The sequence below is a fragment of the Notamacropus eugenii genome, chromosome 3 (genome assembly GCF_028372415.1).
Source record: "Notamacropus eugenii isolate mMacEug1 chromosome 3, mMacEug1.pri_v2, whole genome shotgun sequence".
NCBI lineage: Eukaryota > Metazoa > Chordata > Mammalia > Diprotodontia > Macropodidae > Notamacropus > Notamacropus eugenii.
Genome location: NC_092874.1, coordinates 201,582,813 through 201,654,901, shown reverse-complemented (window position 1 = coordinate 201,654,901; position 72,089 = coordinate 201,582,813). Strand labels below are relative to the sequence as shown.

The window sequence follows — 72,089 nt, the reverse complement described above, 5'->3', positions numbered from 1 at the left end:
TCCTTAACTCCTAGGGTACCATATGCTGTGCCCATATAATACGGAGATGTTAATAAATTGTATAAGGACATCCAGGACTAGGGTGACATCACTGAAGAACTCTATCATATCTTGGTTGCCCCAATAAACATCCTCCAAACTTCTGGTCATGTGAAGCTTCTCAGGTCTTAAGAGACAATTGGAATGAATCCTCCCTCACCACCACCCCCTGAGGGCTGTTTTCCCCAAGGCTTGAGCTATTGTTACTGAGAGAAGGGAGGGACCCAAGTCACTGTGGAAACATGGATTCTATAAGGAAGTACTCCAACTGACAGCTACAGTACTGCTAATACCAGGGGACACTCAATAATCCAAAGAAATAATTCAATTTTTAAAAAATTAACATATCTATTTTTAGTTTTCAACATTCATTTCCACAAGGTTATGAGTTGCACTCATAGCCCTTTGGTTATAAGGGGAGTTAATGATAGGGAGTCTACTAAACCCATCTATTTTATTGATTGCACTTCATCTCTTGCTGTCCTCCTTTAGGAGGTAATTTGTCTTTATGGGGCTAAATATGCAGAACTCATCATTTTATGTTTGAAAAAAGGACAAAGGGTAATCTCTTGGTTGAAAATTTTCCAAATTTTCTCCCCATTTCTCCCCTCTCCCACCCCAAAACACCATGCATTCTGATTACCCTTTCCTCCAACCTGCTCTCCCTTCTATTACACCTCTCCCTTCCCTTATCCCCATCTTCTCTCTTTTCTTGTAGGGCTAGATAGATTTCTATACCCCATTACCTGTATTTCTTATTTCCCAGTTGTATGCAAAAACAATTCTCAATATTCATTCGTTAAACTTTGAGTTCCAACTTCTCTCCCTTCCTTCCTCCCCACCCATCCCCACTGAGAAGGCAAGCAATTCAATATAAGCTGTGCATGTGTAGTTATGCAAAAGACTTCCATAAGAGTCATGTTGTGTAAGACTGACTATATTTCCCTCCATCCTATCCCGTCCCCCATTTATTCTATTCTCTCTTTTGACCTTGTGCCTCCCCTAAAGTTATTACTTCTTATTACTCCCTCCTCCCATTTGCCCTCCCTTCTATCATCTCCTCACCCAACTTATCCCTTTCTCCCTATTTTTCTATAGTGTAAGATAGATTTTCACACCAAATTGAATGTGCATGTTATTCCCTCCTTTAGCCAAATGTGATTAGCTTCACTTTTCCCCTCTTACCTCCCCCCTTTTCCCCTCCATTGAAAAAGCTTTTTCTTGCCTTTTTTATGAGAGATAGTTTGCCCCATTCTATTTCTCCCTTTCTCCTCCCAATATATTCCTCTCTTACACCTTAATTTTATTTTTTTAGATATCCCTTCCTATTCAACTCACCTGTGTCCTCTGTATAAATATTTAATATGTGTGTGTGTATATATTTGTATGTATATATGTATGTATAATTCCTCCAACTCCCCAAATACTGAGAAAAGTTTCAAGAGTTACAAATATTATCTTTAAATGTAGGAATGTAAACAGTCCAACTTTAGTAAGTCCATTATGACTTCTCTTTGCTGTTTACCTTTTCATGCTTCTTTTCATTCTTGTGTTTGAGAGTCAAATTTTCTATTCAGCTCTGGTTTTTTTGTCAAGAATACTTGAAAGTCCTCTATTTCCCTGAAAGGTCATTTTTTCCCCTGAAGTATTATACTCAGTTTTGCTGGGTAGGTGATTCTTGGTTTTAATCCTAGTTCCTTTGACTTCTGGAATATCATATTCCACACCCTTCATTCCCTTAATGTAGAAGCTGCTAGATCTCGTGTTGTCCTGACTGTATTTCCACAATACTTGAATTGTTTCTTTCTGGCTACTTGCAATATTCTCCTTGATTTGGGAACTCTGGAATTTGGCTACAATGATCCTAAGAGTTTTTCTTTTTGGATGTCTTTCAGGAAGTGACTGGTGAATTCTTTCAATATTTATTTTACTCTCTGGTTCTATAATATCAGGACAGTTTTCCTTGATAATTTCATGAAAGATGATGCCTAGGCTCTTTTTTTGATCATGACTTTCAGGTGTCCCATAATTTTTAAATTGTCTCTCCTGGATTTATTTTCCAGGTCAGTTGTTTTTCCAATGAGATATTTCATTGTCCGCTATTTTTTCATTCTTCTGGTTTTGTTTGTAATTTCTTAGTTTCTCATAAAGTCATTAACTTCCATCCACTCCATTCTAATTTTTAAAGAACTATTTTCTTCAGCGAACTTTTGAACCTCCTTTTCCATTTGACTACCTCTGGTTTTTAAAGCTTTCTTCTCCTCATTGGCTTTTTGGACCTCTTTTGCCATTTGAGTTAGTCTGTTTTTAAGGGTGTTATTTTCTTCAGCATTTTTTGAGATCTTCTTTAGCAAACTGTTGACTTGCTTTTCATGATTTTCTGCATCACTCTCATTTCTCTTTTCACTTTTTCCTCCACCTCTCTTACTTGATTTTCAAAATCCTTTTTGAGCTCTTCCATGGCCTAAGACCATTGCATATATATTTTGGAGGTTTTGGATGCAGAAGCCTTGACTTTCATGTCTTCTTCTGATGGTATGCATTGTTTTTCCTCACCTGAAAGGATGGAAGAAAACACCTGTTCAACAAGAAAGTAACCTTCTATAGGTTATATTTTTTCTATATATTTTCCCCCCTTTTTTTGGGCATTTTCCCAGCCAGTTACTTGACTTTTGAGTCCTTTATCAAGAGGAGGGTATACTCTGGGGACCTGTAAGTTCTCAGTTCTTCCAAGGTGGCACAATCAAGAAAACTCCTCTCCTGGCCTCTGCTCTGGTCTGGGAGCTACCAAAGATTTTCTACCCAGCATCTGCAAGTAGCATTTCCTTTCCAGAGCCTTCACCAGCTCCACCACACCAGCACTCTTCCTCATTCCAGGACTGTCACTCTGGGCTGAGACCCGATCAGTGGCTCAGTTCCCCCAGGGTCCTTAAGCTGAAGGTTACAAAAGTGGATGCTGCTGCTGCTGCCACCTGGAGCTGGGGGTAGGAGAGGACCCTGTTCCCTTCTCACTCAGATGAAAAAGCTTTCTCACTGAACTTTGAAGCTATCTTTAGCGTTCATGGGTTAAGGGATCTGGAAACTGCAGTTGCTGCTGGGGATTCTGCCTTGTGAGGCCTGCTCTGGTCCTGTTCCTGCTGGTGCATGGTCAAGGCTGGGCTGGACTCCATGGACTGTGCTCCACACCCTGTGCAATAGAACTTTCTCGTCAGCCTTCCAGGCTGCCTTAGGCTGGAAATTTCTTTCACTCTGTCGTTTTGTGGCTTCTGCTGCTCTAGAATTTATTTGGAGTCATTTTTACAGGTATTTAAGGGCTGTGGGGAAGAGCTGCAGCAGGTGTGTCTTTCTACTCCACCATCTTGGCTCTGCTCTCCAAATAATTCAATTTTTTCCTTGAAGTATTGAGGTTTGAGGGCTGCTGGGGACCCCAAAATACCAACATGCCAGATCATGCTTGAATGAATTTGACACAAGCCTTCTTAAAACCAAAGAAAGACAAAGTTTATTAAAGATTCGCCATACTGGGTTGACTCTTAAGGAGTCTAAGCATTTGTAATGCTTGTATTCACAAGCAGGCCAGATGCAATCTCAGCTAGACAGAGTCAGAGCTAGATTGAATCTGAGTGCCTTCATGGAGGTGAGATGGAACTTAAATATGGAAAAAGACTGAGAGAAGAATGTAGGTGCCACCAAGTAGTCTGGGACCCCAAGGATGGTCTTGATCAGGAAGGTCCAGGGGTTTTGATGGGAATAACCAGTACCCTGGGGTGAATACAGATCTAATCTAGGGAGGATCTTGATGAGAGTGGTCAGCAGCCTGGGGAATGGGGTTCTGATAGGATCAAGGGTGGGGAGTTCAACAGAGACTTGGGCACAGTGATAATGAAAAGCCTATGGGCTCCAAGACACAGCCCAAAGATTCAAGGAGAGTTCAAGGATGTTCTTAGAGACTATCCTTCATCATTCCCCCCTGAAAGAGATGGGACCCAAATTCTTTTGGGGTAAGGGGTGAAGGTCTCAGCTTCTGAAACTGCTCCCTGCTGTCAAGGGGCATAGAGCTGTCCCTGCTTCTAGGGGTCTTGTTCAGGAGGTACATAGCCTGAGCAGTTATCTCGATATTGATGGCTTGCTCTATGGAAAAGACAAGCCTGCAAAGAGGTTAGGCAAAGAAGAACCAAACAGGAACAAAAGGAGTATAAAGAAAAGACAATTTCCCTGCCATATAGGACAACTTTTCTGGAAAGAATTAAAGATGAATATGGTAAGGCCAAAGCATAGAAGGACATGTTTGATAGGGGAGTTTTTTTCTGTCAGGTAACCCCTTTCTTTTCAGATCGCTCCATGGGCATATAAAACAAGGAAAGCATATTTTGAGTAAATAAAAACACCAACTGGCCTAGGGTCAGGTGCTAAGGTATGGCTTAAGACTCTCAAAGTCTGTCTTCTCCTTTCATCAATATACAGAGTGAAAGGATTTTCTAGATTGGGTAGACCTAGTGTTGAGTTGGCGGTCAAATAGTTTTCAGAATCTCAAAAGCTTTAGCCTGATGTGAGTCAGTGCCCTGAATATAGTCATAAAGGAGTTCAGCAATAAAACCAAAATTAGGAATCTAGACTCTACAAAACTCAGCCATGCTTAAAAACACTTGAACTTGTTTCTTAGTGACTGGAACAGGGATAGACAGGATTGTCCTTTTTCTCTCAGAGGTTAAGGAATGAGAGGTAGGCATGAGTTCATGGCCCAGATACTTTACAAACTGGCATGCTATCTAGATTTTGTTCAAAGACACCCTATAGCCTCAAGTAACCAAGAAATTAAGGACTTCTTTGGCTGCAACCAAAGAAGCCTCCTGGGTGTGACTACGAATAAGAATACGTGCACATACTAAATTCAACTACTATCTGCTAGTTTCAGGTCTCTTAAATCCCTTCCCAAAGCCTGGGGTCAGACTGTCCATGTTAGCTGGCATGGACTTGATTCCCCAGGAAGAGTCCATTCAAAGGCAAAAATAAATTGTGAGTCTATGTGAAGAGGTATACAAAAATCCCCAGGGATCTGAGTTAGTATAGTGTATGGGTTGGGGACTATTGGAATAACATCTTCATTAATAGCCCTGAGATCTTGAACCTTTGATCCTGGAAGGATTTCAGTGTTGCATGGAGATGAACAAGGGACAAGGATTTTATACTTAAGGAATTTTTCAATTAAAGGTTGTAGTCCTTCCTAGGCCTCAGGCTTGATCAGTTACTGGCCCAGGTGGGGAAACCCTTTAGTGTCTGGGAGGCAAACAATGGCTGGAGTGACAGAAGTAGCTGGTGTAGGAATTCCCTGATCTCAAACAATTGGCCCGACTGTCTCCCACACTTTCAAGGGAACATGGGGAGGTCTGGTAGACAGAGGGAAAATGGAAATGGGAGGCTTGACTAGAGAAAACTGGCTCCCCAATTTCACCATCAGGTCCCTTCCCAACAAGGGGGTAGGGCAAGAGGAGATCGTAAGGAAGGAGCATTTAAACAACAGGTCCTCAACTAGGTTGGGGAGGTGGTATGTCTGGAGACATTCCCTAGTTTCCCCTTCAATGCCTATGACCCAAGGAGTCAAGGGTTGGGTAGGGCCAGAGTAATTAGTTAAAACAGAGAATTTAGCTGTGTTAAAAGTGGGCAACCTTACCTTCACCCTTGATTTTTGCCCTGGGCTTGGCGAGAGAGGTAGGGAAAGTGGGAGTGCTGTTAGCACCTAGGCTTTCCTGTCATTCTGAGTCTTGAGAAGACTGGAGAATAGGGCACTGGGGGACAGCTCCACCACTTTTCCAACCTGAGGGACAATCTTTCCTCCAATGTCCCTCCTGGTCACATGGGCATGGTTCCACAGACATTGGTTTCTGGGGCTCCCTCTGGGGGAAGGGGTGCCCTGTAAGGGCACTCCTTGGACCAGTGACCCTCTTTGTGGCATTGAAAGCGGGTTTCCCCACTGCCCAAGTAACTGTACTTCCTCTAAGGGGGCACCCTGGAGGGGTATTTCCTGGGTCTTTTTCTGGTCATGGTGGCAGCCAAGAATTGAGCATTCTCCCTGTCTCTGGCCCTTCCCCTGCATTCTCTTTCCTCTGCTGCAATGAGGTCTCTGTTGTTAAAGACTCCAAAGGTAGTCTCCAGTAATTGGACCTGAGGGGTTTGGGGTCCCATTGTCAATTTCTGCAGTTTCCCCCTAATATTTGGGGCAGACTGATTAATAAAATACATTGCTGTCCCTTCTATGGAGTCAGGATCCAAATTTTATGCTTTTTAATAGCTTCAACTAGCTGGTCTTGAAAAAGAACAGGGCTTTCCTTTTCTCTCTGAATAATTTCCCTAACTTTTTGAAAATTTACTTGCTTTTGGAATGCAGTTCTCAGGCCCTCTAATAGGCAAATTATCATACAGTCTCTCTTTCCTCTGTCCACACTCTTTTGATAATCCCATCCTGGGTCACTAGTGGGAACAGCAGCTGCTCCTGGAGGATAGCCAAACGATCCCCAAACTTTTGGGTGTGTTCTCAAATAGTTCTCCTCAATGGTATAACAGACAGACAAGAATATGCAGATCATTTCACGAAAGTTCAAATTGTCCCTAAAACCTTCAGTAAATTCAGTAGGGTCTTCCAAGTATCTCTCTAGTTTCTTTTTAATCTGAATGAGGTCTGAGATGGAGAATGGGACATGCACTCTAATAGTCCCAATAGAGGCTGGCACTTCTCTCAGGGGAAAAAGCCTTGAAGGTACTCTGGGGCCAGGCACTTCTTTAGAGAGATAGAAAGTCTCACTTCCTGTGAGGGAGGGGCTGGGGAATGCTGACTGAATTGGTTTGGGTTGCAAGGCCAGGGCATCTGGCTGGCAAAGGGAAAGATCAGCTGACACTTGAAGAAGAGAAGGGGTCAGAGGGGGAGATACCTCAGAGAGTGTGGTGGGAGCAGTGCCTAAGGCCTGAGTGGGCGTTGCCTCAGGGAGAGGGGCTGCAGAGGGAGTTGCCAAGCAGGGAGGAGACATGGGAGAAGGTACAGGGTAGGAGATAAGGAGATAAGGAAGGTAAATGAGGCAGGAATTGAGGAGGGTTGGGGTGGAGGAAAAGGGAAGGGAAACTAAGGGAAAGAAGGGGTGGTTAAGGAGGGAGAAGCATGGAAACTAGGAGGGTTGAGGGAGGCTGGGGAGCAGCAGGAGAGGCTGGGAGAGGTTGGGATGGGGATAAGAGTTGGAATGGTGGAAATGGAGGTAGGGACAGAGAGGGGATTGAAACCCTGGGGGCCATAAAATGAGGGTCATCCAAAATGTCCAGTTCACCACCATTGTCCATTTGTAGGGCGGCTCTAGCTACAAGTATCTTACAATCTTTTCTGAGAATTGGGTCCTGGGAGAGCTTAACGAAGGCCATTATGTAGGGTATTTCTATCCATTTTCCTTTTTGGAGACAATATAACACTAACATTGTGAGGTCCCAAAAATGGGCCAGACTTCATGGTCCCCCAGGTGATACTGAGGTCAAACTGTGTTGCAAAAGAACACCAACTTTTTCTTTTTAAGTTCTTTAGGGAAGTTAAATTTTTTCCAGTTTCGTGAAAGACAATGCAAAGGCAAATTTGGGGGGATTGAAGAGGATTGACCCATTATAGGCATGGGCTGGAAGTCCTTCCCTCCGTAAAGGACAGTGTAGGAGTAAGACTTGAAAAAATACAAGAGGAAAAAGATAACTGACATTTCCCTAATTCCCTAGCACCAAGGGAATTCAGAGAGTTGGGCACACACTTCCCAATAGTGCGTCCATCCTCTATGCTTTGGAACATGTGCCCAGGTCCACAGTCTCAAACATAGCCACTGGACCAACAACTTGAGAGTTTCAGGCTGAGTGCAAGACAGCCTTCTAGATGCCTGACCTACTGGGACCTGAGGTCAGGTCTGAAAACCCCTTCCAAGTGGCTTGGAGAGTGAGACGCGAATAGGGAGAGTGGGAGGCTTACATACCTTCCAGTCTTGGCAGAAGAACTTGAGATTAGCAGTTTTTCCTGGTCAGGGAACCATATGTTGAGGTTTGAGGGGTCCTGGGGACCCCAAAATATCAACATGCCAGGTCATGCTCAAATGAATTCAACACAAGCCTTCTTAAAATCAAAGAAAAACAAAGTTTATTAAAGATTCTCCGCACTGGATTGACTCTTAAGGAGTCTAAGCATTGGTAACCCTTGTATTCACAAGAAGGCCAGATGCAATCTCAGCTACACAGAGGCTGAGCTGGATTGAATCTGAGTACCTTCATGGAGGTGAGATGGAACTTAAATACAGAAAAAGACTGAGGGAAGAATCCAGGTGCCACCAAGTAGTCTGGGGCCTCAGGGATGATCTTTATTGGGAAGATCCAGAGGTCTTGATGGGAATAACCAGTATCCTGGGGTGAATACAGATCTAATCTGGGGAGGATCTTGATGGGAGTGGTCAGCAGCCTGGGGAATGGGGTTTTGATAGGACTTGGGCACAGTGATAATGAAAAGCCTATGGGCTCCAAGAAATTGCCCAAAGAATCAAGGAGAGTTCAAAGAGGTTCCCAGAGTCTGTACCTCATCAGAAGTATTGGGGAGAAGACCACCAGGGGAAAATGCACCCTTACTTAGGTGAAGAGAGTAGGATAGAAGACCCTTTTTTGAGTTTCCTTTGTGGTGGCTAATCAGAGGAAGTATATTATGGACAGGGATATTATGAGTTCTTGGGAGTCAGTACTATATTTCACCACATAATCACAGCAGATTTTATGCCATTTTTTTTTTTTTTGCAAAAAAGTGGGATGCAACTATGATGGGAAACTCTTTTTAACAAATGTGTGCCCATACTGTTTTGTCTTTTAGTTTCCCTCAGTCTCACATCAACTTTTTACTCACTGATAACTCTTTCTACAGCTGTTTCCATGCTGTTCAGTGAACACAATCACTTTCAGATTGAAGCCCACAGAAAAGTTTTTTTATATTTACCTATAATCAGAAAGAAATGTTTCACATGTTAATGTATCACTGGCAGACGAACTGTACAGTTTAGCTAGCATGGGAAAATGCAAGTCTTACTATATTATATATATGACTTATTCATGGCAGCTTCGTCTGCTCACCTGCTCTCCTTGCACTTATAGTTCTTCTTTGGATTGAGTGACAATACCATCAGTACTTCAGTGCTCTAAATAAACCATATAAGTCAGCTTTCAGGAATATAGTGAATATGCACATGCACTGAGAATTCTAAACCCACAGCTCACAATGCCACTGGTTTATATATTGCTGCTCTGTTTACCTTTTAAGTGGCATGATGGACAGAATTATACCATGTGATGACTATGACATGAAAGGTTATAAGTCAATTTTTGGACTGAAAACACAGGGTGCAACGATAATGCAGTAGTGATGATTATACAGTGAAATACAGTATCTGCAACAATGTTTATAGTGGTTCTATTCAGGTTGTTGATGTTGTTCAGTCACTTTCTAGTTGTGTCCAACTCTTTGTGACCTCATTTGAGTTTGGGGAATTTTTTTGTCAAAGATATTGGAGCAGTTTGCCATTTCTCCACCTAGTTTTATAGAACTGAGGAAAACAGGGTTAAGTGACTTGCCCAGGGTCACACAGTTAGTAAGTGTTTGAGGTCAGATTTGAACTCAGGGAGATGAGTCTTCCTGATTTCAAGCATGGTACTCTATCTATTGTGCCACCTACTGCTCACTCAGGTTGTTGGGGGTAGGGCTAAATGAAAACCTATGGAATTGCCTGAACCATCTAGAATAGCTAACAAAACAATATCCAGTTCCAGAGATTGTGAAGGAACCCTAGAAAAGGAGATGAATGAGCCTGTAGCACTTTAGTAATAAACTCCTCAGATTGCACTTGGTAATTTCCAGCAGATCATTAGAAACTAAACAAAGTTGTTGCACCAATTGCTGTAGGTGCTTTTTTACTTTTTCAGAAAAACGACCAGGCAATTCAGGACCTGAGAAGATGATGTGATTAATAATCTTTAATCCACATTCAGACTCCATAGTTATTTCTGTGGATGTGGGTAGTATTTTCCATCATGAGTCTTTTGGAACTGCTAAAAATCAATTCATTTATAGCTGATCTTTTGTAATTGTCTTGGATCATTGTATTGCTGAGAAGAGCTAAGTCAGTTAGAGTTGATCACTGCACAACATTGCTGTTACTACATATAATCTTCTCTTGGTTCTATTCACTTCACTTAGCATCAGTTCACATAACTCTTTCCAGTCTTTCTGAAATCCACCAGCTAATCATTTCTTATAATGCAATAGTATTCCATTACAATTATATCCCACAGCTTATTCAGCCATTTCCCAATTGATGTGCATCCCCTGAATTTCCAATTGTTTGCCATCATGAAAAGAATTGCTATAAATATTTTTGTACATATGAATCCTTTTCCCTTTTTGTGATCCTTTTAGATACAGACCTATTGGTGGTATTTCTGGATAAAAGGGTTTGCACAATTTTTTAGCCCTTTGGGCATTGCTCTAAATTGTTCTCCAGAATGGTTGGATCGTTTGAAAATTCCATAGTGTTCCAATTTTCCCATGTCTTCTCCAACATTTATTTTTTCCCTTTCTGTCATATTAACCAATTTGATCAGTGTGAGGTGGAACTCAGTGTTCTTTTAATTTGTATTTTTCTAATCAATAGTGATTTAGATCATTTTTTTGATATGACTATATAGATAGTTTTAATTTCTTCATCTGAAAACCACTTGTTCTAATTCTTTGACCATTTACCAATTGGGAAATGACTTGTGTTCTTTTAGATTTGACTCAATTCTATAAATTTGAGAAATGAGGCCTTTATCAGGGATATTGACTGTAAAAACTGTTTCCCAGTTTTCTGCTTTCCTTCTAATCTTGGCTGCATTAGTTTTGTTGCAAAGTTTTTTTAATTTAATGTAATCAAAATTATCCATTTTGCATTTCATTAAGTTCTCTATCTCTTGGTTCACAATAAATTCTTACTTTCTCCATCTATATGACAGGTAAACTATTCCTTGCTCTCCTAATTTGCTTATAGTATTACCTTTTATGTCTAAATCATGTACCATTTTGACCTTATCTTGGTATAGGGTGTAATGATAGTCTATGTCTAGTTTCTGCCATACTACGTTCCAGTTTTACTAGAAGTAAATTAACTAGAAGTAAATTACCCCAGAAGCTGCAGTCTTTGGGTTTATCAAATAGTAGAGTACTATAGTCATTGACTACTGTGTCTTGTGTACCCGATCAGTTTCACTGATCCACCACTCTATTTCTTAGCCATTATGAAATAGTTTTGATGATTGACACTTTATACTTTAGGTTTAGATATGGTATACCTAGGCCATCTTTCTTTGCATTTTTTTCATCTGTTCTCTTGATATTCTTGACCTCTTGTTCTTCTAGAGGAATTTTATTGCTATTTTCTCTAATTCTCAAATATTTTTGGTAGTTTGTTTGTATGGCACTGAATAAGTAAATTAATTTAGGTAGAATTGTAATTTTTATTATATTAGTTCAGCCTACCCATGAGCAGTTGATATTTTTCCAGTTGTTTAGATCTGACTTTATTTGTGTGAAGTATTTTGTGATTGTGTTTATATAGTTTATGGGTTTGTTTTGGCAGATAACTTACCAAATATTTTATATTGTCTACAGTTATTTTAAATGTAATTTCTCTTTCTAGCTCTTGCAGTTGGGCTTTGCTGGTAATATATAGAAATGCTGATGATTTATGTGGATTTGTTTTATATCCTGCAATTTTGCTAAAGGTGTTATTTTTTTCAAGTAGTTTTATAGTTGATTCTTTGGAATTCTCTACACATGTGATCACATCATCTACAAAGAGTGATAATTCTTTTCCTCATTGCCTATTCTAATTCCTTCAATTCCTTTTTTCTTCACATTGCTAAAGCTAACAATTCTAGTAAATATTGAATAATAGATATGATAATGGGCATCCTTGTTTCACCCCTAATCTTATTGGAAAGGATTCTAGCTTATCTCCATTTCATATAATGCTTGCTGATGGTTTTAGATAGCTACTGCTTATCATTTTAAGGAAAATTCCATTTATTCCTATGCTTTCTAGTGTTTTTAATAAGAATGGGTGCTATATTTTGTCAAAAGCTTTTTCTGCATCTATTATGATAATCACATGATTTCTATGAGTTTTGTTATTAATATGGTCAATTATGCTAATAGTTTTTCTAATACTGAACTGGCCCTGCATTCCTGGTATGAAACTCACCCAGTCATAATGCATTATCCTGGTGATAAACACTGTTTTAATCTATTTGTTAATATTTTATTTAAATTTTTTTCATTAATATTCATTAGGCAAAATTGGTCTGTAATTTTCTTTCTCTGTTTTGGCTTTTCCTGGTTTAGGTATCAGCTCCATATTTGTGTCATAAAATGAATTTGGTAGGACTCCTTCTTCACCTATTTTCCCAAACACTTCATAGTGTGTTGGAATTAATTGTTCCTTATATGTTTGGTTGAATTCACTAGTAAATTCATCCAGCCCTGGAGATTTTTTCTTAGGGAGTTCATTGATGACTTGTTCAATTTATTTTTCTAAAATGGGGTTATTATTTATTTTATTTCCTCTTCTGTTAATCTGGGCAATTTATATTTTTATAAATATTTATCCATTTCATTTAGGTTGTCAGATTTATTGTCATACAGTTGGGCAAAATAAGTCTTAATTATTGCTTTAATTTCCTCTTCATTGGTGGGGAATTCACCCATTTCATTTTTGATTTTGGTAATTTGGTTTTTTCTTTCTTTTTAAAATCAAATTAACTGAAGTTTTATCTATTTTATTGGTTTCTGGGTTTTTTTTTTTTTCAATAAAACTAGGTCTTAGTTTTATTTATTAGTTCAATAGTTTTCTTATTTTCAATTTTTTAAAAATCTCTCCTTTGATTTTCTGAATTTTTAATTTGGTATTAAATTGGAGATTTTGAATTTGTTCTGTTTCTAACTGTTTTAATTGAATGCCCAATTCATTGATATCATCTTTCTCTATTTTATTCATGCAAGCGTTTAGAGATATAAAATTTCTTGAGTACTGCATTGCTACATCCCAGAAGATTTGGGTTTTGGCTGTCTCACTATTGTTATTGTCTGAAAAATTATTGTTTCTTTTATTTGTTCTTTGACCCACTCATTCTTTAGGATTAGATTATTTAGTTTTCAGTAAATTTTTAGTCTATCTTTAAATATCCCTTTATTACACATAATTTTTATTACATCATGATCTGAAAACTCTGCATTTAATTTGTCTACTTTCTGCACTTGATCGTGAGGTTTGTATGCCCCAATACATGATCTATATTTGTGTAAGTGCCATGAATCACTGACAAAATCCTAACCCTACCCTAACATTTCCATTCCCCTTCAATTTTCTCCAAAAGTCTATCACATATAATTTCTCTAAATGTCTATTCATCTACTTAACTTCTTTTTTGCTTATTTTGTGGCTACATTTGTCCAGTTCTGAAAGGAGAAGGTTGAGGTCCCCCACTAGTATGGTTTTGTTATCCATTTCTTCCTGAAACTCACTTAATTTCTCCAAGAATTTGGATGCTAGAACATTTGGTGCATCATTGTTTACTATTGATATTACTTCATCGTTTATGATATCTTTTAGCAAGATGTAATTTTCTTTCTTGTCCCTTTTAAGTTAAATCTATTTTCATTTTTGCTTTGTCTGAGATCAGGATTGCTAACCCTGCTTTTTATTATTTTTAACTTCAGCTGAAGCATCATATATTCTTCTCTACACCTTTTACCTTTATTCTGTGTGTATCTCTCTGCTTCAAATGTGTTTTTTTGTAAACAACATATTATAGAATGCTGGTTTTTAATCCACTCTGCAATCTGCTTCCTTTTATGGAGAATTCATCCCATTCACACTCACAGTTATGATTACTAACTGTATATTTCCCTTCATTCTATTTCCCCTCCTCTTTATACTTTTCTCTCTTCTTTCACCATGTCCCTCCTCACCAGCATTTTCCTTTTGATCACCTGCTCCCTCAATCTTCCTTCCCTTCTATCAATTCCCCCATTTTCTTTCCCCTTTCCCCTCCTACTTGCCTACAAGGTAAGAGATTTCTCTACCCAACTGAGTGTGTATGTTATTCCTTCTTTGAATCAAATCTAATGAGATTAAGGTTCAAACAATGCTCACCCCCTCCCTTCTTTCCTTTTACTGTAATGTCTTTTGCACCTCTTCATGTTATGCCATTTACCCTATTCTGCCTCCCTATTTCTTCTTTTCCCCTTAAATATTTTTTGTATCATCACATCAAAGTGAACTTATATTTGTACTCTCTGTATACCCCTTCTAACTGCCCTAATAGAGATATAATTCTCAAGAGTTAAATATCATATTCTCATGTTGGGATGTAAACAGTTTAATCTTATTAATAATATTTTTTCTTTCCTCTTTACCTTTTTATTTTTCTCTTGAGTCTTGCATTTGAAGATTGAATTTTCTATTCAGCTCTGGTCTTCTCATCGTAAAAGTCTGAAAGTCCCATAACTTATTGAATGTCTATCTTTTCCCCTAAAACCTTATGCTAAATTTTGCTAGATTATTGATTCTTGGTTGTAATCTAAGTTCCTTTGCCTTCTGGAATATCATGTTCCAAACCCTCTGGTCCTTTAATATAGAAGCTGATAAGACCTATGTAATCCTGACTATAGCTCCTTGATATTTGAATTGTTTCTTTCTGGTTGCTTGCAGCATTTTCTCCTCAACCTGATAATTCTGGAATTCGGCTATAATATTCCTTGGACTTTTCATTTGGGGATCTCTTTCAGAATGTGAACAGTGGATTCTTTCAATGACTATTTTACCTTCTGGTTCTAGGATATCAGAGCAGTTTTCTTTGATAATTTCTTGAAAGATGCTGTTCAGGTTCCTTTTTGATCATGACCTTCAGGTAGTCCAATAATTCTTAAATTATCTCTACTGGATCTATTTTGCAGATCAGTTGTTTTTCCAATGACATATTTTACATTTTCTTCTATTTTTGCAATCTTTGGATTTTGTTTGACTGATTCGTACTGTCTCATAGAGTCATTAGCTTCCATTTGGCCAACTTTAATTTTTAAGGAATTATTTTCTTCAGTTAGCTTTCATAGCTCCTTTTCCATTTTACCAGTTCTACTTTTAAAGGACTTGTTTTCTTCAGTGAAGTTTTTTCCATTCAGTCAATTGTATTTTTTAAGAAATTGTTTTCTTCAGTTAATTTTTGTCCTCATTTTTCCAAGCTATTGATTCTCTCTTGCATATCTCTCATTTATTTCCCCAATTTTTCTTCTACCTTTCTTATTTGATTTTTTAAAATTCTATTTGACCTCTTCTAAGAATGCCTTTTGGCCTTGAGAGTGATTCATATTCCTTTTTGAGGTTTCCCAAGTAGGTATTTTGACATTGCTGTCATCTTCTGAGTTTGTGTTTGGATCTCCCCTGTCACCATAGTGGTTTTCTATGATTAGGGCTCTTTTTGGCTTTTTGCTTATTTTTTTAAAAATTGAGCTCTGCTTCTAGGGCACGGGGGCATTTCTCCAAGCTTCTTGTGCTGGGGTTCAGGGGCCTGGTCATTGGCTTTTTGCTCTGGTGCCTAAAGTAGTGGCAGCTTGCCCACTGCACTGGAGTGACCTGGTGTACTTCCTCCTCTTGTATCCTGGGTTCTGGCACTAGTAATCTGCCTTCTGCACTGGGGCTAGAGGCTTCAAAGTTTAACTTCTGTACCACTGGCCTGCTGAGCTAAGAAATAGTGAATCCCATAATATGAAATGCTTGGAATAAATAGTCTTTGAGAAAATACAATATTATAAATTGAGGTTTCACATGATACTATTTGAAAAATAGTTCCAGGTGTGAATTCAGACAGGTAAAGCTTTATATGTATTTCTTGGTATTATTAGTATTAAATTAAGTAGACTTGGTAACAACAACATAGAAAATTAAAACTTCTTTAAATTTGGATATTGTTATGTCATTCTATTCATGTAAAGAGTATTTCATTTCATTTGGATTATAATGAAGAAAAAAATTTCTTCTATTGTTTTTATCTGATGAGATGTTTCACATGGTTACAATCTGTTTCACCTCTTCTGGTGATGTTATGAATTCTACAATGCTTAAAACTAAGATTTACAGAAGTGAAAATATAAAGCACATTGAATTAAAATGAGGAAATTTGTAGATCAGTTTTATGTAAGTTCCACTTAAATTTCTTCACAATGATTTTTTTGTATAAAGTAATTAAGAAATTTATACAACTGAATTGAGGTACTTTGACTAGAAATGTCTTTTTTATGTTTCAAATCTATAATATGATGATATTATGAAGAACTACTGTTAGGATCACAGCTTCTTTTCTATCTAGATACTGCTACATTATTATGAGCTTAACTATAAATTTTAAAAAAAGGAAAAGATGTGCAAACTATTATATCCTTAACTGCCTATAGTAAAGAGAAGGTTGGATCTAAAATTATTTTGCTATCATTCATGGAAAGTTGCAAGATTATTGGTTAATTTATTAGGGGTTATTATGACAAGGCTAATCTAATTGGGTATATTTTTGGCATTGCTCCACTTAGAAGACTAAATCTCCTCCCCCACTACAAATACTTTTTAATGGAGGGGGAAGTAATTAGGAGTTATTTGTGGTAATTAGAAATGTATATTCTAAGATTATTGTGAATTATGAAGTTATATCTGAATGATCCATACTATGGTTGCATTTTACACCAACCCTAGTCTTAACATTAAAGACTGAAGAAGAGAAAGATATCTGGACATTTAAAGGTTTCCCACTAATTGCCATTTTTACATCAGGATAAAGCTTAAACTTTTTTTATGTGAGAAAGAGAAATTGGTCTGGTCCCCAACTCTAATGTGATTAGTGAGATTTTACTGTTTGAGGGGAAACTTTTTTGGTACCCTGAATATTTTTTTTGTGTTTCATGCTTCAGTTTTTTGTGTCTTTGGACCAATCTTAAACAAGTCTTCAAGAAAAATGCCAACAGCTCATTGGAAGTGATATCTGAGATTTAAGGCCATCGTATATCTTTCTGCCCCTGGGAATAAGGTTAGGAGAACAACCTTCAGAAGGTTAAGGTTGGACTCTCTCAATTCATTTTTCCACACAAGACATCTGCCCTCTTGGCTTTATATACTTGACTGCTTAAAATCATTCTGAGCCTTGGGCGTTGGCCTTTAGAAATAGTACTGATGTACTAAATTAATGTCCCTGCTTCTTCCTCTCAGAGTAAATCTCTCTAACTAAGACAAGATAAGTTGTTATTTGTTTTCTATAATGAATCTCATTGGTGAGATTATAGTTAACACTTTGTATTAAGGATGTGTAATTCTTGAAAACCAAATCACCCAAAGCCATGATTATTGTAACTTGTTATTTAAGACCTTATGGAATTGTAACTGATACTGTTCTGAGTCTGATTTCAGGTGAGATCATCAAGGAATGTTACTAGGTTGATGATGCCAGCAACCCTTATGGGGTTGACACCCATAAACTGTACAGGTAGAGTTCTCATAGGGAAGGTTAGGAGAATGAAGCTTGGCATGGCTGAATTAGATTCTCTTGATTCAGTTTCCCCACTATGAAAATATTCCATCATTTAAGCCTGGCTCAATGTGATTGACTATATCTATATTTATATCTATAATCTCTCTCTCTCTCTCCATATATATATACATATATATATATATATATATACATATATATACATACTAGCCTGGAACTGACATCAAGATAAGGGAACATTTTCCCCTTACTATATAGCTATTTCCCTATTCTGCTTTTAGGACAAATTTCTATAATCATGTCAGATTCAATATGAACACAATATTAGATTTTTATCTTATGAGCTAATACTGGAGCACATCTGAGCTACTATAATAAGATGCAGTATAAGATTCAAGCTTTTTAGCCTAAAATTTTGGTCTTTTCTATATTCTAATCAACTAAGTAGATGAATTTCAACCTTGTCATCTATCTATTATTAGCTATATATTTGTGTATAAGGTAAATGTTTTAAATATGTAAAATGTTTCAAAATGTAAAAATGTTTCAAAATATATAAGAATGATTGGGTATTGATGCAACAATTTATAGAACCAAGCTGTATTCTATTATTAAGACTAGATCAGGAACAACTTCACTTTTGTTTGCAGGACAAGATTTTGGTGAGAGTAATTTCTTTAGAGGAAAGTAATTTATGGAATATCTTGTGTTACCTAAATGGGAAAAGACAATTTATTTGAGTTTCCTATTTAATTTAGTATTACCATCTGTATATTGAACATGTATTGAAGTACAAACATGTTTTAATATAAACAACTAACTTGATATGCACTATTTTGAAATTGATTTACTCATTGCATTTATACATCCTATCCCAGAACCTTTTATTACAATTGAAGTTAATCTGGCAACTTTTAAATTAATTCATTTTTGTATTAGAGGTCATTTTCTTATAAAAATGCTGTTCCTTAGCAGAATCTTATTCTCCTGAGAGAAGGTAATGAGTAGATTTTTATTTTGGTGAAAATTTAATAATAACAAGATTTTATTTTTGGCAAAAATTTAAATTAAGTTAAAATCTATTTGTTTTAAAATTTAGTAATAACAAGAGCAGATAATTATGTATGTCAAATATAAGAATTTGGTTCAGAACTTTCTAATTTTTTCAGTTTGTATTTGAATTTCTTAAATTTATCAACATGATCATTTGCTAACCCACATCACAAGGCAAATATAGGTGATAAGTTGAAATTCCTTCCTTTTCTGAAATTGAATCTGAGGTAAAGAATGAAATAGATGAACACCAGAAGTTAAATGATGGTAGAATCTATTCCTATTTAAAAGACACCTTTTAGCCTTAGCCTACATAACTATATTGGCAAATATCAAATTCATAACTAAGATATTCAGTTTACAAATCAGATCCTCATAGATTCTCATTACACCAAAACTTGTTACCTTTTTTTAATTCAGTTCAATATTTACTCAAAATATGCAAAGAGTCAGAGTAATTTGGAACAGTGATAAATAAGATGAAAGGGAATATTCTTGGTAAGATGGAGGCATGAAGTCATACAACTCCATTGGGTAATATATGCATATAAATAAACCCTACATTGAGGGTATCAACTTGCTTCCAACAAAATTGAAGAGCTAAGAGAGAAGCAGCTGGCCCACTGAAAGACAAAAAAGAACTTTGGAGTCATCACAGAATACCTTCTGGTGTTGGGTGGTATGCATAGCCACATAGGAATAAGCACATGGTTAACAGTATCTGGTCCCCACTACTGAACTGGGTCATTCAGTGGTCAGAGGACACTCTAGTTGTGGCACTGGCATGTGGAGGGGATGACAAGCAGCTATCATTTTGTTCCAGATGTCAGAATTATGACAGATAGGTGGAAGTGACAGAGGGACTGCTTTACTTTCTTTCACTTCTTGAAAGCTTGAAGCAGCAAAACTTAATGGGAATAGAGGAGGGAAGGATAAATTAAGAGGAAGGCATTTCAGTCCATTAAATAAATATTAGGACATCTATTCCAAATTATTGTGTTCACTGTTTTTAGCAATGACTTGGAGGAACACAAGCTGACTTGTTTATCAGATTTATGGAATGACACAAAGCTGGGAGGTACAGCTAACATGTTGGATGATAGAACTGGGATAGATAAGAAAACTTAGATGAATTGGATAAAATGAAACAATAGAGAAATACATGAAGTCCAACATTTCAGCCTTTTTTTAATCAACTAAAAAACATAGGGTTGCAAGAGGGTGGAAAACTAAACTAAAACTCATGAAAATATCTTGGGCTTTCAGTACACTGTAACATCACAATACTAAAGCAATATGATATGGCAGCACTGCAAATCACTATGATACTAAGCTGTAATAAAGACAGTTAATGTACAGAATAAAATAGATACTTTGAAGTACTATATTCAGGTCAGAGTGTCCAGAGGGAAATGACAAGATACTGAGGGAAACAAAGCATGCAAGATTGGGTGAATGACTTAGAGACGTTCAGTTTGAAAAGAGAAGACTTGCATGACAGCAACCTCCAAGTATGTGAAAGGTTATGACATGGAAGAAAGCTTAATCTTGTTCTCTTTGGCCCCTAAGGGAAATGGATGTAACTGGTAGAGGGACACACATGAACTCAGGATAAAGAACCTTTCTAACAATTAAAACTGCCCAATAGTACAATGGCTTTCTTTCAGAAAAAGTGAATGCCCCATCATTGAAGATCTTCATATGTCTTGGATCATTGTCCTGATCAGAATATGTCTTTCACAGTTAATCATTCTTACAATATTGCTGCTACTATGTACAACGTTCTCCTGGTACTGTTTACTTCACTTTGCATCAGTTCATATAAGTCTTCCCAGATTTTTCTGAAATCTGCCTGCTCATCATTTCTTATAACACAATAGTGTTCCATCACAATCATATACCACAATTTGTTCACCCATTCCCCAGTTGATGGGCATGACCTTGATTTCCAATTCTTTGTCACCACAAAAAAGAAGAGTTGCTATATTTTGGTATAAATGGTTCTTTTCCCCTTTTCTTTTATCTCTTTCAGATATAGGTCTAGTAGTAGTATTATTGGGTCAAAGGCTGTACACAGTTTTACAGCCCTTTTGGCATAATTCCAGATTGTTTGGAGCAGCTAATAACTTAACCAGCAACACAGTAGTGTCCCTATTTTTACATATCCCTTCCAGCATTTCTCACTTTTCTTTTCTGTCATGTAAGCCAATTTGATAGATATAATGTGGTATCTCAGAGTTTTTAAATTTGTGCTTCTCTAATCAATAGTGATTTAGGGACGTTTTTATGGGACTATTGACAGCTTTGATTTCTTCTTCTGAGAACTGCCTGCTCATATCCTTTGACCATTTATCAATTGGAGAGTGGATCATATTTTTATAAATTTGACTCGGTTCCCTATATATTTGAGAAATGAGGCCTTTTCCAGAGAAATTTGCTATAAAGTTCTCCCAGTTTCCTATTTTCCTTTTAAATTAGTTGCATCAGTTTTGTTTGTAAAAAATCTTGCTAATTTCATGTAATCAAAACTATTACTTCCCATGATCCTCTCTATCTCTTGTTTCATCATAAACACTTTCCTTATTCATAGAGGAGAGAGGTAATTTTTTCTATACTCCCTTAATTTACTTACATCAACCTTTTTGTCTATTATCCATTTTGACTTTACCTTGGTATATGATATGAGATGTTGGTCTACACTTACTGTTATTGTGTCTCATTCTTTGTGACTCCACCTGGGCTTATCTTAACAAAGATACTGGAGTGCTTTTCCATTTCATTCTCCAGCTCATTTTACAGACAAGGAAACTGAGGCAAGCAGGATTAACTAACTTACCCAAGGTCACACAGCTAAGGAGTATCTGAGATCAGATTTGAACTCAGGAAAATGAGTCTTCTAGACTACAGGCCTGCTACTCTATCCACTGTAGTACCTAGCTTGTCTATGCCTACTTTTTTTCCAAATTGATTTCCAGTTTTCCCAGAAATTTTTGTCAAATGATGAGTTCTTACCCCAAAGCTTGGAACTTTGAGTTTATTAAATACTAGATTACTATGATCATTTACTAATATATATTGTGTACTTATTCCAATGATCCAAAACTTAATTTCTTAGCCAGTACCCAATTGTTTTTATTAGTACTGCTTTGCAATATAGTTTGAAATCTAGTATTGCTAGGCTTCCTTCCTTCATATTTTTTTTCCATTGATTCCCTAGGTAGTCTTGGCCTTTTGCCCTTCCAGATGATTTTCTTTATTTTTTTCTAGCCCTAAATTCTTTGGTAATTTGATTGATATGGCACTGAATAAGTAAATTAACTTAGGTAGAACTGACATTTTTATTACATTGGTTCATCTTACCCAGGAGAAATAAATATTTCTCCATTTGTTAAGTACTGTCTTTATTTGTGTGAAAAAGATTTTGTAATTTTGTAATTGTCTCTGGGTTTTTGGTGCAGTGGATAGAGCACCAGTGCAGGAGTCAGGAGGACCTGAGTTCAAATCTCACCTCAGACACTTGACACTCACTAGCTGTGTGACATTGGGCAAGTCACTTAATCCCAATTGCCTCATCCTGGATCATTTCCAGTCATCCTGATGAATATCTGGTCACTGGATTCAGATGGCTCTGGAGGAAAAGTGAGGTTGGTGATCTTCATGGCCCTCCCTCACTCAAAACAAAGTCAAGTGCAAGTCATGTCATCATTTCTCTGATGGCATGGTCTTCTTCAGCAATGAAGGACGAACACATTCAGATTCCTAAGTATTTTATGTTGCCAGTTATTTTAAATAGAATTTCTCTTTCTATCCCTTCCTGCTGAATTTTGTTGGTGGTATATCAAAATGTTGAAGATTTATGGGGGAGGGTCATTTTATATGCTATAACTTTGCTAAAGTTGCTGATTATTTCACCTAGTTTTTTAGTTGATTCTGTCAGATTCCTTAAGTATATCATCATATCATCTTGCAAAGAGTAATAGCTTTGTTTCCTCAATGCCCATTTTTATTTTGCCATTTTCTTTTTCTTGTCTTATGCTATAACTAGCATTTTATAATACAATGTTGATCATGGACATCCTTGCTTTACCCTGATCTTACTAGGAAGACTTTAAATTTGTCCCCACTAGAAATAACATTTGTTGTTGGTTTTAGATAGATACTACTTATTTTAAGAAAGTTATTCTTTTGATTCCTATCCTTTCTATTGTTTTTAATAGGAATACTCATTGTATTTTGTCAAAAACTATTCCTGCATCTGACATAATCATATGACTATTTATATGGTTAATTATGTCATGGTTTTCTTAATATTTAATCAGCCTTGCATTCCTGGTATAAATCCCATATGGTCATATGTATGGTCTTTGTGACATGTTGATGTAATTGCCTTGTCAGTGTTGTTGCATCTATATTCATTAAGGAAGTAAGTTTTCTTTCTCTGTTTTTTCTCTCCCCAGTCTAGGCATCAACACCATATTTGTGTCATAAAAAGAATTTGATAGGACTCTTTCCTTATTTTTTCACAAATTCTTTACACAGTATTGGGATTAACTATTCCTTAAATGTTTAGTAGAATTCACTTGGAAATCCATCTAGTCCTGGAGATTTTTTCTTAGGGAGCTCATTTATGGCATGTTCAATTTCTTTATCTAAGATAGGATTATTTAAGTATCCACTTTCGCTTCTGCTAATCTGGGCAGTTTATATCTTTATAAATATTTATCCATTTCACTTAGATTACCAGCTTTACTGGCATATCATTGGGCAAAAAAACTCCTAAATAATTTCATCTTCATTGTTGGTACATTCTACCCTTTCAGTTTTTAATACCAGGAATTTGGTTTCTTCTTTCTTTCAAATCAAATGAACCAATGTTTTCTTTATTTTATTTTTATAAAGTCAACTTCTGGGGGGTTTTAACTTTCAATTTTATTAATTTCCCCTTAGATATTCAGAATTTCCATTCTGGATGTTTAATTGGAGATTTTTAATTTGTTCTTTTTTCTATTTTTTTTTTTGTTTGTTTCATGCCCAATTCATTGATCTGCCCTTTTTCTCTTTTATTGATGTACATGTTTAGAGATACAAACTTTCCCCGATAGCCTATTTGGCTATATCCCAAAAATTTTGCAATGCTCTTTCATTGTTATCATTCTCTTTAATGAAATAATTGATTATTTTTATGACCCACTCATTTTTTAGGATTAAATTTAGTTTCCAATTAACTTTTAATCTATACTTCCATGGCCCTTTATTAAATGTAATTTTTATTGGATTGTGGTCTGAAAGGGGTTGCCTTTAATACCTTTGTTTTTCTGCATTTTGTTGTAAGGTTTTTATGCCCTAATACTTGGTCAATTTTTTGTGAAGATGCCGTGTACAATTGAGAAAAGGTATACAACTTTCTATTCCCATTCAATTTCCTCCAGAGGTCCATTAGATCTAACTTTTCTAAAATTTTATTCATCCCCTTAACTTCTTATTTATTTTTATATTTTTCTAGTTCTGAGGGGAAAGTTGAGGTCTCCCAATAATATAGTTTTACTGTCTAGTTTCTCCTGTAATTCACTTGTTTTCCTTTAAGAATTTGGATGCCATGCCATTTGGTGAATAAATGCGTAGTATTGATTTTACTTTATTGTCTATGGTGCCTTTTAGCAAGATGTGTGAGAAATGATTCATTTGGATCCCTCTATTCTAAATAATATTAACCAGTTTGATATTTTACATAAATCTCAGAAGGATAATTAGATAAGATAGGCTTTTATAATAGGCCTGAAAATTTAATCCAATATTCACTACTTGTTTACCAGTTATGAAGACCACTTGTGCAACCACAAGAATGCTAACAAAGATATCTCCCTCCTGTTTTGCTCAAATTCCATGTCCAAGCCTAAATTAGGTGGCATGGTGTGGAAAGTTCCCCAATTTGTTTTTGGCATCTCTGTACTATCTGTACCATCTCCTCTTGCCCAATATGAGGAACCCATCCATCTTATGATCAATTAGTCAGTGGAGATATACCATGCTACACCTCCCCCACCCCTGCTGATATACCATTTTTTTAGCTGATACATTACTTTTGGCTCTCAAAACAAGGTCTGTCTACCAATGGGATTTCGTATTGAGTATCCTAGTATTAAACCCTATAAAAACAGTCCTGGGAACCAGAAGCATCTTGGATCATGAGGAAGATCTGAAGTCAACTTTATTAGAGGGAGCCATGGACCCTTTAATAAAGTGCTAATGGCTTGGAGCTCTGCCTCAGTGGTTTTTCTTGCAGATTGGACAATTTTGGACCCCAGAGATGTAGTTTCCCTGCTTATCACTTACAATTAGATCCATTTTTGCTTTTGTTTTATCTGAGATCACAAATGCTAATCCTGCCTTCTTTACTTCATTTGAAGCATAATAGAGTCCAGTCTACCCCTTATTTTAACTATCTGTGTATCCCTCTGTATCAAGTGTGTTATTTGTAAATAACATGTAGTTGGATTCTGGTTTCTATTATGTTTTACTATCTCCTTCTGTGTTAGGGGAAAATACATCCCATTAACATTCAGTTATGGTTGCTAACTGCATTTCCCTTCATTCTATTTTCTTTTATTTATCATTCCCTCTCACATTTTATTTTGTCCCTCCTCTAAAGTCTGTTTTGCTTCTGCTTTCCCTTATCCACCCACCCTTTTTTGTTTACCTCCTCCTTTCTCTTATTTCCTTCCCCTCATATTTCCATTTGATAAGAGATTTCGCTGCTCAGTTAAATGTATACATGTATTTCCCCCTCTTTGAACCAATTCTGATGAGAGTGAGAATCAAGCATTGCTTGTCTCCCTGCCTTTTTCCCCTCCATTGTAAAAGGTCTTCCTTCCATGCTTCTTATGTGCGAGATAATTTTCTTCTTTCTTCCTCTTCTTTCCCCCTTCTCCTGAGACATCCTTCTTTCTTGTCTATCCATTTAAAATATCATCCCAACATAATCAACTCATTCTTGTGCCCTCTGTCTATGGCAAATCCTTCTAAAAGTCCTAACAATGCTAAAGTTCTTAAAAGCTCCATATATCATCTTCTGATGTGGAAAGGTAAAGTTTAACCTTATTGAGTCCTTTGTAATCTCTCTTTCATTTTCATCTTTTTATGTTTCTCTTGAGTCTTGTACCTAAAATTCAAAATTTCTATTTGGTTCTGGTCTCTTCATCAGGAATGCTAGAAAGTCCTCTATTTCATTTAATATCCTTTCTTTTTCCTTAAAGGATAATACTTTGTTTTGCTGGGTAGTTGTTCTTGGTTGTAATCCTAGTTCCTTTGTCTTCCAGAATATCATATTCCAAACTCTCTGCTCCCTTAATGAGGAAGCTGCTAAATTTTATGTGATCTTGACTGTGGCTCCATGATATTTGAATGATTTCCTTTGGTTGCTGCTAAGTAGTATTTGGTAAGCACCCTTAGTTCAACTAACTAGCAAACTTGAAAAGATGCTATACTAGTAAAATTCAAGTGGGAATAGCATTCCTTGACAGCTTGCTGAATGCATAAAAAGGCTTAAAAATTATTTCAATGATTTTTTTAAAAGTCCCACACCCCTGGATATATCACATCTCTTTGTGTCTCATTTTTCTCAGCTTTGAAAGACAGATCCTCCACTACTATCCAAATTTGACTCCTCATTGTGTTATAGAGGTGATAAGTGTCAAACAGCCCTGCAAAGATCTCAAAAATAAGAACTAGACACATAGTAGTTGTGTCCAGAGGTTACTTGAATGTGACTACTATCTGAGCTTGTGTTATAACCTCAGGCAGGAGGTAGGCCATGTAGCAGGATGAAAGCACATCTGCATAGTTGTTTCTCTGAGACGGTCAAAGGTGGCTGTAACTAGCAGGTCTGGATCTGTTTGGGGATTTTTAATAAAAAGAAAGGTTCTCTGCACAAGTTGTTTGAGATTAGGTGTTGCTCAGAAGGGGTCAAAGTAAAGATAAGGCACCTCCCTCACCTTTAATGGTGAATGTAAGAGTTAAAAGCTGAAAATTTCTTTGAAGCATATTAAGTTTGAACTAAATGGATAAGATTACATACTGCATGGGGACAAAAGGGGCAATACATTCATAGACACAAATTCAGCACACATACATAACTCAAGAATAACTACAGAATGCTGCAATAAATGTGTGTAAAACCACTTTATTCAATCTATCAAAACATCTCCAAACTCCTTACTACCAACAATCTACATTCTGAACATGAAATGTGCTCATTTATTTGAAAATTCGCTCATTTCATCACAAAGCTTCATCAAACGATGTTTTCCTACAAACTCTTCTGCTTTCTATCTCATCACATTCCAAGAAGGAAAAATTACAAAAAACAAGAATTCACACCATTCAACTAAGTACATTTAAAATATTCTGTTAACTTAGGACAATCTTTTTTTCACTAAAAGGATAGTAAATGGATGAGTCCAGGCATCATATCATTTATCAATTGTGAATGATAATTCCCAATTTAAGCTTTTGAAAAACAAAAACAAACCAAGAATTAACATTTGTAAAAGTCTCTGATTCAGTACTCAGGCTCAACTGAGTCTGTTCACTACTACAAACATGAAAACTATCATGTGCTACAACATCATCTTGCTATTAGGCTTATCCTGTTCTGGATAGTATGCCTTGAGGAATGTACACTGTTTGTAGTGAGGGTTGGGTATTTATTGGGAAATATCTGTCATGTCAAAACAGAATGTATCAATGAAAAAATTAATAGCAGTGCATTCTCAGAAAATTTAGGCAAGATACAACATATCTTTTCTTACCTTCTTTTAAGAAGGTCAACTGGTTAAGCTCAGAGTTACTATACACTGCTTTGTTGAGACCCCACTTTGGGCTCACAGATAACCTGGATTTAAACACAATTTTGGAACAGGGAGACCTCAGACTTCCACCTTATTTACTCCATTATGATGGTCATGGAAGCAATGGGAAAAGCATTCATCCTGAGGTTGAAATATATACCTTGCTGAAGAGAGGAAAATGAGAAAATTTTTCAAGGTACAAATAACTGCTCACTTTGCAAAACAATCTTACCCTGAATTCCTAATGTCAGTAATACTGTTTCTCTCCTCTCTGAAAGAGCCACCACTTTGTCAATGCAGAATGACTGCCCAGTGATCTCTGGATTCATTTATAGCTTGTTCCCTCAATGTTTCGCTCTATCACAATTGCTTTTACAATTCTTAGCTTACTTCATCTATACAGGCTTATTGGTCTAGAAGTTTGAGGCGAGAAGGCTTTGCTGCACTGAGCAAGTCTTTCCAAGTAAGTACCATATATAGGATTTCCTTAGGTGGCACTTACACATGCAGTCAGATATTCAAAAAACTTAGGAAAAATACGACTCCTGAAGATCAGTCACCACCAATCTTGTTCTTCACACATTTCATTTCTAGCTATCTTACCAGCCCATGCTGACACTCCATAGGATATTAAACCACATCTGGCTGGGAAGTTAGTTTTCACCTCAGGCTGAAAATGTCTAATGATGCTAATGTAGAAACAACAACTCCTCAAACCGTTCATATAAGCTGAGAAAAGTTTTCAAGGAAAAGTTTGGCACCAGCTCTTCCTTATAATGAAATATCAAAATAGATGGAATGTAGAAAAGGCCTCCATAAAGTGGATTTGTGAATTGTACCTAAGTTTTCAAAAGATTGTCCACTGCTACTTACAAGTACATAGCAAACCTTCCAAAGTGCTACAAACTTTGTATTAATACAACATAGAGACACATAGAATCGAAATTTAACTAAGTTACGTAAATCACAGGGGAATAGCAGGAAAGAGATATAAATCTCAGAAGCTCACAAAAGACACTCCAAGAAACAAACAGGGAAAGGGGGTTCAGAGCAATAAATTAAAAAGTCACACTTTTCGGAACAGGATATACACCTTGTGCAGCAGGATTTGGTGCAGGCAGCTCCAGAGGAGCTGTGAATGGACTGTAGGCTCAATGGCCTACAGCCTTTGTCAATTCAGCTGGAGGAGAGAACACTGAATGATATAAGCAAGTCTGGGCCTTGCAGCATGCTTTCCTAAGGAAATCTGAAACAGTAGTGCACTGTATCTTGACTTTGTCCTATCAGTTCCTGTGATAGCACTGTGGCTATTTCTCATCTGTTTAATCTACAGAGGTTGAAATTTCACTCTCCAAAAAGCACACAAAGCAGCACAACATGAGAGTTACATTAAAAAGGGTAAATTCTTACAAAAGATTGGAAATTACAGCACAGTACATTTATGCCAAGATCTGTATTTCTTCCAAAGATTTAAGGTAGGAATTTTTTAGCCTTTAAATTGAAATCCACATTCTATTAACAGACAAGTAAACTTTCAAAACTTTTGAATGCTTATTTTAAATGAGGCTGTTATTTCAGCTCCAAATAAGCTTCTTTGCTACCTTATTTCTTAAAAGGCAACAATATCATTTATTTCCTACCTAGTGCTTTGGAAGAAATACATAAGGCCCAGTGCGTCTTTAAGGTAGAAGCCACTCCACATCTGTTTCAAAAGCTGGTCAGAATACTAAACATTTAGGGACTGTAGAACAGATATATCAATTCCTTTCACAAAGAAGCAACAACCATCCAGAATTACCACTTAGGCAACAGCTCAGTGGAATTCTATTAAATACTCAGGATAGATCTGATTGGCATCAAAAACGACAAAGATCTTTGGATTCCAGGTATTATCAACACAGCTGTCATATAAATTCACAAAGCTCCCATCTTTGGAGGGAGGACGCATGTATTTGGAGTCTCCATTTATGTAGTCTCCAATCAGCACCCGCGCGAGAAACATGGACTTGTATGTTCGGAACAGGTGTCGCTGCTGCAGGTTGACGCCATGAATCTGGAAAGTAGACCCGTGCTTCATGTCATCTTTGCAGAAGCGACTGGAGTACGCGGCATCTCTGGCAAAGTAGGTCCCTTGAGGGAAAAGGACAAATATGTCATCATGACTCCAGAGACTGATTGAACATAAGGAAAATCATTCTGATTTTCAAGGGAGTAAAATATATAGTAAAACACTGAGGTTAGACATTGAATCTCATTATTTGCAGATCTTTCCAAACAGGACATGTAGCCATGTGCCAGGGATGAAAATACTAACTCACATTTATCCAAGCACTTTACGGTTTGCAAAGCTCTACACCAGCATTACCTCATGGATGGATCCCCACAGCAGCCACATTAGGTAGGTTGTGCAGTTGTTATTCTATTTCACAGATGAGGTAACTATAGATTGAGGGGCAGGGAGTGAAACTATGTTCCCAGAGTCAGGATGCTGCGAAGTGTTAGAGACAAAATCCAAAGCCACACCTTCTACTGATCTTAAGATTCCTGCTCCTTCCACTCTCCCCAGGCTGGACTTTCCACCACCTGCTAGGGATCCTGCAGCATGAGGCATTGCATTGCCCTGCTATAGAGAGAGTGGTATGGTATAAAGAGACCGAGTTTGGAACCAGAGGGCTGAGGTCTTAATGTTGGCTAGGCTACTTACTAACTGTGGAGCCTCAGTAAAGTTATTTAATTTCTCAGGGTCTTTTGTTCTCATCTGTAAAATAAGCCAGATGGATAAGATAACTTGAAAGTTCCTTTTAGCACTCAATCTAAGATCCTATGAACTCAACAGTATGTACATCAATAACAAGATTTTGTACTTGGCAAAAAAAAAACCAAACCCAATAGTGTTTACATAGGCTATTAAGGTTTGCAAAAGTGCTTTACAAATACTATCTCCTTTTTATCCTCATAACAACTCTGGGAAATAGATGCTGTTAGTATATTCATTTTACATATGAGAAAACCAAGGCAGACGGATCAGCTACCTGTTTGAACTTGGGGCTTCCACTCCAGAACCAGCACTCTGTCTACTATGCCTGCTAAAATAATTTCAAAAGCCAATAATGTTGAAGAAATAATAACTCACATTTATAGGGCACTTATGGCTTCCTTGCCTTTTCCCCTTGATGACTGGCCCATTATCTCTCCCTTCTCCCCTATGGAATCTTGGTCTTCATCTATGGCTCTTATCTTGCTGGGTCCAGTCTTTCCTGCCTTCTCCATGCTAGCCTCTCCTCCCTTTCCTGCCTTTTCAGCTTCTTTTAATCAGCTGTCTTCCCACATTAAAAGGTAAGCTTCTTAAGGGCAGGGACTAGTTTGCTTATGCCTAGTAGTGTTTGGTACACAGTAAACACTTAGTACATGAGCTTCCTTCCTTCTTTTCTTCTTTTCTTTCTTTCTTCCTTTCCTTCTTTCTTTCTTTTTTTTCTCTCACTTTAAGATTTTGCAGTGTTTTCCTCACAATAATTCTAGGAAATAGATAGTGCAAGAATTAGTATCCTCATTTTGTAGTGATAAGACTGAGCCTCTGAGAAGTTAAATAACGTAATCATAATCACACTAGGAAATGTCTAAGATGGAATTCAAACTCTCATCTAATAACTCTAAGTCCAGTGCTTCATCTGTTATGCCCCTCAGATTCAAGAAGAGAAAAACTTCCCTGGTTTGATGCTAAAATATAAAGACTAAAGCATTAGGATCCTCTAACAGAGTGAGTATGAAAACAATATTGCTGAGATAACATCTACTTTGTAAATATTTGGGGATTTTTGAAGTCCTATGGCATTGTTATTATCTTTTGACCTTTATTGTTAGGTGAATGGAATGAACTCCCTGAATTGTTTTTCTCCCTCCTTGCCCAGGCTTCACACATCTAGGCACTCTAAAAATCTTCCTGATTTAATTATCTTTGCATAATCTCAGAGATGAAATGACCTAAGAGGCCATCTAGCTTACACCACACATGAATCATAGAAACAAAAAAAATTAAGAGCTGAAAAGGAACTTTTGAAATTATCTAATTCAATCTTTTCATTTTATAAATGAGCAAACTGAGAATACAAAAGGTGTTGTAGTGACTTGTCCAGGTTCATGCAGGCAATCCTCATCTACAACGACATCTATATTGACAAGTGATTATCCATTCACTGCTTAAAGAGGAAGAATTTACCACCCAATTCAACTTCTGGACATACTTAATTATTAGGATGCTTTCTCTTACATTAATTTAAATGAATAAGCTATGACATATAAGGCACTATCCTAGACACTGGGGATAAAAAAACAGAAATAACAAAAAGTCTTTGCCCCTAAGAACCTTACATTCCACTGGAGTAACACATAAAGAGACATGAGAAAAAAATAATTTGAGAAGAGAGAAATCACTCTAAACTAAGGAGCTCCAAAAAGGCTTCTCCTAGGAGGCAGCACATGAGCTGATGCGTAAAGAAAGCTTATGCTGTTGTTCAGTCATGTCAGGTTCTTTGTGATTCCAGTCAGCATTTTCTTGGCATTCTTCTGGAGTGGTTTGTCATTTCCTTCTCTATCTCACTTTACAGATGAAGAAACTGAGGCACATAGGGTTAACTCACTTGCCTAGGGTCACATAGCTAGTAAGTGTTTGAGGCCAAATTTGAACTCAAGTCCTCCTGACTTCAGGACTGGCCCTCTGTCTGCTGCTTCATAAAGAAAGTTAAGGATTCTTAAAGTCAGAGAGAAGCAAGGAGTCATTTTTTCAATGACTTTTTTTTTCCAACCTTTGCAAAAGCATGGAAGCAATGGATGGAATACAAGTTGTGGAATAGGAAGGAAGCTGGCTGGATTAGAACCAAGGAGCAGGAAAGTCTTAAATAAGCCTGAAAAGGTAGAGTTGGGCCTGATTGTGCAGGACTTTAAAGACAAGTAGATGACATTTGATCTTAGAAATTTTCTGGAGGGAAGTGACATGGTCAGTGTGCTTCCCTCAACATTCATCCACTGATTCTGGCTCTGTCTTCTCTGATCTCTCCTTCATGATAACTCTTCAAATGCTTGAGGACAGTAACATTCTCCTTCCTTCCCTCCTTAAATCTTATCCAAACTAAATATTCTCAAGTCTTTTGACTAAGCCTCAAGTGACCAGTTCTCTAATGCTCTTTTCACCATGGTCATACTCTTCTGCGAACATACTAACTTATCCAAATATGTGATGCCCAAATATGTGATACTCCAAATGTGGTCTGAATAAGGAATAAGACAGATCCCTTTGCTCTGGACAGAAGAGCTCTTTTAATGTAGCCTACTATAAATAGCATGAGGTTTTTGGGGGATACTTTTGTGTGCCATGTCATGCTGTTGACTCGTAACGAGCATGCAGACCACTAAAACTCACAATCTTTCTCACGAAAAAGAGATATAGCATGTAGTTAGAATTAACAAATAAAAGACCAGAAATGCTATTGTCAAGTCCTTAGCTTTCTCTCCCCATCTCTTGTTGACTTCCTTGTGTATCTGGGAGAAATCAGACTTTGAAAACCAAATGAAAAAGAGGGAATGATTCTTTCCTGACATCTATCCTTGTAAATCACTTCTTCTGTTCCATACTATCTTCCTATAACATTCACATTTATTTTTATGAAGAAAGAAAATGCTTTGTCGGCCTCTACAATTGGCCTGTTTTAGCACATAAGCTCAGAGACAGGAACTGTGTCTATTTGTACTATGCTGAATATGATACAAGATCATGCAATATTTGAGCAATAAAAACTTACTGATGACTATTTTTAACAAGATGACTGGGATGAGAATCACTTCTGAATCCGGTAAAGGAATACAAGGCTTACTTCTAATTCATACATGAAGCAAGTAATCTACATACCTCAGTAATATTTCTCAAGACATACCACAGACTTCTAGGCAAAACCAGAAGTCCAAGACAGTTACTTTGAGCTCAATGATAACCAAAACCTTGAATAAAAATAGCAATAGATGATATTTACATAGCATTTTAAGGTATATGAAGTGCTTATATACATGATTTTGTTTGATCTTAAAACAAAACATTTATTTACAATGTAAAATAGAAAAAGACAGTCTCCCTTGTGGGATTCACAACTTCACTGAAATCTTGATAATTAGATGATTACCTTTTCCAAAAACGGCAGCATGGATACCATTGATCCGCCAATCAAAGTTGTGGATGCAGATAGCTTCCACAAATTCACTGCTGGTACCATGGAACAGCATTTGCTCGTTAATCTTGGGCACACCCCTCTTCTTCTTGAGCTGAGCCTTCTTCCTAAAAGCACGAAACAAACAAAAAAAAAGCCCACCAAATAGAAGCATAATATAGATAATATTTTAGTAATTTTTCTTAACAAGCAAAATTTAACAGAAAAGTGTAAAAGAAATGAAACTGAAGACTCTGTTTTTAATATAACTCATAGACAGACGGCGTTTAAGTAAATGGATATGCTCCTTTTAAACACATAAGAAATCACATAAAAATTTCATGCCCGTGCATGCTCCTAAGATTGACTATTTCATAAAGAAAATTGGTTATTGCTCAAATTGGTTATAGCAAAGGCAACTGTTTGCCTTATGTTTTTGTTTGTTACATCCATCATCTATGGCAGGAATATATACAAACACAATAAGTTTAAATGAAATAATACTTTCAATGTCAATCCCCATTAGGTCAGAGTTAAGTCTAGCTGCGTTTTCTTTTAAAAAAAAAAGCTATATATTATGATTCTTATGAAGTAAGAATCACAGAATTTTGTGGGAAGATTTCTAGAACAGAAGTGTCAAACATGCAACCTACAACATTCCTGAGTACAGCCTGAATCAGATGAAAACATAATTGGGAAACATTTGACAAAGTTAATAAAAGTACAAGAAACACAGACATTACATTATTTGAAACTAAGTCAATATGTGGCCTATAGGGATGTTTATATGTGGATTAAAGGCCCTGTTCCTATTTGAGGTTGAAGCCACTGCTCTAAAACAACCTCCTTGTCAACGCAGGAAACTCTTTTTTTATTGATACATTTTGTTTTTACATCATATTTATTTATTAATATGTCCCTCTCTGCATCCCCTACCCAGGAAACCAACCCTTGTAACGACAATCAGAATGGAAAGAAAAAAAGTTCAGCAAAATCAACTAACACATCTACTGAATCTGAAAGTATATTCAATGTATTGAACTCTAATAGAAATGGGGATCTCTAACCCATATATAAAGATCCCTGCAGAGACATACTGACTCATAAAATCACATATTAATAATATCTATGTTTTACTGGATTTTATTTATTTTTAAAATATTTCCCAATTACAATTTAATCTGGTTCAAACCATACTCAGGAATGCTGTACACTGCATGTGGACTGAAGGCTGCATGTCTGACACTTCTGTCCTATACCAATGAAGAGAGGGATGTGTACTTTCTCAGTTCTTCTCAGGGGCTAAGCATGGTCATTATAATTCTACTCTTTTTAGTTTCATTTTCTTGTTCTTTCTGTTTAGACTGTTTTAGTAATTGTGTATACTGTTTCCTTGGTTCTGCTCACTTCACTTTATCTTTCTATCTTCCAGTTTTTCATATTTGTTATTTATTTCATTATATTCACATACCACAATGTGTCCACCCATTCCTTGTTGAATAGGATTTTATTTCTACTACTTAGCTATTTTAAGAATTTCTGCTATGTATAAAATATTCTCAAATACGAAACCTTTTATTTAGAATTTGATGTCCTTGAGGTATATGCCTAGTGTGGGGCCCTCTAGGTCAAAGGGAATAGTCATTTTAATTACTTTTTTGTGAATAATTCTAACTGATTTACAAAATGTTTGGGCTAATCCATAGATCCCATAACCTTTCTAATACTTACATTCATCTTTTGCTTTATTTGCCAATTTGGGGAGTATGATATGAAACCTTGGAGTTGTTCTGATTCGTAATTTTTATGTTATTAGCAATTCTGAGCAATGTTTCATATAGTTGTTAATAATCTGTATTTTTTTCCCTTAAAGAATATTTGTTCATATGAAAAATGGTTAGCTTCCTCACATGATCATTCAATCTCTGTTTGAATATAACCAGTGTAGAAAACTAACAGTTTCACATGACAGTTTATTCTACTGCAGACCATTCTAATTGTCAAGATTATTTTCTTTAAATGGAGTCAAAATCTGCCTCATTTCTAATTCCAATGTGCATAGGAAAAGAAAGAAGGACTTGAGGCTAATAAGGAGAAGGAAATTGTGTAGGTAATTTGGCAGGGTTTGGAATAGTAAATAGGTAAGATATTGGATTTCAGAAAGGGAAATTACTGAGGATAATTTGAAAGAGAACAATCCTGAAGGTGAGGAAGGAAGTTAGGAAAGAAGTATGGAGGGAGGGAAGGAAAGAAGAAATAAATATTTATTGCATGCTTACTAAGTTTCTGGTGCGGCGCTAAGCACTAGGGCCACAAACACAAACAATAAGAGAGTCCCTGCCCTCAAGGCCTTAGGAGTAAGACACACACAAAAGGGAGCTGAAAAGTGTTAGGATATGGGAGAGGGAAATGAAAGGATGTGGAAATGGTTCTAAATTACAAAGGAATTCAGGAAGAGCACCAAGAACATGAAGGGAGGCCAGCCTCAACCTCTCCACAAAAGTGGTCCTGAGCGTATGCCAGGATATGACAGTGAAACATAAGCTATGGTACGTTCTACCACATTGAAAAGATTGTGATTTAAGGGCTCTAAGATGAAAACACATTTGTTTTCTGGAAATCTGCTTTAGTATGGAGAAGTGTTTTATCATATGGTTAGCTACATGATAATGATTCGGTTTTTTGGTTTGTTTTTGTTTTTAGCCAGGGTGACCATAAAACACACAAAAAATATAAAATGACTGGTCAGGGTAGGCATTTAGTAAATGCTTGTTATATCTGAATTAACGATTCATTGACTCATCTTATACAAGTCTTTCACTTATCCACAGAGGACACAAAGTGGAAAGGTAAAGAGGCTTTCAAATCTATGGTACTGGTAAGAAAATCATGTAATCAAAAGTTGGATAAATCTCTAAAACTGAGGGCTGCTGGTATGGTCAGTTATTGTCACAGAAAAAAAGAAATCCCATATGGAAAAATACTTATTTCACATAAACTGTTGTGACAATAAAAGCCTATAGTCTACATCAATTCAGACTACCTTAGTCATATGGAAATTTGCTTGTACACTTACCAAATAGAAGCAAACCTATACCCAAGTTCTTACAAGTCAAATCCCATTGCAAAAATACTAGTATTAAACAAGCTTTGTCATTAACAACCCAAAAATCTCATTTTTTTTCCTTTTAGGATAACATTAGTATGGAAATAATAAAATTAACCAGAATATTTGAATGTCGAGCTGCACAGGATATGATGACCTTGTTCATGTATTTGAAAGTTTTCATGTGAAGGGTAGATAAGACTTGTTCTGTTTGGTTCCAGAAAGTAGAACCAAAAGCAGTGAGTAGAAGCTGCAGAGACACAAATTTAGGTTAGATAACGCTTCCTAATAATTAGAGTTGTCCCAAAATGGAAGGACTGCTTAGAGAAATAGCAGATTCCCTTTCTTGAGAGGTCTTCAAGTAGAAGTTGGGTGACTACTTCTTGGTAGACTATAATTTCTGACATGCATGAGTTAGACAACATGACTACTGAGATTCCTTCCTATTCTCAAGTGTTATTACTTTATTATCTAGTTGAGACTCCTCATTTACAAACGAGGAAACTAAAGCTTGAAATTCATTGATTAGTTTACTGTCACTAAATTTCCAGTCCTGTGTTCTTTCCAAGATGAATGCTAATCATTCATTTCTTGGAGTAATTTTCAATATTTGACTTCTATTCTAACCTGAAAAAGAATATTAAGAAAACTACATAGCCACTTCCAACACACTAAAAAGGTAATTGATTGAGATCTAATGCCTTCAAATCTCTAAGTCTCAAAATATTTCTGCCCTTCAGTGACTAGTAATCAGTCCATTTCCTTTCCCAAAATCCAAATCTTAAATAACTAATAGGAAGTTACTTAGAGCACTCTACAAAAGAAAACAAAAAAAAAATATTCTGTTGTCCCATTTTTAAAATTTTACACAGAAAACTGAGTCAAACACTCAGCTGACTGGTTTCAACAAGTTGGGATTATACAAGAAAAATTGTGTTGATTCTATCACTAGGTTTAGAGCCCAAGGTTACTGATAGCAAGAAAAATTTCACCTGTATAACAATTTTTTACTAATTTTTCACTATTTTTAGTAGCCCCAACCAGAAAACAAATTAATCAATGAATAGGGAATAGTTGGACAAATTGTTGCATGAATAGTACTGTGCCATATAATCACTATAAATTTAAAGAAATGTGGGAAGACTTGTATGAAGTGATGCATAATGAAGAAAACAGACATGCATCAATGAATTCACTAAATAAAATTCAGGGTAAATATAGGCGATAACTTTGGCACCAAATGATTAAAGTTAACATATATACTTTTCTCTGCTTTTAAAAGAGTATTATATAGTAAGGTTGCATGCACCATCTATCAGTTTTAATCATTCATTTTATGTTACTTTGCTTAATGGTTTTGGAGGACTGCACACTACAGAAGGTTTAGGAGTTTGCTTGATTAGTTTGTCTTCTGTGTGGAAACAAAATTTATTTTTAAAAAATCAGAGAAAATCATATCAACAAAGCTACAATAGTCCTCAAATTCCTTTTTCTATATCAAATTTCAGACAGGATGGATTTGTTTTTAATTGCATTTAACTCCATCTGCAAAGGTAGAAGTGCTTACTAGAGTTTTCACTATCGTATCATGCAATATGGATGCATATGCTCTAAGCAGTTTGCTACATTTCATCTAATTAAAAATATATATTTTTATCCACCGTTAGGAAAATACAAACCTGAGTACCAAACAATAAGGACAAAACAAGAAAAGAATGGCAAGGCTACACAGTCACATAATAGGATTTCTTTTTTTCTTTCTTTCTTTCTTTCTTCGTTTTTTTCCCTTTTTGGCAGTTTTTAAAAATGAAATGCATTTAAAACACTTGTATTTGCACACTCTTAAAACATGTACTCTATTATTATGCTCAGAAGAAGATTTAGCTAAGAAATCATCTCACCGGCAAAAAAACTCCCACAAGTCCAGGTTCTGGATCCTCTGGATCCTTTTGATGCGGTTGCTATCCACCGTTTTCCCAAAGAGATTAGCAACTTCATTGTATTCATTCGTTTGCTTGTGCAAAGGAATGAGCTGGAAAAGAGGTTTGCATAATTTCAGTGATGCATTTTTATTCTTTTACAGGCTCTATTGTGCATATTAAGCACTTAAATTCTGCTCTTACCTGGTATGGTTCTTCAGTATTCACATTCTCCCAATGGGATGGCACAGGAATAGCCTCATTTTCACAGATATAACTTCAAACACAATGACAGAACAAAACAAAACAAAACACCACACATTAGAAACTGATTGTAACTATCTGCCAACTTTCTTCTGACACTAAATTCTCATGTTCTGGGTTTTGAAGAAATGTGAAGCCTCAGAGTAGAAATTTAGTGGAAAGTTTCCAAATCCAAATTGCAAGTTACAATTCAATTCAACAAATATTTATTAAACACCCACTATGTGCAGAGCATTGTAGTTGGCATTAGAAAAACAGAGAAAAAAGCAAAATGATCTCTGCCTTCAAGGAGTTTACAATCTGCTTTAAACCAATATATTTGGTTATAACTGCCCAGTTGTTAGCAAATTCTCAGGTTTTCTGCTATGGAAATGAGATTACAAGGAAAGAGAAAGATAAATTTAACTAAGAGTCTTCTTTGTTTAAAAAGCCTCCAGGGTTCCCCATTGTCTAATTAATAAAATCTGAAGGCTTTGGCTAGCATTCAAGGCTTGTCATAACCCAACCTTATCCTATTATCCCAGGCTTATCTGATGCTACTGATTGCTCCATTACCCATTTCTCTTATTCTATCCAAAACAGATTATTGGCCATTCTCCAAATATACCTTGTGTTTTTGACTTTTGCACTATTCAACTCTGCACCTGGAACGACTTCTTCTCCTTACCCATCTCCACCTCCGAACATCCTATTCATCCCTCAAGGACCAACTCATATTTCACCTCTTTTATGAATTCTTTGCTGATTAACTCAACTGGAAGTAATCTCTTCCTATTCTGAATCTCCAAGGCACTTTGTATATCACTTTTGGCATTAATAACTATAATAATTTTAAAAATCCAACTTGTTATGTACATTTCTTATTTTTTCTGCTTAGATAATAAGGTCTACTAGATAATAAGAGAGTGCTTGTCTCTTATTTAACACTTTATCCCTTACAGTAACTTTATTCCTTTAGCACTTTATCCCTTATAGTAACTGGCAAGAGTGACTTCAATATAGTATATCATTCAAATATTTGTTGAAAGATGAAAAAATGAAAAAGCTACAAAGCCCTCTATTTAATTCTAAGAATAATCAGCTTCTAATTTTAAACTTTCATGCTCTATAGCAGAGATTCTTAATCTTTTTTTTTTTTAATCATGGATCCCTTTGGCTATGGCCAAAGAAGACTATGAAGTGGTGAAGCACTATGGCCCCTTTTCTGAGAATAATGTTTTTAATTGCATAAAATAAAATACATGGGATTGCAAAGGAAACCAATTATGTTGAAATACATACATACATATACATATACATACATACATACAGATAGATAGGTAAGGTAGACACACACACGTATATTTTTTAAAAGCAAGTTCATCTAAACTCATCACAAGTCCCCCTTTTGTTACTACTTAACCTATCCCACTCAATTCCAATCCTACCTTTATATTTTTTCTCAAATTGTACTTAAACAGAAAAAAAGTACGTTACTCTATTTACAAGCTCTCCATACCCAAATGTGCTATTTACATACAAGCTTTTTGGATTTTCTATTCTTATTTCACATTCTACTTCCAGATTATAAGCTCTTTGAAGAAAGAATATTACCATTTTATAGTCTGTACAATCTCTACAATCACCACTATATGGTCATGGATTGGGGGCATCCTCATTTAATAAGCAATCATAGCAAAATACAAATAAAAATCACAAAAGTTGCACAGAAACAACTTGTAATCCTTCCAAAATTTCTCCTTAGAAATAGCATTTAGCCACATACCAAGACAAGCTCTAAATGGATACGATTTACTTATAAAGACTCTCATCCTAAACAAATTAGGAAAGTAAGAAAGCATTATCTTTTGGATCCAAGAATCAAATAAGGGACACAAAGGATCCCAGAAGATAAATTAGATAATTTTGACTAAGTAAAATTAAAAAGGTTTTGCACAAACAAAACCAATCCAACTAAGGTTAGAGAGAAAGTAGTTATCTAGGGAAAGAATCTTTACAGCAAGTTTCTGACAATAGTTTCATTTCCAAGATATACAAAGAACTGATTCAAATTTATATGGGCTATTACTATTTGCAAGGGAAGAAATCTTAGTTATCAATAGCCATATAAAAAAGTTCAAAATTACTAATAATGAGAGATATGAAAATTATAGCAGGTCTATAATCCTCCCTCACACTCATCAAATTGGTAACGTTGATAAAAATGCAATGACAAATGTTGGAGTGGCAACAGGAGAGCAGGCACATGAATTCACTGTTGGGGAAATATTAATCGGTCCAACCATTCTAGGAAACAATTTGGAACTGTGCCCCAAAAGTTACTAATCTGTACATACCATGAGATACACTTACACCACAATGAGTAGGACTATATTAGTCCCCAAAGAGATAAAAAGGGGAAAAAAGATTCAACGTATACAAAAATACTTAGAAGAGCTCTTTTTGTGGTAGCAAAGAACTATAAGCTAAAAGGATGTCCATCAACTGGAAAATGGCTGAGCCAATTATTGCATGTAAATATAATGGAATACTCTTGTGCTATAAGAACTGATGGATGTGGTGGCTTTAGGAAAGCCTGAGAAGCCTTCTAAGAACTGCTAATGGGTTAGTAAGCAGAACCAGGAAAACAATTTATCCTTTAATAACAGCTTTGTAAAAATGAACAACTTTGAAAGATTGAAGAAACTCTGATCAACACAAAGACCAACCAGAATTCCAGGGAACTGATGAAACAGTACCAGCCTCCTCCTGACAGAGGAGAAATGGACTAAATAGGGAAAATGCGACATATTTTTGAACATGGTTAATGTGAGAAATTGTTTGGTTTGACTATGCATATTTTTTCAAGGGTTTTCTTTTTCTTTTTAAAATTTTCTCCAGTGAAGAGGTGTGAAGGAGAGGATATAAATATCAATTTTAAAAAATGAGAGAAGAAATAGCATATAGTTATTTTTCTATAGATCATTCTCTAACATGACATTACCTTCATTTTAAATGCCCTGAGAAAGAATAAGGGGTTTCAATATTTGCTTGATGAGTCATTTTAGAACAGGAGAAAAATATATAAATATAAATTTTTATATATGCATATATATAATATTTAATGTAAATAACCAAAAATATTTATCTTCCTTCTCTAGGACTTATTATCCTCCTCTTGGGGTCCAGAAAAAGTCTCTCTAAGAATAATTAGGCAAAAAGGAAAATGTTTCTGAAATGCAATACCTGAAAAAAGGAATCTGTGCTTCTGCTATACCACAATGAAAATTTGTTGATTAAATTGCCATATTTCCTGGAAATCCTTCAGTATTTTTATTTTTGTCCTTAAGTAAATGGAATTAGAAGTAAAACAGACAATTCATGTAAAGGTGACCCATTACATGGCTGACAGGGAGGAAGGATTTGGAATCTGAATTCTTCAGTTCAAGTCCTAGGTTCAAGCTATTTGATCTTGGAAAGTTCTATTGTTTTTCCTCACCTTTGAAATCATGATAATAACATTTACTTTGCCTAACACAGTGCTATTGTTGTTAGGCGCAAGTGAAATAATTAAAGACATTTAGGAACTACAAAACATTATAGGAGTGTGAGTTGCCATTATCGGTTTCAAAAGGTCCTTTCGAGCCCCATTCCTGAAACTCACCTCACAGGCTTTAATATGATTATCAAGCAGTTTTTTAACTACTACATAATTTGTTCTGGAATTTTTCTGATATAGAAAAGATAAGAGCAGCAGGAAAAAAGAACACAACTAGAGCATATTATGGTCTTATCGCACATATAATGGAAACACAGCTGTTTTTCTTTAGTCAGGTCTTTGTATCTGTGGAGTGGTTTGTCATTTCCTTTTCCAGTTCCTTTTGCAGATGAGGAAACTGAGGGAAACAGGACTAATTGATTTGCTCAGGGTCAAACAGCTAGTAAGTGTCTGAGGCCCAATTTGAACGCGGGTCCTCTTGACTCCAGGCCAGTGCACTGGTAACAGGTACACAGAATCACTACTTAACAGATTTTATTATTAGACTATTATTAGAGTGCTATGTGTTTTGTTGAGTTTAATTCAAAAGGGGGAGAAAAAGTTTTTGACATTTTTTTTACATTCCCCAAACTCTCCAAACTCTACAGTAGTTGCCCCCCACCCGCATCCATAGTTCAGTTTTCCGTGGGTAACCATGATCAATCGCGGACTGGGGTTGAGCGCCCCATGGAGCCCTCGAGTTGGGGCTGGCACACTGTTGAAGGACGAGTAGGGACCGGGACAGACACGCCTAACCAACCACTAACAGATAAAAGGCAAAAGCACACAGAAGCGATCCGGCCGACAGGATCAGAGCAGCGCACAGAACTCTCCGCTGCGCTGGCTGCGGCTAAAGCCGAGGACCTATGCCGAAGGTCCGCTGAGGCGGCCGCCAGCCGCGGCAGACCGCTCGTCAGCTCTTCTGGTTTTACTTGAAGGGTGCTTTGGAAGCTCTTTGTTTTAGTTTTAGTTTTCAGTTTTGTTTTGGCTATGGGGAGGTGGGCTGGGGGCGGAGGGTGGGGGTGGAGGAAATCTGCTAGCGCTGCCCCCAGGACTAGGAGTGGAGAGATAGATACTGCACGGTGAAATTAACATTGGTGCTGAAAGTTAAAGACAGAATTGTCAGTATGCGCTTCAGTGCTTCTCTCGCGGATAAGGGGTGGGGCGTGGGGAGTTAGAAAGGGGGGAACAAACTACTGTACTCTGATTCTCTTTACTCTTACCTGAATGCAGTGATGGAAAAGGGGGCTCTTTTTATTGAGCGCTGCTTTCCAGTAGTCAGATTCATCTGCTTCATCACTGAATACAGAGATGGAAAAAAAAATCAAACAAATGCAAAGCTCTAAAAATACAATCACAAATACATTTAAACATTATATCTCAGCCAGGAATTATGGTGCTTTGAGAAGAGTTCATAGTACTTTGCGGGAGGGGGTGTAGTGAGGGGGGGAGAACTTTATCACATGCTTATTAATTATCTCATAAAATGATTCCTCAAAAGACTATCCTCACTGCTTAAATTACTTAATACAAGTTAATTTCACACGATACCGGTGATGCTAGGTCCTTCATTTCTGTATCACACTTAAGACCCAAAGGTGACTCTAAGATATATAAACTCTAACTTGGGGAAAATTTAGCAAGAAAATGAGAAAGAAATTATAGTGCCAAATCTTCTGGTCTGTATGGCAGAAAAAAGTTCTTTCAGTGCCCTAAAAAGTTTTGCTAAAGACTAAAAGATGTAGTTCACTTGCAAAATTCAGTGAAATTTTTAGGGATAATCATTTGCTCCCTCTTCCATATATTTTAAGTTAAAAACCAAAGAAATAACAGAATATGGCTATGGTCATAAAAGTTATACAAAGATTTCCTAAAGTTAAAAATAAATAAGAGTCTGTATTTCTTCCTCTGCCATTCCCCATCCCCACAAGGTACTTCTCTAAGATTTTTTCTACATGTCCACCAAATCTGAGGACTGAATCTGAGATGCTGTAAGATTTTGGTCAACATGCATTCTGAATAAAATCATTCCAAGATAAAGTAGTCCATATCTCTGGACAAATATAGTGCCATAAAAAAGTGGAAAGAGCAAAGAAAGTGGAGTTAGAAGACTCGAATTTGAGTCCTAGTTGGACACTTTCCATCCATGAGACCTTGCACAAATTACATAATCTCTCTGGACCATCAGTAAAATAAGGAGGGATGTTGAGCTCAATTGACTCTAAATTCATTTCCAAGTCTAGATCTTATAATTTAGCTGTGAAGAATTGATTTAAAAAGGCACCTTCTTTCTCCCTGAGCTCTCGTTATACCAATCATATTGGCAACATTATTGTATAGGTGCCAAGTAAGACCATCCTTACATGTAGCTCTAATTCTGTACACCTTCTTCCTGAATTATTTTTTAATCTGATTCCTAAAATTCTCCGTCAGATTTATGGAAGAGAAATTCAGTAAACTAGCAGCAGGAGGGAAGGGGAAGATGATTGTGGAATGTTTCCCCATGGAGTTTACATGCCTTTAAACAATACAGAGAGTTGATGGTACTTTTATCACTATATAGGATCTCTACTCTTTGATAAAGATATATTCTACTGAATTAGAATTGATGGGATGAGTAGCAATATATGGTTTAATATATTTTCTAAGAAATGGTATCTATAAGATATACTGGGTCAATACTGATTAAAGAAAAAAAAAGAATTTATACAGAAGATTGATTCTACCTAACATCTTCTTTCTGAATATTCAGCAGAAAAACAACTCACAGACAATTATGGCAACCAAATACTTGTTTGTTTTTCCTAAAAGTATCAACAATTTATGGAGAGCTCTGAATGGGGAATGTGGTTACAATTCCTAGTAAAATGAGCTATTAGAAAAAGCAACAGTGAAAATATTTCAATGTAACGGCAATTTTTATGGTATTTAAGTCTTTCAAACTTCTCAGTTTTTACTCTTCTTATCCCAAGTTTCACCATTTTGACACCACCATGGAACAATACTAATTCTGCCTTATAAGTCACTACTTATAATAACAGGGAAAGACATTGAGCTGCATAACAATCAAAATGTACTCCTGCTTTTAAAAAGCCTCCCAATCATTACATTGTTTTGCTCTAGGCAGCAAATAGCTAATGAAACTAGAAATTTACAATAATAGGAAGCAACTCTAATTGAATTTTCAAATTATACTTGATAATGTGTATGTGTCATGAGTAAAATCCAAAATACAAATGATTTATAGATTAGTGAGTAAATGTGTCTGTCCAAGGAAAAAGATAATGGTAAAAACTAAAATTAATTATAGTAAAGTCTTGCAACAATGAAGTTCAGAAGGCTATATTTGATTTGGTCTGATATTCTGTTATCTACAAGTCAGTTAAAGCCTCTCATTTCTTCTTTACAAGGATAAAGATAAATTTGCTCCTGATTTTGCTCCTGCTCCTGAAGGATGCCTGGAGGATGAGCAAAAGAGTGGCACTGCATGAACTCAAGGTATATTACAATCTCTATACATATCAATATCTATTAATGTATGAAAATGTCTACATACTGTGCTTTGAGAGGAAGATTTTAGATGAGCAGGGAGACAGGTTTCAGGTTAAAAGAAGGAAGAATGACTAGCAGTTAGAGTTGTCCAAAACTGGGAGGTACTGATATTGGAGGACTTCAGACAGAGGCTGGATGAGGAATATTATACAGGGTATTTATTCTTCAGATTAGCATTTGGACTAGGTAACCTCTGAAGTCCCTTCAAACTCTTGGATTTTTTCCATCAAGAATTAAAATCGCTGTTAAGTAGGTATTATTAAACACTGAAGTTTTCCTTCATATTTTGTATGTTATCATAAACATTTCACTATTTTGCAATTAGACTAGCTAATTGTGAAATTCTTACTGTTGTGGACATTGTCTCTTCAACATGAATGCTATACAAACACAACTATTAGAAAGGAAACATACCTGAGAAGTCCAACTTGTAGCTGTACTTGGAAGTGGTAAAAGAAATGGAACCAATGGGGTTTTCTTTGAAGCTTTTTTCGATATCTTCACTGCTTACTGAACACTGAATGTTGGTGTCCGGCTTCAAAAAAACCAGAAAGTTGTATTTACTAGATGAACAAATGAATAGTCTGGCCAAAGAAACATTACTATGCTCTTAAAGATAAAGCAAATAATAATGCCCTAAGGTCATCTACCCTAGGACCCCATATTTAAGGAGTATGGCATATTACAAAAAAGAAAATTGTCTATTCTGTCTTTTTTAATTTCAAGAAAAGAAGCCTTTTTAGCCATCCTAACTTTGTCCAGCATCTTACAATTTTTAAGATCACCTTACTGAATGCTAAAAATTTTCTTGACATGTAACTAGGGAAAAAAATAAAATACTATTAAACTTTTAAAAATCACCTTACTGAGTGGTTTAAACTAGTCATATTCAGGCATGCAAAAAATTTCACCCACCCACAAAATCTTAATCTGTTGAGGTCCAAATTTATCAACACTATATTATTATTCCCAAAACAAAAATTCCAATAAAAATAGTGTTAGCATTTATTAGATTTATTTTAGGTAAATTACTCTATTTCATTCATTTCTTTCAGCTACTGTACTCACACTAATTTTTCTGGAAGTCTTTCAATCAAAAACTCTTTTGATATCTAATCTAAAACGTCTACTAAACAAAAGGAACGGAAATACCTGAAACATGTGCCACTTTCCACATTCGGCCAGATAAAACCAGCCCCACTGAGTATCTGAGGTGTCCATCTCATTCATTCCATTGCTGCTTGACTTGGAGCAGAATTCTTCTGCTGCCCTGTGAAACATTGCCTGAAATGTCAGAGAGAAAGATATTTCACTAATGACAAGCAATTTGAAAAAATGTCATGTCAAGACAATTTTTTTCTTTGCAATAAATTTCATTTGAGGGTCTTTTGCACTCAGTCTTTTGCATCTACCTAGTTAGCATATTTAATTAAAAGAAAAATTTTTAAATGTTAAATTTTATTGTTATAGTAGTTAGCAATCAGGTAAATGAATTTATCATGTATTATATCAATAACAGAAGTGGTATATAGTCCAGGAAATTTCTACTTTAACGTGTTTTCATACTTTACCAAAAGAATCCACAGTTATAAATTAAGACCAAATGCATCTGAGCAATGAAAAAAAACAACAGTTGTACCCATCACTATTTTTTGAACGAAATTTTTTTCTACAAAAATCCAAGTGCCTATAATTCAGGAAAGGAAGACAAGAGGAAATGAAGCAGAAGTTTGGGAGGGGTTTTCTTATTTTAAAATTGCAGAAAATTAAGGTATTACAAGACAAAAATCATCATAACTATCAAAGATTTAAGATTTGGATCCACTTAGTTCAGTATTTAAGCAGACACTTTCACCGTCGGCATTTTAAATTCCATGACTGAATTATTCAGGATGGGAACCTTTTAGGACTTTCCTACATCTCTTTTCTTTCCTACTAGAGTTCATCTTTTTAGTGATCTTATACTTAATAAGGACAAAGAAAGGAACAGCACAGAACAGAATGAAAAAGAAAGGAAAGGAGCAAAGGAAAAGGAAGAAAATTGAATCTGTCATTTGTTCTATACATAACAACCACAGGACTCTTTCTGAATTAATGTCAACTTAATGTAAATTTAGAGATTTGGTTTATTAGTGCTCTCCCTCTACCCATTAGCACAGATGATGGAGAAGTATCTCTACCCAATTGCTTTCCTAAAACACTCAACCTAAGTTCTGAGATTCAGTATGATGTTTTGGGTACAGTAGTGTTTTTACAAAATTTTCTTGTCTTGGTACCCTCAAGAAGAGAAAGGCAATAGGGTACATGACTGGTGTCTTCAAGTATCTGATAGGTTACTGCATAAAAGTTTTATGCTGTGTAGCTCCAAATGGCAAGATGTAGGATCAGGGGGAATTGAAGATAGAGTATTTGTTAAAGGCAAAGAAATTTAAGCTCAGTTTAAAGGCAATATCTTCTGACAGTTAGGACTACCCAACAGTGTATACTGGCTTGTGTCTATCACTGTAAGTCTCAAAATGAAGCTGTATAACCATTCATTAAAAATGAGGGAGGAAATGGGACTAGATCACCTTTAAGGTCCCTCCCTCAAGTTTCTTGGATTCTATTAAATTCCCTCAGACACGGCCCAAAAAATTACTCATCTTATACTGAAATCTATTCTAGAATAGGCTGTGAAATAAAGATTCCATTGTATTTATTGAAAGTTTGTAAAATGCTGCTGCCACTCAAAGTATAAGCTAGCTATAATTCTCAACTCGATGATGGGAAAACCAAGTCACAAGATAATAAAATTATTTTGTTCACAGTCACAGAATTAGCCATATGGCCTATTCATACACATATATGTGTAATGACTGAGGGTCTCTTAAGTCTCACATATGGTCCATATCTCACAAAAGTTCTGTGTTTTAAATACAAATATCAACAGCCACTTAAAAATATTCAATTAGAGAAATGCATTTTTTAAAAAAAGGATGCTATTTGATACCCCAAATGGCAAACAGTAAAAGATGCTAAAATTCAATACTGTTTATTTCCTTGGGGACAAAATGTTCTGTTAATACATGGTTAGTGGAACTCTGATTGGTTCACTGTTTTTAGAAAGTTATATGAAATTGTACAAGAGTTACAAAAATGCTCACACTCTTTGAACTAGTTGGGTGGTACAATCAATAGAGTGCTAGTGCCTAGAGTCCGGAAGACATGAGTTTAATTCCAGCCTCAGACACCTACTAGCAGTGGAACACTGGACAAGTTACAGAACCTTTGTCTCAGTGTCCTTAACTATAAAATGGCAATAATAATAGCATCTATCTTGAAGAGTTGTAAGATGAGATATTTGTAAAGCACTTAGCACATTGCCTGCTACATATAATAAATGCTTATTCCCTCCAATGATGGCAATGCTATACCCTATTATTATATTTGTAACATTTATAACATAGGTTATATTATATATAGTATTATGTAATGTTATAAATGCAATATATTATAACATTTATATAAATTTATAATATTAATATTTGTACCCTAGAGATAGGACAAAAGACAAAGGAAAATATTTCTACTAGCATTAATTCTAATATCAAAATGAAAATAATATATATATATATCTATTACAGAATGAATCAATAAATTTTGGTGAGTATATTAAAATTTTATTGCATCAAAAGAAGTGATGAAAATAAATACTCAAAATGCTCAAATAGTATTTGTGATTCCATCACTGGGGCTGTTTTTTCCCAACAATGCAGATCACAAACCATCTATGCATTCCATGGGACTTTGTGTCTTACCTAAAGACCTGTGTCTTACCTAAAGTTCACCATATCCAATATGCTGGGAGCAGGGAAAGGGATACTTTTGTGATAGCAAGGATGCAAATGGAATGTGAAGAGTGTCCATGAATGATTACTCTCTTACACACTATAACCAGCCCATTTTTTCACTTACGCCTTTTTCATATGACATCCTTTACACTTCTCCTTTTGTTTATAATGTGTTTCAGTTTATTCATGGCCTCCATATACCTCTCTACCACTCTTCTGATTTTCATTCAGAAAGTATTTTTCTTCATTCAGAACATAAACCAACTTTCTTAGACTAATTCCTGCTATATTATTTTTTTAATTTTATCTTAGTTCTAATTTCTGGAAATAAGCATTTCCATAAAAAAGTATAATAAAAAATGATTGCACATGAAACCACCAATCTACTAGGTACAACTTGTTATTCCTTTTAAATATACAACAAAATTATCACATAAATTTCTTTTTTTCTCTCCCCTCATCCCCACTCCAGAGATAGCCACTATTAGACACAAATACATGTGTGCACATGTGTGTGTGGATATATGTGTATATGTGTCTGTGTGTACATGTATATGTGTGTAAAATCATTCTGTACATACTTCTATTTATCAGTTCTTCCTCTAGAAGCAGATAGCATCTTTCTATTAATTATTAAATGAAATGTAATTAAAACTTTCAAAGCCTTTAAACTCTGACCCTACTTAAAATTTTAAGTTTTTTTATATACGACTTATAATTTCCAAAAAAAGTTTTAATATAATTTTAATTCTCAGTATGGTCATGCAAACAGCTATTAAATAATTAGCCTCCTTCCTATAAAGTTTACCTGCCCGATATTCTTTCTCCGACAAGTAATAGTGGGAACATGGTAAACATAATGAAAGATTAGATAGAAAATTAGCTTTGAATGGGCGTTATGTTGTAAATCTCTTATTAATTCATTTAGTAGAAATATCTATGGCAATTCTGAGGCACATGAAAAGGGATGAGTGATATTCATCACAATTATCTGTCCATGTTGGTACATTTACATTTGTAAGATTGTTTTCTAATATACACAGAGAAAGGGCAGGTGTTTTTAAATGATGCTAAATACTATATTTTATGCATTTTTAGAGTACAATAATGAGCACAGAAGGATCTTCACTTCCTAACATCTTTCAGTCAATTGTGTGATGAAGAGGTGATCTGATATGGAATACTGGTCATAAAGACCTGCCAATTCTCTTCAAATACTCTCTTGACAATCAGTGTTGGTATCTGGGGAAATTACTCTCACAAATATTTTGTAGAGATGAGATGGTTAAATAGGTACTGGTGTCCTCTTGGTTGCCTTAAGAAACAAAAAAGCTCCAAGATGTTTGCCAAACCTTTGATATCTTTCCCACTCTTAGATACCCGGAGAATAAATTTCACAATATCATCAAATTTGTGTTGTCTATAGCATAGACCTTCTCTGCATATATTTTTCTCTTATCTACCTGTTTTTCATACTCTTGATTCTTCAATAATGTTAAGAGTCCAAACATAAATTCCATTGTTCTTGATAGTGAAGTTTGTTATTTTAAAAAAAATCCTTATAGAATTTTTCATAATTTATCACCCTTGAATGGTTTTTTTTTTTTACTTTGTATAATTTTACTTTGTTAGGACATAACAATAATGACAACAAACAACAATAATAATAACTACCATTTATTTTAGAGCTTTACATTTTACCTTATTTGATCTGGTCAAGGTTTAAATTAATTTTTCCTTCTATATCGTCTTGCTGGAGTCTTTTTGGGGAGGAGGGCGGACAAGGGAGTGGCAGTACTAATCCTAATCTTCTACTATCTTTCTCTGTGCCTCTTCACATGTGACTTTATACTCTAAAATCATGCTGGTTGCTCTTGGCTGCTGTCACTTTTCACTTAGCCAGGATGTCAAGTGTCTGTTTACTTTTTAGGTTCTTTTAGTCCCTTTGTGATGACAACTGATTTACACTGTTCAGACTTCTTATGAAAATGTTATAATGAGTATCAATGTCCTTTCCTCCAGGTTCCATAATTCGAAGTGAATAAATTGTTTAAATAAGTTAGGTTTGATTTAATTGTATACCATTTCTCTACATGTTTACTCTTTCTTCAAGTTTTTATTATTTTTGACATTTGCTCTAACAAATCTGTGGTCTCACTTTACATAAACTCAGGAATAATTCTCACAACAGAAAAGACTCATTTCCTGTCTTTTAAAATATAGCCATTTCTTTTTTGTGTGATGTTATTCAGTACTCACCATATCAAGTACCTTCAGAGTTTTTTTTTCCTCAAAGAAAATATTCATGATGAACACTTTGACCCAGAGATCTTACTTCTGGCACATACTACAAGGAGGTTAAAGACAAAAAGGTCCTATATACATCAAAATATTCATATCAGCACTTTCTGTGATAGCTGTTCATTGATTGAGGAATGGCTAAACAAACTGTGGTACGTAGATGAAATGGAATATTACTGTGTTGTATCGTAAGAAATGATGAATATGAAGAATTATTTTTAAAAACCATTGGAAACTTCTGAGTTAATGAAGAATGAAGAAAGGAGAACAGGAATGATCATAGAATGTACATCTGAATGTAGCGACCATTTTATTCTTTGTATTTTTATCCACTTAACACATTGCTCAATCAATGAACAGCTATCACAAAAAGTACAATCTTATTGAACGACTGAATCAATAAGTGAAGAATGCAGATAAAATATTTATACTTTTATGCTTTCCTTTTTGTGTGTTTTCACTTTTGTTCTTATTTATATAATTGAATACTTACATGGTTGTTCAAAGTTAAAGTAAAATTTAATTCACAAAAGGGAGCAGTGTTGGCTCCTCCTAGAGAAGAATGGCATCTTCTTTCACTGGTGATAACAAAGATTTTGTTATTTTCCCTTCAGCCCCTACAAGATAATGATTGCCAGGATGAAGAGAAATCACTTTCTCCAGAGCAAAGTCAGAGAGTGCATCTGCTTTTGTCTTTCCCTGAAGACTAAGCTATATTTTTTTTGAATGGCAGCAACACTGGCCAGGATCAGCTAAGAACTGCTTCTCTTCTTCCCTTAAGCTTCCATACTGGGAGGAACCAGATACCTACATAAGAATTGGTGATATCAGCTGCTTGGACAGCTTAGTTACCCTTTCATCCCTGGTCTTATGCTTATTTGAAGACTCCCCATATGGAAAGCATGAATGTAGATTCTTTACAGATGTATGATACTGTCTTGAAAGAAAATAGTATAGGAAAATAAAATTTAATTATTGATCTTTAACTATTTTGTTCTATTGCAAAGCAAATATTTAAGAGTCAATAAAGATTTTGCCTACTAACATTGTTCCAAAGAGCTAATTTTTTTTAAAAATGTAGGCCAAGAGTTAAAGTAGCATTAGCACAATTCATGTTAAATCAACACTGTAACTGCATGCTATTAGGGCTAAGGTGGTAAAGGCAGAAAACAGGAGAATTCTCAAAATATGCCTACACAAGATTTATTCCATGCACAAGTGAGATTTTGCAAATATTTAACTCTCAATGATTGGAATTAATAGAAAGGCTAACACAAATCAGAATTTCTATTTGGTTTTAGAATATATTACAGTAATCCCTCGACATTTGTGGGTTTCACATTCGTGGTTTTGGTAATTTACCGGTTGGCCATCCATAATTAAATGAAAATTTTTGGAGGTTTGCCACACACCACGGAAAACTGAAGGTGACAAGAGTATGTAAAGAAAACAAAAAATTAGTAAGTCATAAATACACAAATATTGGATATTATTAACTTATTTTATCATTTACTACCATTAGTGTGCATATATTTATTATACAGTATTAAATTTTGTTAAAGTTTTTCAATGTGCTAGACACTCTATCTCTCTCTCTACCATCCAGATGTAGTCAGGTAATTTTCTCTGCAGTGTTCTTTTGTATCTTGCACTTTTCGTAGGAAAAGGAAACCCCTGATGCAGACTATGGCTTTACGTATGCAAGAGACTCTCACATATTTTTTTTTATCTGTGCAGTGCTGTTTTAATTTTTTGTGTGTTAAATAAATATGATCAGAATTATTAAAAAAAAATAAGATTTGGGGCAGACTCTAGAGTTATTTGTGGTTGCTCCTATTCACGGGGTCCAGTAACCTGACCCTCACAAATGTTGAAGAAGGACTATGTGTTCTGGGGAAGTGCTTGTTTGTTTACTTTTAATAGTAAACATTATCTTAGGCTTAGGCTAATATTAACATTAATTTGCATTCTTGAAGCACAAGAGGGAAGCAGACTAGAAGTACGTCACATGATAGCTAATAACAGCATAAAATTAAAGTTTTGTCACGGATAATACAAATGTGGATAACTGAAATCTAATATTTGTTTAGAATACTTATATGACTTTTAGGAGAAAAAAATCTAAGTCGGCCAAAAATCATTAAATGCCAATATTACTCAGATTTTACAGTAAAGCTAAAATAGATAACATTAATTATATACCTAGAAATGGAACGCCACCATTAATAGAGTACTTGTCCGGCAATCAACAGGCAGCAAGACAATAATGTTCTAGTTTATTTGGAGAAAATGAAGGCAGATTTCTCACACAGATATTTAAAGTGGTGGGACAGGTGTGGGGGCAGGGTCATAGAGAGAGACGGAGACCCGCAGCCGCTCCTTACTTAACCCTCGCTGTGCTCTCTCCCGACTTTGGGTCTTCCCATGAAGTATGGAAGTTATATTGCATTATGGGTATCAATGTAAATAATGGCCATTTTTGCCGGTGCAGACAGAGCCATAAATAAAAAAGGGGGCTGGAGCACCAGGGCACAGAGGTTTTCAACACACTTCGAGACCTGCCCACTAGGCTCTGGGATCCAAGGGATTTGCGGATCCGCGGGTCCGCGGGATGCGCCGATCCGTAGGATCCACCGGGGTCGCAAGGTCCATGGGCTCCAGGGTCCCGCAACCTCCAGGGACAAGTCTTAAAAGCCAACTACCGGCTTTGTCGGATCCACTCACCTCCCAGGGCATATCTTACAGGCCCAATTTGAACACCTACATGCCGCGGCAGGCTAGGAGTGTCCACTCTCCTTCCGAAAGCACAGCAGGATCCACCCCGTATCAACAGTTAATCAATGGCTACGGACCCCCATCTCTAGGCTATACCCAGGGTTCCGGGAGCAGCCAGGTACCTCAAAGTAAATATGCAGAACTGTTAGCTATCAATATGACAGAAAAGGAAAATGACAAAATGTTGGAGGGGATGTGGAAAAACTGGGACACTAAAGTACTATTAGTAGAGTTGGGAACTGAGCCAACTATTGTGGAGAGCAATTTGGATCTATGCCCAAGGGCAAACACACCCTGCATACCCTTTGATCCAGTAATGCCACCACTGGGTCTGTATCCCAAAGGACCCATTTGTTGTTTTTGTTTTTTAAATTTATTTACAACATTCAGTTCCACTAGCTTTTGAGTTTTAAATTTTCTCCCTTTCCCAGCCCCACTTCCCAAGACAGCCTGCATTCAGGTACAGGCTCTACATATACATTTGCCTTAAGCATTTTTTCACAGTAATCATGTTGTAAAGAATTATAACCAATGGAATGAACCACGAGAAAAAAGAACCATAACAAAAAAGAGAGAGAGATCAAATAGTATGCTTCAACCTGCATTCAGATTCTGTAATTCTTTCTCTGGATGTAGACAGCATTTTGCATCATGAGCCTTCTGAAACTGTCTTAGAACCTTGCATTGCTGAGAAGAGCCAAGTTAGTCATTGCACAATGTAGCTGCAACTATGTACAATGTTCTCCCTGTTCTATTCACCTCATTCAGCATCGGTTCATGTAAGTCTTTCCAAGTTTTTCGGATATCATTCCTGCTTTTTGTTTCTTATAGGACAATGGTATTCCATTACATTCATAAACCACAGCTTCTTCAGCCATTCCCCAATTGATGGGCATCCGACAAAGAAATGGAAACTGAGGGGATGTCCATCAATTGGGGAATGGCTGAACAAGCTATGGTATTTGATTGTAATGGAATACTATTGTGCTATACGAAACAAAAAGCAGGAATGATATCCGAAAAACTTGGAAAGACTCAAATGAACCGATGCAGAGTGAAGTGAATAGAACTGGGAGAACATTGTACACAGTAATAGAAACATTGTATGATGAATTGCAAATAGCTTAACTATTCTCAACAATACCTAAGACAATCCCAAAGGACTAATGATGGTAAATGCTATCCACTTTCTGAGAAAGAACTGATAGATTGTGAATCTAGACAGAAGTATACTATTTTTTTCCACTTTCTTTCTGGTTCAAATTTTCTTCCACAAAATGACTAATATGAAAATGTTTTACATAATTGCATATATATATATGTGTGTATTATATATATATGTATTGTATCTGATTGCTTGGGGGGCTTGGCACAAGGGAAGGAGGGAGAGAATTTGAAACTCAAAACTTTAAGAAAATCATTGTTAAAATTATTTTTTTACATGTATTTTGGGGGGATAATTTAAAAAAAGAGAGAACTTTTAACTATTCTGGAAGATCTAGGGAAAGAGAGCAGATCCAGGCAGGAAACAAAAGTGCCATCAAGAGGCTAAAATGAGGCACCATTCATGCTCTAGGATTAGTCTAAGAATACCTGGCAGAAACCTAACAGAATGCAAGATCTCACTAGCCTTCTACTTCACTTCAAGTTTTCCATTTCTTTATGAAAACACTTATTCCTCTGGTGACTTTCAAAACATTCGTGTGAATTCCTTATTTTGAATGTTCTAAAAGTTTGGGTTCTTTCCTCTTTTCTTCCTCCCATCCCCACCATACATTCTGTAAGAAATAAAGACAATTTTTCAGTTCTGATTTGCATTATAAGTAGTTAGGATCAACATTGGTTACTTTTTTTTAAAACCCCTGAGACCAGAAACTACATGTAGAAAATGCTGCTTATGTCACTGCAAACTGCCTTGTTAATGTGCCCCAAATTTTTTACTTTCTTCCTTTGAGTATACTTAAAACATCACCCAAATTGTAGTTCTTTGCACCTTTTCCGGAATCTCCAATGATTTTTTTCATGATTTAATTCCAACTTCATGTTTTACCTTGCAGTTTGGTATCTTCTAGTTAGAGCTACATGATAGACACCCTCCTTTTAAAAATAACAGTTTTTGTTTTGTGTGTGAGCATTTGCATGATTGTTCATGCTTTGAAGTCAATTTAAAATGCATGAGTTAAAATAGAGAGGACAGATCAGCCTACTAAAAGAATTAAGAACCCAGATAATTGCTTTTCTGTAGACCTTTCTGAAGATTGCAGATGTCAGGTCTGGAGTTTGCCATAGAATAATTTTTTTAAAATATGGATAAATGAACTAAAACTGTCACGCGCATCTTTGTATATGTTTATTAATTGATATAATAAAGCTCATTTTCATTAACAATTGGTATCTTTAAAGGGTGACAGGACAGTGAGAAAATAAGCAAAATTTGCATAATATATTCACTCATGGGTTTTTTGTTAAATAATGGTTTTTGTTAAATGGTTTTTGTTAAATAATGCTGAAATATAAAAATTATCTATGGAAAATTCAGATTTGGGGAGAGAAAAAAATCCCTCACAATATTAAAAGCAGAATAGCAGAGATAATGGAAATAAAAGTAGCTCTGATTAATGACCAAAGCAAGGCATGTTGTTAGCGAAGAAGGAAGGTTTGGTGTGGAAGTTCTAGCTACTGCTAACAATAACATTTCTCAAAAGTATATGATAAAAAAAATAAGAATCCCAGGTTCAGATACATTCTGACTACTGAAACAATTGAACATTAAATGACTAGAGTACCTAATGAGGTTGATCTAATAGGCAAAATAACTGATAAAAATGGCATGCTCTTAGCCAAAGAAGGTTTGATAAAACAGAATTAGAAGTACACGGCTAAAAATATTTGAGAAAACAACTACTAGACAACATACTGGGATAGAGTCATAATAACAAATCAACAAATCTTGTCCAGCACATTTGATAAAGCTAACAAGGAGGTGGAATTTCTTGATACAGTTGTCTCCCTTTAGTAGAAATATCACAGAAACCTGGTGTGGGTGTGTGAGGAAGTATAATAGGTTCTATCAGAGAAGTTAATGATAGTGTGTAAACAGAGTATCAAAATAAATACATATTAGTTGGATTTTTTTTTAAACTAGGGGTGCCTTGTCATTTCGGTATAAACTCAGGAAGCAGTATTTCTTGACTTTGGTCATGCCATTAGATTTCCATGCCAATGACAGATTACTGCATTTTTTTTTTTTTAGCCTATGGAAACCTGTTTTTTGAATATAGTATTTAAAATAAATGTAAAAATTAAAATTCATAGAAAAAAGTAGAAGGTACAAGACAAACAAAATCAAGAGAACCAGAGCAGGGTACTTGCAAATGGTACTTTTCAGGTCTTAAATGACATTTGAAATGAAAAAAAAAAACCTTAGAAATATTTCGTCTAAAAGCTCAAAGACAAACAGCTTTTCCCCTTCTCCCATCAGCGCTCCCCCCCCCCCCCCAAGGCTAGAATTCTGTAGCAAACAAAAAATTGCCTTAAGGCAAATTTATGGCCTCTTTTCACTACCAAATAAAAATCTTGCTATGTCAGAGCGCTACTATCGTCTTTGCATGAGGCTGATTGTGTAGGAGACCAGACCTCAGCTTTTCGGACCCACGCCAGAGTGGACAGATCTGCGTCCTTAAGTCCTCATTTTTCTACTTAAAGTGTAAGTTTCGGTAAATCATCACTTAACACAGCGCCGGGCACACGGCTGGCATTTAATGAGCGCTAGCCGGCTTCGCCTTCGGGAGCCAGTTTTCTCCTTTGTAAAGTGAGAGAGCAGGACCTCTAAGATCCCCGCTAGCCTTCCTTCAGGGCCTAAAGTGATGGGATGGAAAAGAGCCCGGCCGCGCCGCCGGACCGGGCCGAACCGCGGGAGCCCTAGGTGAGCTGGGGGGGTGCGTGGGGGGGTGGAGACCGTCAATTCAGCTGGGCCGCGGGAGGGGGCGGGGGCTGCACGTTCCACTGAGAGAAGACAAGGATTGCGAATTCAGCTGCGGGCAGGACGCGGGCACCGAGAGCCTGCGCGGGAGGGGGCCGGCGGGATTGCGAAGTCCATGGAGACAGGACTGCAAAGCCCGCCGCGGGAGGGGGCCGGGTAAAGTCCCCACTTTGGGGCCGGAAGGGGCCTTTAAAGGTCCCCAGGGCCACACCGCATCTGACACACGGGAAAATGGAAGCCCGCGGAGATGACACGTCTCACCCGGGATCGCCCACTAAAAAATGGCAGATTCGGGCCCCGGTTTTCTTTCCAGGGTCCGAGCCCCTGAGGGTTGGGGAGAGCGGGGGCAACAAAGGGAGAAAGAAGCCCCTCTGCGGCAAATCGCCCCCGAGGAAAAGGAGGAGCCCCCGGCTGCCTCACCTCCACCCCCCGCCCCCGGCACTGACCCCGACGCTGCGGGGCCGGAGGGACACGGGCAGCGACAGCGCTTGGCGGGGCGCGGCAGGCGAAGCTCCCGGGTCCTTCACACGCGGAACCCGAGGCCCGGGCCCGGGAAGGCGGGGGGGCGGGAATTCGGAGGCTCCCCCGCCCCTCTCGCACCCAGTCACAGCGCCGCCCCGCCCCGCCCCGCCCTGCCCCGCCCTGCCACTCACCGGATTCGCCTCCCACATGATGGAGGCCGGAGCGGGAGAGCCGCCCCCAGGGGGAGCGGGAGAGGGACGCCGGCGGCGGCTTTCCGGAGGGCCCTCGGAGGGACACACTGGCGGTTTTTCGAGAGTCACCCACCCCCGAGACCGCCGCCAACCCGGGCGGGAACGGCGGCCACTTTTGCCTACCGGCCACACTTCCGACTTCCGGCCGCCCCAGAACCACGCCCCCCCTCCACCCACCCGCCAGCCGAGGGCGGCCGCGGGGCGGGGCGGCAGAGGGAGGTGACCCGGGGAGCCTTCTCACCCCGCCGCCCCGCCCCGCCCGGCCCGGCCGCCCGCCCGGCCTCTGCAGACACCTCCTTCCCTCCGAAAGGGCAGCGACCCCTGCCCTCAGGCAGCTTGGGCCAGGCCGGGGGAGCTGTAGGCCGGGGATGCCCGAAGGCCGCCGCCTTCCATAATGAATAATTTCGGCCGGGGGTGGGGAGGGGACCTTGATAAAGATTCCCCCCTTCGGAGGAGTCCCAACCCGTCTAATAAAAAGCCCATCTCCGCACCGCGGTCTCGGGGGCTCCTTCCCGGGTCGGAGAGGACCTTTCTACCTGGGCCTCCCAGCCCTTGGGGATCGGGAATCTCCCTCCCCGCACCCCCCAGCCCGGTCCCTTCTGCGGGATCCTCGGGTCGGATCCTCTCACCCCCCAAGGTACCACGCATGGGATTTGAGGTTCATAGGCTTAGGTATCAGGATCGAGGTCTGCAGTCGGAAAACACCTCCGAGGCCATTAAGCCAGTGCAACCCCTCGTTTTACAGAGCAGGAAATTTCGGGGGGCGTTTGAGCACCCCTGCTACCTCCCCACCCCCATCCCCGTTTGGGGGGAATCTTGCAAATCCGAGAGACCCCGATCTCTCCATCCAGGCGGGCTGACGGCTGCTTCGCCGCGTCCCCGAGGAAAGTTAAGACCAAGGAGACAAAAGCCTGGCCAGCGGAGGAGGACGGGCTTCGGTCTGCAGGAGCTGTGCCCGGCCCCGGGTGACTTACGTCCCACGTTCGAGGGCTCGCCCAGGGTCCGCGGCAGGCGCCTCGGCAGGCTCGGCTCCGGAGGTCTGGCTGCTACCTGCTGCCCGAGCAGAGCAGAGTGGTGGCGCCTTTCTCTCTCCCTCGCCTTCCCTCCCTTTCACTCTCCCCACCCCCCTCCTCCTTCCTGTCATTCCTCAGGTCCTTTTCGAATAGCTTACGAGATCCGATCCCCCCCCCCTCGCCCCCCCAGGTTCTCCAACCAGACGGGCAAATCTATAGGCTTCTTCGATCTCTCTAGGCTGTTTCCAGGGTTCTCATTGGATCGCCTCTGCCCACCGACCTTCTCCACGTCTTTAATCTCAACAAGTCACCATCCCCACTCATCGCCATGACTATCCCTTTGGGGATGCTGACATTTTATTTTCCCAGTTATGTGGGGAAAGGAGGGGGAAAGGGAGATGTCATCGTGTGGATTGCGGTGATTTGTGTGTTTTTTTCCTTTTCTGCTGCAATGTCCAAGAAAGCAGGGTTCGTGTCTCCTCTGATTTTGGGGTGATCCCTAGCCCCTAGCAAGTGTTCTCTATACAAAGCAAGCCCTTCATATCTGTTGAATTAAATGGAGAGGTGTTCCCCCCGCCCCATATACCTATCTGACACGTCATTCAGGACTAACGGAAAATTTATCTTTTCATCTGCTTAATTGGCATTTAACTGGTGTGTTTTTTAACGGATATTTTTTTCCTCATATACATGGAAAGGGATATTTGTGAGCTTCGTGTGGCCACAATACTGGAGGCCAAGAGAGTGGCTTATTTTAGGGGGAAAATCTCTGAATTACATGTTTCAGGTGTTTGTGTGTTAGAATGGCAAAAGCACCCAACACAGAGCCTGCTTGGATTAAGGTTCACTTTAAGCATAGCTCAATTCAAAAAAAAAAAAAATCTGAGTCTCACAAAGAAGGCTCATATTATTTTATCTTAAGATTAGTGTTAAAAAAAAAAAAAAGATGAGTTTTTGTGTCATGGAGCAGTTTGAGATGGTTGGAAGCACTGCAGAATTTGCCAGATGTAACGCAGCCCCCTCCGACTGAATTTTGTGTTGAGCTCATTGTCTTAACTCTGTTGCCTACCCAGGATATATGTGCTAATAGCCTAAGTCAGTGGGTTGGTCATCTACCTGCTTGTCACAGCTTGGAAAATAGGCATTCTTCATCTTTTTGGTTTTCCAAATAAATGAAGAAAGCCTTTCTGTCCTAAACAGTTTAGAATTAAGAAAATTCTAAAATACTGGGATTTGACTCTTTCTGCATGTCACCTACAGATAGGATATAATCTGGGGGACTTCACCAAGTACAGGGAACATCTGTTCCATTTGAACTCTGCACAGGTCATAAACACTTTTAGGAAACATTTCCCTATTTTATGCCTCACTTGATGCTGATGTCAGAGGATCACTGAATAAAATTTTCTCTGTAGCTGCATTAAAGAAGCTTATATGATAAGCTTATACGCGTGGGGCTGAACAGCATCTTTAAGGGGTATATTGGTTTATTAAGTTAGATGCTTTTTTTAAAAAAATGAAGAAGATCACATAACCAGCAGAATGACGGAGTATGTTTACCAAACATGTCAACCTGAAAACTCAGAAAAAAAATGTACCAGATAAAGAATAATTTCAGTTGAAGCCACAAAATCAGAAGGCATAACCCTGCATAAAGTAAAAAATAAATGTCAGATAAATAAACAATGAAAATATCAAATAATTTTAGAAAACTTTAACACTGAAGAATTTCCTTTCATCATCCCCATTTTTGACTTGGTCTGCCCATAAGCAAAATCAAAGAAGCTAGAAAGATAGGCATGTGGATTAGGAGGAAAAAGATATCTTTGCATTAAATATTTCTCTCTGATAAGAGAGATATACAAAATGTAAGTGGAATTAACAGATATAAAAGACCAAAAGCAATTTTTCAATGGATATGTTCAAATGAATAGCTAAGAGAATAGAAAAATATGAAAAACCATATAAAAGGCAAATCATTAACAAGAGAAATTAAAACTAGAGCAAATTGAAGTTTTGCTTCATACATAGCAAATTTGGGAAGATGATGAAAGATAAAAAGGATCAATGTTGGAAGGATTACATAAACAGAGACATTAATACTGTTGGTGGAGAAGAATCAAACCATCTCTATCCACTGCCAACCAACTGCCACATATGGGGCAGTTGGGTACACTAGGAGAAAGACAGGAGGCAGCTGGATACACCACTACCACCTGAAATGGTCTGAGACTCTGAACCCAAGAGCCTTGGTAATAACAGTGCTCCCACACTCCCTGCTCCACTCCCAATCTGACCCCCAAAACTGTCACTGAGGGGAGTAATTTTTGTGGAGAAAGATCACACCTTCCTCACTACAAACAACAGGAACTGCTAACTGACACAGACAGGCAAGTGATCTCAAGAGCCCTGGAAATAGCAGCATTCAAACCACCTGTCCTAGCCCAGCCCCTGCATCTATTATTGGAATGGCAATTCCTGTAGAGTAAGGGCCAGTCATTCCCACCAACTGCTTAGCAACTGACACTGACAAGGCATGCAGATCAGTTTAACTAAAGCATCAGGGCACCCTGGGAAAGAGATAGAAAGCAACATATTTCAGGCAAGTTGGAATGCCACCACTACCTTAGATTGTTGTTGTTCAATCATTCAGCCGTGTCTGACTCTCTATGACCACGTGGACCATAGTACACCAGGATTTTCTATCCTCCACTTTCTCTAAGTATATCCAAATTCAAGTTCACATTCATTGTTTCTTTTTAAAATTGCCTTTATTTTTCATTTAAGAAATGAAACAAGTATTTCCATAACATAGTATGATAAAAAAGACGATTGCATATGAAACTGCAAATCGACTATGCACAATTTGCTACTCCTTTCAAATATATAATTAAATTATTATAGAAATTTCTTTTTTTTCTTTCCTTCTTCCCATGGCTACCATTAGACACAAACATATATGTGCGTTTATACACACACGTATACATCACACAGAGACTCACATATATATATACATATGCATGTGTGTGTGAAATTATTCTATACACACTTCTACTTATCTTTCTCTGGATGCAGATAACATCTTTGTTCATATGTCCTTTATAGTTAATTTGGATTTTTATAATAGTCAAACGTGAAGTATTTGCTCAAAAGTCATTCTTAAAACAATATTGCTATTATTGTCTGCAGTGTTCTCTTGCTTTTACTCATTTTGTTCTTCATAATTTCATACAAGTCTTTCTATGTTTGTCTAAAATCATTGAGCTCATCATTTTTATAGCACAGTAGTATTTCATTACAATCATATGCCACAATTTGTTCAGCCATTCCCCAATTGATGCACTGCATTTTCCAGTTCTTTACCACCACAAAAAGGGGCATCTAGGTACTGCAGTGGATAGAGCACCAGTGCAGGAGTCAGGAGAACCTGAGTTCAAATCTCACCTCAGACACTTGACATTCACCAGTTGTATGACCTTGGGCAAGTCACTTAACCCCAATTGCCTCATCCTGGGTCATCTCCAGTCATCCTGATGAATGTCTGGTCACTGGATTCAGATGACTCTGGAGGAGAAGTGAGGCTGGTGACCTGCACAGTTTTCCCTCACTCAAAACAAAGTCAAGTGCAAGTCATGTCATTATTGAAGGACAAACACATGCACCACAAAAAGAGTAATTATTTACATTTTAGAAGATATAGGTTCTTTTCCTTTTTTCCTAATCATCTTTTGAATAATGGTATTGCTGGGTCCAAAGGTATAGGTGTAGTTTAATAATTCTTTGGACATGTGTGTGTGTTTATCCCTCATTGCCGAAGAAGACAATGCCATCAGAGAAATAATGACATGACTTGCTCTTGACTTTGTTTTGAGTGAGGGAGGGCTGTGCAGGTCACCAGCCTCACTTCTCCTCCAGAGCCATCTGAATCCAATGACCAGATGTTCATCAGGATGACTGGAGATGACCCAGGATGAGGCAATTGGGGTTAAGTGACTTGCCCGAGGTCACACAGCTGGTGAGTGTCAAGTGTCTGAGATGAGATTTGAACTCAGTTCCTTCTGATTCCTGCACTGGTGCTCTATCCACTGTACCACATAGCTGCCCTAACTCTTTGGACATAATGCCAGATTACTCACCAAAATGATTGGATCAGTTCACAGTTGCCATTAACAATGGAATGTATTAGGGTCCCAGTTTTTCCACATCTCTTCCAATATTGGTCACTTTCTCATTCTATCATTTTAGGGAAGTAAGTTAATTGTTTCAATAATACTGTCTATCACTCTCATCCTCTGCCATCCCCTTTTCCTTTTGCCTTCCATCTTTCCCAAAATCAGGCTCTTTTCCAATGAGTCCCATCTTCTCAGGCAAAGTATTTAAACTTTGGAATTTGACCTTCTGGTGAATAACCTGAATTAATTTCTTTAAGTATTGACTGATTTGATCTACTTGCTATCCAAAGGACTCTCAAAATTTTTCTCCAGCACCACAATTCAAAAACATTGATTCTGTAGCACTCAGCTTTCCTTATAGTCCAATTCTCACAGCCGTGATACAGGAAAAATCATACTTCAGCTACATCCTCCCTTCAGATCCCACTAGAAATAGACCACCACCACAAATGAAAGAACTTTGGGAATGTCAGAGCTTCCACCTTAGGTCCTACAACCATTATCTGGGGGTGATTCCAGTGAGGATGAGACCTGGCAAATATTTCTGTGGATTCTTTAGTTGCTGCTCCTAAAGAGGGAATCAGCTAAGTGACTCAGTGGATAGAGCACTGAGCTTGGGATCAGGAAAACTCATCTTTTTGAGGTTAAATCCTGCCTCAGTAATTTACTAGCTGTGTGACTCTGGGCAAGTCAATTTTCTTTTCTATAAAATGAGCTGGAGAAGGAAATGGCACACATCTCTCAAGTCTTTGCCAAGAAAACCCCAAACAGAGTCACAAGAATCAGACATGGTTGAAATGACTGAATAACCCTAAAGATAAAAAAGAATGTTCTTGTCACCAAAGTCCTTGACATTCAAATGGTTCAGCATCAGAATCTGATATGATTTTATCAGTAGAAATGACATTAAAGAAAAGGTTGCTTTGCCCCTGAACCCTATAGACAATGGAACCTTTCCATTTTATGCCTAGCTGAAACCTATATATTATCTCTCCCATTAGAATGTTAACTACTTGAGAGGAGTGATGTCTTACATTTTTATATGTATCCTCAGTGCTTTGCACATAGTAAGCACTTTAACAAATGTTTTTTATTCATTCATGTAAATTCATAAAAACAATTCTGGAAAGCATTTTTATGTTATACCTTTAAAAGGGATTCAAATCCCCATATCCAAAGATCCCTCTGATACACATACACACACAACTTTTATATGGGTTATGAGTATATGTACGTATATATGTGGGGGGGGGGTAAAGGCAGAATATATACTGATAACCCATATAAAAATTATTTATAACATCACTTTTTTTTGGTAACAAATAACTGGAAATCAAATAGATGCCAATTGATTATAAATAGTTAAATAAATTGTGGCTCATCAATGTAATGGATATGAGGGGGCTATAAAATAAAAGGAGTTGGGCTAGTAATCTCAAAGGTCACCTTCAACTCTAAATCCATGATCTTATATTCTATGATCCATGGTCTCAAACAAGGTAACAGAAAAGTTTATGCAGGTAAGAGAATAAAGCAGTTAGCCTAAAAGTATAAAACAATATTAAGTTGAACATGTATTCATCAAATGGCATTGAAGCTAAAAGTACTTAAGAGAATCATTAGTTTAATTGGAAGACCTAAATAGAAAGGTAACAATTGTTGAGGACTTCAACGTACAGCTTTCTGACTTAGACAAGACAAAAAGAAAGGTATATAAAAAGAATCTGAAAATTATAATAGGAAAGTGACATGAAAGATCCTTATTGATTGTTGAATGGGAATCTTCTAAATTAATTGTTTTTGGAACCTTTAAAGAGTTGATCTAGGGAAGAAAGAACTCAAGTTAAGTTTTAAATACAAACTTTATAGAACCTGATGCAATGAAAATTGCTATCAATAAGGAAAAATAAAACATATAGACTTAAATGGAAAGTAAATAATGTTATACTGAAAACTGAGTCAAATGACAAATCATAGAAACAATTGTGATATTAAAGAAAACAATAAAGAAAGAACATACCAAGATTTTTGGTATGTAGGTTAATTTCAATATTAATTTTAGTGAATGAGAGTAGACAAGTTAATTGACTGTGCACCTTTAAAAGCCTGGGTGGAAAAAAAAACTAATAACTCCAAACCATTGATCTACTTTTGTATTTTGTAACTAGCATCAAATGATCTTGATGACTGAGCTTTATAATATAGTTTGAGCTCTGGAAGTGCTTTTCCCCTTCCATTCTGATATTTTTTTCATCATTTCTCTTGACTTTCTAGGCTTTTTATTCCTTAGAATGAATTTTGTTTTATTTTATCCAGCTCTGTAAAGTATCTCTTTGGTGGGTTGATTGATATAGCATTAAATCTATAAATTGACCTTTATTGTTGTTGTTCATTCTTTCTTTTCAAAGAAGACCAATGATATCATGAGGTGATGTCTTGACTTGTGTGTGAATTGAATTTAAGTGAGGCAGAGCTGCGCAAAGTCATTGGCCTCACTCTCTTTTCCAGTCATTGAAGTCTGGTAGCAAGACAAAAGTCAGGATGACGGGCAATGACCTGGGATGCAGTGGATGATTTTGGTGTCTTCAATATATGACCAAGCTCTAAGCTCTAAGCATTCCACAGCACCTGCTTTAGCCTCCTTTATTGCCATTGGAATAAATTGTTCTTATGGGCCCATTCCACCAGGGGAAGTCTTCACATGCTTGGAGTAGACATCCCTCTAACTGACCAATAAGGTCTGTCTGTTACCCTCAACCTAGTTTAGCCTTTCTGCTGAGATGGTTTTACTGGGGTGTGGCTGCTGCTCATGCTACAGCTTTTGGAGCCACAGGTGAGAGTTGGATAAGAGTTGAACACCAAAGGTGGATGAGCAGCCCTGAAAAGGGCTTGGCAAGTCCTCACACTAGAGGTGCTAGTCCTGTTGTTGTTGCTGTAAACAACAGTTATGGTGTGTTCTAGCCATGATCAATATACTTCTAGCCATCCAAGTTGTTTGTCATCTTTTTAAGGAGCATTTTGTTTTGAGTATGTTTCAAAAGATTGACTACAAAACATTTGTTGTAGCTATTTTGAATGAGGCTCCTCTTTCAATTATTGTTTTCTGAACTTGGAAAAGTACCGTTGATTTTTGTGGTATATTTTGTAGTTTGCAAGTTTGCTAAAAGCATTCCCTCAATTTTTTTTTTTTGCCAAGTGTCTAGGATTTTCTAGTTAAGTCATTGTGTCAATAGAAAATGGGGAAAGTTTCATCTTTTTTTTTCTGCCTTTCTGCCACTTATTTATCTTGCCATATTGGTATTGCTAAAATTTCTACAACTTCATCAAATTATAAGAAAGAAAAGAGGTATCTTTGCTTTATTTGGGATGTAGTGTTATCTCCATTGCATACATAGTTTTAGGTACTTTTATCATACTGAGAAAAGGTTCCTTTGTGCCCATAATTTGTATGAACTTTAAAAATATACTTTGTGAAAATCTTTTCTTCTGCAAATACTGAGATAATCATGTCACTTTGCATGTTTTTAGAAAATATTACTAATTATAGTACTTATTTCCTAACATTGAATTATTCTTGGCATATAGTTGGGCAAAATTTCTTCTAATAATTTCATTAATTACTTAGTTTTTGTTGAGAATTTTACCTTTTCATTTTTGATTGGTAATTTGATTTTCCTCTTTCTTTTTTAAACACTCAAATTAATAGTTAGTTTATAAAATGTTAGTTTTTGTTCTCCCTATTTTATTTTTTAATCCAAGTTTTTAAATTTCAATTATTTTGACCTCTACTTTGGTTTTTGGAATTTCTAGTTTGGAACTCAGTTTGAGGTGCTTTAATTTGATGGGCATTATTTGTTATTAAATTTTATGTCCAATTTGTGGATCTGTTCTTTCTTTTGCTAACAAAAGTATTTAGAGAGGAACATTTTCCCACTAATTTGTCAGATGCTTTTACTTTATCCCATAGATTTTGGTATATTATTTTCACCATTGTCTTTGAAGGAATTTTTTGTTATTTCTGTTGTTTGCTTTTTGAGTCACCAATTTCTTGTAATTAAGCTGTTTAGTTTACAAGTAATTTTTAATCCTTTCTTCGGTGTGCCTTTACTGAAAGAATTTTTGTTGTATTGTGCTCAGTTGTTTAATTTTTTGCTTTTCTGCATTTTATGAGGTTTTTAATGCTCTAAATTTTTAAATTTTTGTAAATGTGCCATGTAGTGAAAAAACACATATATTCCTTTTAATTCCCAAACAGCATTTACCACCAGAAAGCTGTCATATTCAACTTTTCTAAAGTTCTATTCAATTTCTTTTCCAACTTGTTCATTTTTAAAATTTGTCTAGGTCTGAAAATACTACATTGAAATGCACTGTTATGTTATAGTTTTACTGTCTAGTTCTCCTTGTAAATTGCTTAGCTTTTTTTCCTCTAAGTTTTGAGATTCTGTGCCATTCATTGCATGTATAATAAATATTGATATTATTTAATCATCTGTGGTATCTTTTCCTGTTTAACACTTTTGATTTCCTGTTTAACTCTTAATCAAGCAAAACTTTGCTGTTTTCTTGTATAAGATCATGACTGCTATCTGTATTTTGAATTCATCTATAGCATAACATATTTTGCTCCATGCCCTCTTTTTAACTCTGTGTAAATCATTGTTTCAGGTATGGTATGGTTCTTGCAAACAAGAATCGCAAACATGGGACAAACATATTCTGCTATCTTTTTCATTTTTATGGGGATGTTCATCTCATTCACATTCATAGTTATAGTCATTAATTGTGTATTTACTTCCATCTTATTCTTCTATGTTTTCTCTTCTCTTTGTGTTCTGATTGGCTTATTAAAAAGAGGGAGATAAGAAAGGCATGTGTTCGGTACTTAAGGCATTATTAAGTTTTTGCTTCCCTACCCCTATATTCTTCCTCTCACATAGACCCAAACAAAAATTCTCAACTTTTCTTTTTCCTTTCATAGCCTCTTTTCATAATCCACCCTTTGACAGATTTTTTTTTTTGCTTATGATTAATCTCTCCAGAAAATGCCTTTCTTCTTATTTTACCCTTTCCCCATTCACTCTTGTTTCTCTGTTGAGTTACGTGCATTTCTACACTAAACTCTGTGTTTGTGTACGTGTGTATGTGTGTGTGTGTATGTGTGTATGTGTTCTACCCTTTTTTGATCAGTTCAGATCAGTTAACCACAGCTAGTTGGCACAGCGAATGGAGTGGTGACCTAGAATCAGGAAGACCTGAATTAAAACCAAGCCTCTGATACTTACTAGCCATGTTACCCTACACAAGTCGCAACCTCTTTTGCCTCAGTTTCCTCATCTGTAGAATGAGAGTTATAGCAGCACCTAGCTCTGAAAGTTGTTGTGGAGATCAAACAAGATAATAATTGTAAAGCGCTTAGCATGTCACCTGGGACATAGTAAATGCTATATATATTTAGCTATTTTTGTTGTTTTTTTCAGATATAAGTATGGTACAAATGATAACTGCTCCCCACAACCTTTCTTCTTTGTTTTGCCACTGGGATGTTTTGCATATTGGGATAGTGTGAGATAGTAAATTTCTCTAACTTTCTTCTAGTTTTCTTCCCTAGTATATTCTTTTCTCTTTCCTTTTTATTTATTTATTTATTTTAACAAAAGCATAGCAAAACTTTCCATGTTTTAACTCTCTCTATTTTACGTGATGGTGTAGTGTTTGGAGGGACACTTTTATTATCTCCCACTATTAAAATGTAAATAATTCATCCTTATGTAGTTTCTTGTAATTGATTGCTCATTTTTCATCTGTTTATATTTCTCTTGATTCTAGGATTTGTCATGGATATTAAAACTCAAACTTTTCCTTTTGATTGTTTGTAAATCTTTTATTAAAAACTCATTTTTTTCCTTATAGAATTTTCTTAGTTTTTCTGGGTGAGTTATTCTTATTTATAAGTCTATATGTCTTTTGCCTTCAAGCTTTCCACCTCTTTCTAGTGACAGCTGCCAAATCTTGTTTGATACCTTTGGCACCAGAATTCTTTGTTTTTGACTCTTGGAAGTACTTTTTTTCCTTGACCAGGTAGCTCTATATTTTGTCTATGATATTCCTGGGAGTTATCGTTTTGGAGTTTCTTTCAGAAGATAACCAGTAGATGTTTTTCTTTCTATTTGCACTTTGCCCTCTGGTTGTAATATATCGAGGTAATTTTCTTTCATGATTTCTTGAAATATTTGTCCATGCTCTTTTTTCAGTTATAGATTTCATGGAGGCTGATGAATCTTAAATGAACTTTTGATATATTTCCCAGGGCAGGTATTTTAAAAATGGAATACATTCTATTTTCTTCAATTGTTTCAGTTTTTTGGCTTTATTTTAATATTTCTTGTCTCATGGCATCATTAACTTCTATTTGATTCACCCAGACTTTCAGACAGTCTGTTACTGGAGTAAAGTTTTGTACCACTTGTGCTAAACTGTTAATTATTCTGTGTTAGGAATAATAAATTAACTTTCTCTCACCCTTTCACTTCTTGCAGGTTAGGCTAGTCTTTGTTTAAAAAGCATTGAGAAATTCCTTGAGACTTGATTGGTTCAAAGGATGAATGATCATATTATTGATGTCACTTCCCTATTACCTAAGTACAAAGTAGACTTGAGGAACTAGATGAACCTTCACATGCTCAGGTAATGCACAAGGATAGCTTCACGTAACTGAATCAAGGAGTTCTCAGTATCTACTGCCCTAAGTACTCACCTTAAAAAAAAAAAAAACTGTTGAATGACCTGCTAGAAACTCATTTTGTTCTAATATCAAACCTAAATTACCAGAGATAATTAGTTAGACCCAACCTAGAATACTTTTCAAGTCTGTATTCGAAAGTGCTCATTTAATTTCCAGTTCTTGCTTTTAGCCCTATAATACTACTTATAACATCATTTTAAACTCTTTTAAAAAAAAATTTCTTTACTTCATCTAGGAATTCTAGTTGATTGATCTTGTAACCAAACTACATCCTTCTTTCAAGCTTTGTTTGCAGGTGTTTTGAAATTATTCCTGTCTTCTGTGTTGATATTTTTGGTGCCTCGGTCTCTGTGATATCTCTTTATGATGGGAGTCTTTTCTGCTTATTTGTTTACTTATTCTTCTAGCCTTACTTTCTGGATTAGGATCTTGTATTAGTGCCAGGATCTAAGTGCATG

The 72,089-nt window shown here is 36.8% G+C and overlaps 1 protein-coding gene across 1 annotated transcript; it reads right to left on the bottom strand.

The window, feature by feature from the left end:
* Positions 1–29,243: 29,243 nt before the first annotated feature.
* Positions 29,244–60,211, bottom strand: PARP11 (poly(ADP-ribose) polymerase family member 11). Its single transcript, XM_072654000.1, is given in 13 exon segments — positions 29,244–29,678; positions 33,719–33,870; positions 38,750–38,880; positions 38,972–39,044; positions 43,772–43,847; positions 46,515–46,635; positions 47,253–47,384; positions 59,642–59,694; positions 59,697–59,796; positions 59,798–59,877; positions 59,880–59,945; positions 59,948–60,082; positions 60,085–60,211. Coding segments are annotated over 13 exon segments (1,536 nt in total). The 5' UTR covers positions 60,185–60,211; the 3' UTR covers positions 29,244–29,361.
* Between the last annotated feature and the right edge of the window lie 11,878 nt (positions 60,212–72,089).